A 72,089-nucleotide genomic window follows, 5' to 3' on the forward strand; every position below is an offset into this window, starting at 1 on the left:
TTTTAATCATTTTATTTTTCATTAATAATTGTATTTAAAGCTGTGGAAAGGTGTATATAAGTTGATCCTTTAAAGGTATTATTTAGATGTCCAAAAAATGTATTTTTATTAAAAAAAATTGTGCTACTTTTTTTTGTGAAAATATTAAATTAAAATAAGAGCATTTAGGATAATATCTGCACTACAATTAATTTTTATATTATAATTAATTTATTTTGAAAGTAAAAAAAAAAAAAATTAAATTTATGTAATATGAAAATACTTATTTTAAAATAATTTTAAGAAACATTTCTATTTTGGTTTACCAAATTTATGAATTCCATCAAGATTTCATCTCAATTTAATTGGTCCACCAAATCCAAATTTGAAATAAAAATTACATTGAATAAGAAATACAATTAGAACTAAATTTATGATTTACGAGATATGTGTACCTCATATCTCAACTTCAAATTATTATATCCCATAGACACTAAATTTAAAAATAAAATGAGATATATTATCTCATCGCTTATTCTATTTCATTTTTGGTTGAAAATATTATATATATACCTATAAGTGATCAGATAATTTATTATGTCTCATCGTTAATCAAATATGGGATAAAATACATTATGTCATCTTTTATCCTATCTCAACCTATATCTAGTAATTAATCATAACTAAAGATATTTTGTACTTCTAAGATTAAGTTCTAAAATGAGCTTATGGCTTAAAAGTAGAAGAGCTTAACATTGATGTCACTAATAACATTCTTTCTTATAGAAACCTAGGATTAACATTTATGTTTTATGTTTTGTACTTATATAATTAATTTCTAAAAAAGGCTTATGGCTTAAACGTAAACAAGTTTAATGTTGATGTTAGGAAACGTTATTTTTTATAGAAACTTAAGATTAACATTCGTGTTTTGTTTGAATTGGGTTCTAAGAAAGCGAGCAATAAAAGCTTACATATTATTTAAGTAGGTTTGTTTAAATATTTAATAGCTTAAAGGAAAAAAAAAAAGTTCAATATGAAAATATTATATATATATATATATATATATATATATATATATATATATATATACATTTTTTTATAAAAACTATATTTTGATTTATATAAAAAATTATTTTATATTTAATATTATCTTTTAAAAAATTATGATTTTGATTTTAATTCCAACTTCAACTTGGGAAAAACAAGAAAAAAAAAAAGTTATAATCTTTGTAATAATAATTTTCTTCAAGAATCCAATGACATCTAAAATTATTTTTTAAGACGCAAAGCCATCATCTCTTATATTGTCAATAGACACTATGCTAAAAGGGGACTAATAAAAAAATAGAATTAATATTTGTTTAAGCATAGTTCACACACGTTGGAGAGTGCCGACAATATGATAAGAAATAAGAAAAAGGCAGCGACATTTGTGAATTGGATCCACAAGAAGAGTCAAAAAACCCTGACCTTAGTATCTCTTGTGGACCACTTCTCCACCTAAAGATACCCACCAGCTAGGGTTATATAAAACAAGAAATTAATTTCATAGTGTGGTCTGATGCTCTGATCACTTTCCAGGTTGTAGTTATGTGGTTAATTCCTCCTTTTTGGGTTGAGTTTTCACATGGGTGGATCGAAAATGGAAAGAGTTAAATTAATTATGCGATTGAGACCTTTAACCTTCTCAAAGTGCTCACTATTAGGAAATGAATGCCATGTATTTTATGATTAGGGTGTGTTTGTTCCCCTTGTATTTTAACTAGGGAATGAGTATCTTGAGTATCTTAATATTGAAATATGATATTATTTTTATTATTATTATCATTATTATAATATAAAGTTTTGGTAATAGGATTTGATTATTGATTGTTTGCCCTAATAATTTAGATATTGATTCCACTAGTTAAATAAACTTACAGTTTGGTGATCAAGTCGATATAAGAGATGTAGAGAAAATCAAATATATATAAAGAGTTTTTAGATAAAAACAACTGTGTTGGTTCTCTAGAAATTGTAGGATCTGTTTGATAACTATTTTCGTAAACAACTTTTTATCCTTCGTAAAAAAAAAAGGAATTGGGAAAATAAAAAATAAAATATTTTTAAAGATCATCTTTTTGTTGCTTTCAAATGTTTTTACTTGTTCACGAGGATTGTTATAAGAAATAATTATACAAATATGAAGAATGTTTAAAAATAAAGTACTACATATAAAAATTATTTTTAAAGTATATTTAAAAACATAGAAAATATGTTAAAAATATTTCAGGTTTCAAATAGACATTTTTTCAAATATCATAAAACAATTTTCAAAATTGTTTCCAAAAATAGTTACCAAATATGGTCATAGATTATCATATTACGATGTTATAACTAATTGACCAGATAAGAAAGTCGACCGTTATCATCTTTTCCATTATGGGTGACATTTGAAATAAATCATATACATCTAAAGAAATTGATTTTATGTATACATTTTAAATAACAAAGGCTACAATTCAATTCAATAAAAAAGTTAGATTTATATAGAAATTTATAATACTCATATAAAATGTTCTAGGTTTATATAAATGTTTTTAATTTGAAAAAATTAAAATAGAAAATATATCTAAAACACACTGACCTTATTAATTATATAACTATTAATAGAACAAAAAAAAGGTGGAACATGTATAATTCATGGAGTAGGGGTTGGGTTTTCTTCTCTCCTTTACTTTGTCACCTTTCCCAAATAGTTTAATACATGGAATTTTATTGTCCAATTATTAAAAAGCAGACTTTATGTGTGGAAGCAAAAGGAAATTTTAACAAGAGATCTTGTTTTGTCTTTCATACTTCATCCATGGAATGATTTCATATTATTTTTTTTAATAAAATCTCAAATGATTGCCTTCTACGTGTTTTTGCCTAACTTATGTTCTTTCATTGTATTGTTGGTTTCCATAAGCTTATCCTTCTTGGGATTTGAAAATGGCCATGCCATTTGTATTTGGGTGTTTGTGAGCCACTTCTCCCATTTTCAACAAGACACTTATTTCTTTGTTGGAATAATAAAAAATAAAAAATAAATTAAAAAAAAAGAACCTAGGAAAATGATGAAAATGAAAAAGGAAAAGTAATAGCTAGTCAACGTCTTTGGTTGCACCAAAAGATAGAGAGATAAAATTTCATAATTATGTAACAAAAATTTGAAAAATAAAAAGTAATGTTGCGTGTTTTAAAAAGTTCTTTAAATAATATATGATATTAATGAGAATGAGTGTCAAAATACTTTTGGAAATAAAAAACAATACTAAAAAATAATAACTTTTTTATATTTGATTTTATTACTCACTCTCAACGTGTAGATATTCAGACTAACTCTCATCCATGTAGACATTAAGAAGGTTAAGATGAGCATATTCTTATATATGTCCACCTTAAGCCTTAAAGTCTCTACAATCCTGAGACAGAGGATTGCACGATGAAACAAACTCTTATACTAGGGTTAGGGAGGCACAAAAGGACTCTTATGTCTTACAAATGTATCTATAAGGTTAAGATGAGCACATACTAATATAACATTAGAAATTTTCTTTTTTATTCGATGTAAGACATCATAAAAAAAAGTCAAATATATTTTCAAATTTAATCTATATAAAAAATTCGTTAAACAAGTGAAATAAGTTAAAGTAGTATGTAAAAATAATTTATTGATTTTTAAATTATTTTTTATTTTTCTTTATTTTTTTCATTCCTTCTAATTTTTTTCTTTAATTTCTTTCCCTCACATTTTCCTTTAAATTTTATGAGAACTAAATATAACCTTAAAATTCTGGTCTTATTATTACTTTGTTAAAGACGGGAAAAAAAGTCTAACCAATTGAAAATTTCTTTCATACTTTTAAGCATTGTCTTGCTTCCAAACTTTCAATGGGAGATTTTGGAAAAATAATTCCAAACACATTTTTCTGATAACTTTTATTTTCTGTTTTGAGCAGTAAAAGATTTTGTGGTATGGAAAATAAATATATATTAAAATTTAAATAAAATAAAATAAAATATTAAATGCATCCCTCTAATCTCTTTTCATATTCATTTTTTAAATAATAAATATATGAAAGCACAAAACTAATTTTAATTATATTTTAATTTTTTTTCATTTTTTAATAAAAAAAACCAAATACAAAAATAAAAATTACTTTTCAAGAATCAAACTAACCTAAGAAAAATGATTTTTTTTTTCATACAATAAATTTGAAATAATATAAAAAATAAGCTATTGACTTTACATCTAGGGTTTTTTTTTCACTTTTTATTTTTTATTTTTTTATTTTTTTCTCCATTTTCTTTTATTGCATTTTCCTTTAAATTCTCCAAAACCAAACATACCCAACTCTTTTCCTTTTTCCTCTAGAAACTTGCGTATGAAAACTGCAAGTGGATTGGGAATAGTGATTATATTATTTGAGAGAGCCATCCTTCTTTATATTATTTATGGAGTAAGCTAATCATTGAGTCCTTTACTAAATTCACTATTTTATTTGAGATTATGGGGACACATAAGTCCTAAATTAAATATTTGACATGACTACAATATCTAAGAAAGATCTCCCAAAGATATCATTGAAAGAGAATTATCAATATAAAATTCATATAATAAATTAATAATATATTCTAAAAAAAATTCAATATTATTTAGAGTAACCCAAAAGGCCATTTTTCTTAATATCCCCAAAAAGATATATTATTAACATGAAAAAGAAGATTACCACCACTACAACTAAGAAGAAGTAAAAGCGTATTGTTAAAAATTATTTTAAATTTATCTTTAATTACTAATTTTAGTGGTTGAGTTTGATTTTAAATATTTAGGGTTTGTTTGATAACTGTTTATGAAAATAATCTTGAAAAATAGTTTTTAAAAATTATTCTCTAATTTTTATGAAATAAAAGTTTATTTAAAAACCTAAAATATTTTTAACATACTTTAAATATATTTTAAAAGTAATTTTTATATCTAGTATTTTATTATTAATTATTTTATATGTTTATATAATTATTTCTTAAAATAGTTTACAGAAAACAAGTAAAAACAATAAAAAATAATTAAAAGATATTTTCTAAAAATAACTTTTATACTTAAAAACAAAAAATAAAAAATAGTTTTTAATTATCAAATATGTTTATTATGTTTTTTTTTTTTTGAAGAAGAAGAGAAAATTGTTCTAAAAAATAGTTCTCAAACAAACTCTTAATTTTTAAAAAATTAAATTATAATTCATTTTTAAAAAAATACTAATAGTTATGGTTAATAAAACATAAAACAATTTGTTTGGAAAAAAAAAATATTTTTGGGGGCTGGGAATTTTTTGTATTTTTCTAATTGGAAGGTCACACGTGAGCCAACAAGGACAAGTAGAGGGCTGTATGGATGAAGGAAGGGGTGTCTGCAGGTGGGGATGTATGATGGTATGGAGGAATGAGAGAGAAGATGCTTTGACTTATAATAAATAAGTGCTTTCAATGATTTCCATGTGCTTCTGCCACTGCACCTGCTCACATCTTATCACTCTTCCCTAATAAATTCTTCATATTTGAATATTTTTAATTTCAAAATTAATAATTTTCTCACTTTCCCATATATATATATACCTGAAATAATTCTGCCTTGATGCAGGCACCACTATTCCTTATCCCAATATTTTTTTATTTAATATATCATTGACTATTAACTATTTTTTATTTTTATATGCTAAAAATATTTATAAAATTAATTATTATATTTTTATTTCTTTTATTTTTATTTCATGTGAAAATTAAATTTTTGTGGTGTACCAAAGTTAAAGGTTGGAAAGCGAAAAGAGAAACTAGTTGTAGATTATTTCACTTTTTTCACTCAGATAAAATTATCTAAAAAAAATAATAAGTTAAAATATAATGTATTTGTTTTTTAAAAAAATAATAAGTTAAAATATAATGTATTTGTTTTTTTTTTTACTTAATAAAAAAATTCAAAATATTTAACTTTTTTTATTCAAATAAAATTAATTTATTGATATTTATTAACATAATTAAAATGAACTTGCTGTTTATATGTTGAATTTAGTTATATTAATTGATATCGACGTATTACTTTTTGTTAAAAGGAAAAAGTAAAATATTTTGATTTTTTTTATTTAGCCAAAAACAAACATTATCTAACTTTTATGTAACCCTAATTTGATACATAGTGAAAGTCTTCTTCCTATTCCCGTAAACGTAAGCAATCTGTTGAATCACGTTAAATTTGTGTGTTTTTTCTTCTCTTCGTTTTCTTTAATTTTCACCATAAATCGTTGCACCTAAATTAACAAAATATTTTAAGTTTTAAAACAACTTGTTTTAAGAATTTTAAAAAAACAAAAAACAAACAAACAATCTCTTAATGTTTGGTATAAACAAAAAAAAAAGAATAATAGTATTTTTTGTAATGTGGATATAGTCATTTTTCAAATCATTTTTAATAATTATCTAAAGTTTAAGGTAATATTTGGTTCCAAAAAGTATTAAGAAAAGGGAAAAAAATTGGTTTTCTTATATTTGGTTTTATTATGAAAAATATGAAAAAAAAAAATATATAATTAAAATTTATACATTTTAAAATCATTTAATCTTTATATAAAGGAAAATAAATTAAATAAGTTTGAGAAATTATTTTAAAATAATTTATTAATTTTGAATATATTTTTTATTTTTCTTTAAATTTTTTCTTTACTTTTCTTCTCTATTTCTTTCCCTTACCTTTTCCCTTAAATTTTATGGAAATCAAGCATATTCTTAAAGTTTTTCAAACACTCAATCTCTATCAAATTTATAATAAAAAAAAAACATTTTTAGGCAATAGAAAAGGGTTTTAACCCTCTCAAATTCACTCCTCAAAAGACTAATAATAATTCCATTAATTTCAAAAGTAATTCTAACAAGGACTTATTTCCAAAATAATAATATTTTAAAAACAAATTAATTATTTGAGGTACAATTGATTCAATTACTTTTTGAATGTGATAAATATGATTTTTTTTTTAAAAATTTGATTTTTGCTAAATCCAATAATCAAAACATGAAGACTCAATAACGTGTGGACTTGTCCCATTGATGCAATGCACTTGAACAAGTTGATAAAAGCAATAATTGTATTTATTTTATTACCTATTTCAAATTTTATAATATCATATAAATTGAAATAAATACCAAATTTCAAGATAAAAAAGGAATGAAAAATAATTAATTATTTTATTTTTAATTTTAAAGACAAAACTTTATTTTTGGTATCATTTTTAAAAAAGAATTCAAATATAATAATAATAAGTAGGAAATAAAATAGACTTTTTTGGCCTTGCTGAGAGTGTTCTTGAAAACATGGAAGCCAAAATGTTGTTAACATGTTTTATCTATTTTTAAAATAATTTTTTTAAAAAATAATTTTTCGTTTATAAAAAACTTACTAAATGTGTTTTCAAAGTATTAAAAATACTTTTCTATTTTTAATAATAAAAAATAAATTTTCAAAATCAGTTCCAAAAGGAACGGCTTTGATCCCGTTCTTTCTTCCACCAAGCACACATGCCCTATAATTTTCAAGATTAGTGTGAACTAATGGTCAAATTGCTACTAATTTTGCTTACAATATACTCATCATATTTAGCATATAAAATTAACCAAAACTTCAAAAATAATAAAAAATAATAATAATTAAATAATTTTTTATTTTTTATTTTTACTTTTCACTTATGTGACATTGAATTGAAATTCTTCATGGCCTTCATCACTAGTCACTAGAAAAAAAGCCGGTGAGTGGGGGTGGGGAATCATAATTCCTGGGTAAGATTAAGATGTGGGAATGATTATTCCTTTGGAAGGTGGTATACCATAATATCTTCATTTAGTTCCTTGTCTTTTCACAGATTCCGATTCCTATCAACTTCCGGATAAAAAGAAATCATTCTTTTCCTCCAAAACCATCTGTAAGAGGGAAGAACCTGAATCAATAATCGCATCCAATCTCACTCTCTAGCTGTCATTATGCCCTAGAAACTTTGAACCAGAAAAGCCCCCACCCCCCACCCCCCCACCCCCCCACCACATATATATATTATTTTTAGATTTGATATGATCACAAATACATCAAGATTTTCGCTTAATGACATTGTAATAACCAACATCTAACATATAAATATTATTTGATATGTTCCATATATATAGTCTAAGTCCTCTATTAGGATATTAGATATAATTTTAATCTCATATTTGATGTGAGATATCATAAATACCCTTTTATATAAAGACGTTGTGTTTCATAAGATTGTGAGACTAAGCAAACAAGCATTCTAAGGGTCGGGAATCAGCCATGACACAATTTTGTAATGGTAATTGTGTAGATGTTTCCAACTATATAACTATTGTTTTCCTCTAAGTTCAAAATGATCCTCGTACCTTTAAAACATGTATATAAGATTAAGAAAAACTCATATATATAATCTCAATAACTTTATCTCATATCCAATATAGAATATTATAAATGTTTTTATTTGGAATTATTTTTAGAAAATGTGTTTTTTTAAAAAATAAAAATAAAAATTTAAAGAATCATCGTTAAATGTTTTTTCAAGAAGTATTCTAAATGATTTTTAATTTTTTAAAATGTTTTTTTTTATCAAATACCTAATTTTTTTTATTTGTTTTGGTTGAAAACATTTTTTTTAGTAGAAGACCTTTTTATAAAGACATTTAAGAGCATACCCTAAAGCTAGAAATAAACAAATGAATTGACTACATATTTTTATATCATGACTACTTTTGATTCAATGTACTTGTATGATTTTATCACCACCTTTCACTCTATTGCATGTACAAGTTGCTTTGGGGACAAGCACAACCAACTTTTTACCTTTTTACACAAAAGACACATTGTATGACAACAAAAAAAATATAAAATTAGAAATGGAAAATATTTAATTTTAATTCTAATTTTAATTTTTTTTATATCATTAAAATTTATGAAAAAAAAAAATATATATATATATTTTAAATACTTAAGTAGGCATAACAAGATGGTGTTCGCTTAGCAGCACAAGCACTCTTGTAGAAGACTTGTACGAGTCACTCGTATTGAAGGTGACTCGAAACAGCCGTCTCGCTAACACGAAACCACCCATATCCCAAGGAATATTTCCAATTATGGCCTATTTTGGACCAAATCAGTGAGAAGTGACGCGTGGAAAATTTATCCACAAGGCATGTGAAAATGAAAGGAGAATGTGGATGAAGGCAATTGATATTTGTTTACTTACAATACTACTTGGGAAACCTTTCTAAAATATATTTTAATTATTTTCAAAAATAAAATTGGGCTTAGGAAGTTAATATGAAAAATAGTTTTTTCAATATTTTTTTTACAAAAGCACCCATAATATCAAAAAAATTTATAATATTTTTCATTTTTTTTAATTTTTATTTATAATATTGTATAAAGATAATTAAAAACACCTAAAATTTATTTAAAATAATCTATTTTTTTAAAAAAATTCTTAAAAAAAATCAAATATATTTTCTAAGTTAATGGGTATTTGGTAAACCAACTTAATAACTTAAAAGTGATTTAATAACTTAATTTATGTAGTTAAATAAATTAAGCATGTTTGATAAAATAACTTAATAACATGACTTAAAATAAAAAACATTTATAAGTAATAAATAAAAAATAACTTATTCTTAAATTCATATATTTATTTTATCTTTTTATTTATATTTATCATAATTACTTTCTACATTTTTTTTACTACTCCATGACCTTCACTAATACTTAATTTTTTTTTCTATGAGGATAAATATGATAATTTGATAATTTTAAATAAGTTTAAAGTTAATTTCAGACCTTAATATTTAAAATAAAAATTAAGTAATAAGTTTTAAATCTAAAATAATGTTTGTTTTTTTATTAAATAGAAAAAGTCAAAATATTTTGTTTTTTTCATTCAGCTAAAAGTAATTCATTGACATCAATCAATATAATTAAATTGAACTTATTGATAACAAATTTACTTTAATTATATCAATTAATATTAATAAGATACTTTTACTTAGATAGAAAAAACTAAATATTTTGATTTTTTTTATTCAACCAAAAAACAACCATTACCTAACTTAAATATAATTTAACTTAAATTCAACTTAAAACAACAAGTGTAAAGTAACAAAACAACTTAAAATAAAAAAGGCAATCGGTTACCTCTTGGAACCCAATCCAAATAATCTTAAAAGAATTGCAGATGACTTCACGGTGTCCCCCTTTGTAAAACCCCATTCTTACTCAATCCCAATTTCCAACTCAATTATTAAGCAGACCCACCACCACAAGATATATTATCTCTTTACCACTCACTTTCACCCCATCTTCTGAACCTACAATGTTTTTGGAGCCAATGTTGCCTTGTGGGAATGTCCAAAAGTGATCCTTAAAAAAAAATAATAATAATAATAAAATAAAAAAAATCCAAACAAACCCTTCTTTTTTGTTTGCCAGCGACACAAGAATTATGGTGGTGCAAGTCTCAATCAGTTTGAGGGTGACACAATATGATGCCACAACAACCATATTAAAAGAATGACAACTCCTTTGTTCTTGTCCTCACCCCTCTCTGTTGGGCTCCACCCACTTTTATCTTATTCATCTTCTTTATGTAACTGCCCCCTCTTGGAGGAAGCTATGGTCTGTATGGAGTGTGACAACTCATTTAAAACAAAATTATATATATATATATATCATGACATGTATGGATTGGAGTGGGGGAACTAATTTTTATTTTTATTTTTCATTTTCTTTTTTAAATGTGTCTTTGTATACCTTGTGTGTTATATAATTTTTATTTCAAATTTTGAGTGTAAATATATTGGGTTTGAATATACATCATTTAAACCTTATAACGATTTAGTTGTAGGATTAAAACTAATGATTAAAAGTAAAATTCTTAATCGTGTTTGGATAAAAGTTTTAACCATTTTCATGTTTTTTTAAAAAAGAAAAGATAATTAGGGAGATTTACGATTCAACAACTTTTTTTTATAATGGTTTTTTATTCTTTAGAACATAAAATTAAAAAGACATATTTGACAATTAATTTTTTATTTATTTATTATTATTAAGAACAAAAATGGAGTACTTTTAGATAATATCTTTTAGTTGTTTTTATTTATTTTTTAAAAATTATTTAAAAAAATAATTATATAAATATATAAAAGGATTAAAAATAAAATATTAAATATAAAAATTATTTTTAAAAATATATTAGAAATATTTTAAGTTTTCAAACACACTTTTATTGAATTTTTTTTTAGAATTAATTTTAAACATAATTACCAAATAAACCTTTAGAGTGTGTTTGGTAAGAAAACACTTTTAACTTTTTTTAGTAGAAATTTTTTATCTTTCAAGTTAAAATACATATAATGTTGGAGTACCTAATTTTTGTGAAGTTTGATTTTTGGTTTTTGTTTTTGTTTTTTCAAATCTATATATGGAAGATGCCACTCTTGTCACCATCTCTCATAGATATTGATAGAATATTTGTTTAAAGGGGAAGCAAGAAGATGATAAGAACAACATGTTTGTCTCTCTCTCTAAATGATTTTGTTATTATTATTTTTAATTTAATTTTATTTTATTATTTGTTGTTATTATAAAAGGTCATTCTTGAAAGCAAACCAACCAGTGATGCCATTTGTAAGCATTCAACAAGTGGTCCATTTTGGATTAGTGATGGAATGGAGTGTGGAAGCCAATGAAAAATGCATCGTAAGCCATCAAGAAAAATAAGAGTAATCTTTTGAAATGATATTTTGAATTTTTTTAATAATAATGTGTATGTTATTATATTCTATAAAATCAACAAACCATTTTCAATAAATATGATATGTAAAATAATATGCAAGATAAATAATTGTTAAATTTAAAAAAACATAGATAAAAAGAGTAAGATAATGTATGTTATTTTAACTTTTTACTTAAAGTAATTTGTTTTTAGATCTTAAATTGTTTGTTTTTTTTTTTTTTTAATTTTTTGTTAACATATTACCTTTTTTAATACTAAAAGGAAAATATTGATTTTTTTTCTTTACTTCTTGATACTTAATATAAATAAAATATTTTTTTTTAAAAAAAACTTAATTCTTGACGCTATTTAATTTTAAATTATATTTAGAATTAAGTCTAAAAACCAAACATCACCTAAGCTAAAAATAAATATTTATTTAGATTCATTATCACCTCCTACATGAAAAGATAATTATAGTAGTTGTTTTATTTTCTATTTGATTAAAAAAGGGGCACATTTTCTTTGTAATTTGAAGTCTCAATAGGTTTGGAACTTTTATGAAATCTTAACAAAATTCCAAACTAAGTTAGAATATAAATAAAAGCTCAAAATATTTGCACTTTTTGTATTTAAGTAGAAGATCTAAAAATAAAACTTAAAAAATTTATGTTAAAATATCGCATAAAATCTAGAAAAGAAACTTTTCAATACTACATCAAACATATCATTTAATAAAAATAAAAACAAAAACAAAAACTAATCAAATAGTAAAAAAGTTTCATTATTTTGTACTTTAATTACTCGAAGGATCCAAATTAAGAGTTCAGAATGAGACTTGTTCGAAAAATCATAATTTAGCATAACCAAATTACTGCTTAAAAATATGATCAAATTATTTGTCGATGTGACCTAATTATCCCTTGAATGCATCATAGAATTAGACTAATTGGATTTGAAATCATTGGATATATTGAAGAAGAAACAAAGTGGTGTATTTGGAGGCATTGATTGAGGCAATTGGGCTTTATCATCTACCACCCTTAGTTGTGTTCGTTTTTGGATAACTATTACACCACACTATAAAAGCAAGTTCCTCGACTACCTCTACACGCTTTATACCTTTTTTTGTGTAAAAGCAAGTGGAATGTTGTAGTCAAGTGGGAATTGCACCTCCCCAACTACCCACCCACATTTAATATCCTTCCAAGCCAAGGAAATATATATATTTAGTTAATTTTATTTTAAATTTTTATACCTTTGACAACTCATCAAACAATACATATAACTTATGTTTGGTTTCAAAAAAGTTAAGAGAACATGCAAAAAGAAAGGAAATATAGAAAAAAAAAAAAAAAACACAAGGAAAGCAAAAATAAAAGAAAATAAAAATTGATTTAAAGTCAAATAAATTATTTTTATTTAACTCTTTTATCTGAAGATTAAATAATTTTAAAATATATAAATTTCTTACTCATTTTAATTATATTTAACATTTTTTTTTTCATATTTTTCATTGTAAAATGAAACACGATTTTTTTTTTTCTTTTCTTAGTAATTTCCGAAACCAAACATAGCTATAATCTTAAAAATACATAAGGTCCACTAATTTTTATTTTTTTTCAAATAATTGGGAAGAGACCACCCAACTTGAACTTGAACTCAAAACTCAAGGCTCTAATTCACCATAAGATTCAATAAATTAAAATAATATATGTATAGGAAAAAGAAAAACTATTAAAAACAATATTTTCCTCATATTCTGTTTTAATATGAAAATAGTAAAAAAAGAAAAAGTCACATATAATTAAAATATATATTTATCGAATTTAAATTTATTTATTTAGATAAAAGAATTAACATAAAAAATAAATTTAAAATAATATATAAAAATAATTTATTTGCCTTAAATATATTTTTACTTTCCCTCTCCATTTTCTTGGGAAACAAGCATTAACTTTGATTCAACTTACATGTGCATTTCGATATTTCGATTAAAGGGGTGAAATATAAAGGGGTGAAATACTCCCAAAATACTTGAACCAATCCCTATATATGTTGTGTTCTTTTCCCAAATATTCTATATTTTTTCTTGTTTCTTTTTTTCCTTCTCTTTTTGTTACAAGAAATCCTTCAAGAGGATAAGATAAGTTTTCATTTGTCTAGAAGTAAAAGCATGAACACAAAAGAAGAGTTGAAGGTCAATAAGCTTGGAAGAATCCAACTCTATCCTTCACTCTTTCCCTTCCAAGGACATCCTACTTTGAATGATAAAGAAAGGGAGTCTAATCTTTGAATCTGCAACTCGTCCACTTAAGGTGGCCCTCATAGAAATGGTATCATTCTCGGTCAGAGCTAGAATTTTACCTACAAAGAACGGTATAGGAATAACGACAAGTTAACATTCAGGAATCCTCTTTTTGACACGCATTACAAAATCACGCAGCGGCACGCAACAGTGACCCAACCCACCCTTGATTGCATTGTGGGTTTTCGCCATTTAGCCCAAAGCATGATCAGTTAGACAATCAACAGTTGTCCCTATCCAATACCACTTGGAAGGAGAATATGCGCATATCGTAAACAATATCCGATATTGGGAAGAGCTTTTAACATACAGAAAGTTGTGGCATACACGCAAATGAAGTGGGAATGGAGTGGCCAGGCAAGAATACTTCGCCACGGATGAAGGTTTGTATGAAGGGTTCTAGATGAACCGAAATTAGGGCGTGATCATTTTGAACCTACCAACTTTCCTAAAAGCTTAGACTGTTGATATTGAACCCACAATGCATATCGGGCGAACACCCTTCTTCATGTGCCACTGCCCACAATATAATGGTAGATAAGGGTATAAACTTAACGCCCTCCTTCATGGGTGAATAAACAGTAAGAGATATCGTGTTAAGCTGTCAACTTTCCTAAAAGTTTAAGTTGTTATAAACAGTAAGAGAGTGATAATATGTTAAGCTACCAACTTTTCTAAAAGTTTAAGGGGTTACAATACAGACGCACAATGCATATTAGGTTAACGAGAATCAAAATAATATAGCATAGCAATGATCCAAGGTGCAAGCACATTGTCAGCAAGAGCATTTCAAAATGCCGTATCGGATAGGTATGATGAGCAAATAAAATAAACTACATATAGGGTCAAAAACCTGAAAAGGAGATGTTTTATGGATGATAAGTTTCAATTTACTGTTTTATGGAGATGTTTGTATGAAGAATACATTGGTTTCTTTGAAGACATACAGGATCAAACTCAGGTGACAGAAAGGAGATTAACTATGCAACTACTCAACACAACTAGCAAAATCCATATTTTCCTAAAAGTGAAAGGATACAGCTCATTCCCTTTTGGAAGGCCTGTACTTGGATTTAGGTGCTTCCTTTGAAGATGACATTCAAAGCCAAGTTCATTGTCATACATGGCCATGAGAAAGATTGGAAGCATGTATGATGCTGCAGCCTTTGAAATGCTAATTAAAGTACCAATCCAGAAACAAGAATGAGTGCATCTAGCCCAAAAAAAGTGCAGCTGTGGATGAGCTATAAGACTCAAGGTGGACCTGATACTCCAGGGAAGAGTTCCGATATTTTGTTGAAAACATCCATAACCTGAGATTAAATGATACATATTACATTTAAAAGGATAACTGCAGGCAGAAGCAAGAGTAAATCCAAAGGGCTCAATCTATTAATAAAAAAACGGCCTTAATGGCATAAATGATTTGAATGTGAACGCGCAGAACAAGCATAACTATGATCACAATTAAACATGTTGGATAAAATTTGAGACTTACCTCCTTGTCATTTTGATACTTTGCAATACTCAGAGGGTTCTGAGAACACTGCAGAAATAACGAAATGTTAAAGAATACTATATAGTGAAAAAATAATTGAAGGACTTCAAAGGAAACTGTCCAAAAAGATATGAAGAATTTAGAGGGAAAAAAAAGGAGAAAGTGCTGCAAGTAGGGCATACATCCATGATGGCTGCTTGAATTCTTGGATTTTGAAATGCCAGGGCAACATCAGGATTGGCCATAATTTTTGAAATAACTTCTTCAGGTGTAAGCCCAATTTGATCTGCAAAATATCAAATATAGAAAAGATTAAAAAATAAAAAGGAAAAAAAAAACTGAGTTATATCCACAGCAGCTCAAATCCATTTATCTGATTACATGATATCTGACCTTTGATGATTCATGATCTAGCAATTTCTCAAGTTGTAACAACAGATGGGAGTGAACACAGTGACGGTGTTTGGAAAATGACATGGCATAAAATTGAGATTCGGTGCAAATTTAAAAAGCATGGTAACTGAGGTGTAGCCCACTTGGCATCATGTGTAGGAAATCTAGATAATGGCTCTCTATTCAAGATGCCCTCATAAATTTGATAATCATGCACGATATCAAATGAATCTTTTAATCTTTATGATAAAATATACAAATTTGTTTAGAATAACGAAGGGAACAATTTTGGTAGGTGACATTAACACTGATCCATTTTTGGTATGAAAGGTTAAAAACTTCAGTATGAACTCATCATATAAAACTGGGCAAGAGATTTGACCTCAAGATAAACAAATAATCCTCATTCTGAATAAGGATTACTACATACCAACAAATCCAACAAAAGCAGCAACAGAACAATTGATTCAAAACTCACCAAATTGCTGCTTGACCTCAGGACTGCTGAGATCAAAATTTTTCAGGTTATCCATCATTCGATTGTCCCATTCAGCACCTCCCCCCATGTTATTTCTGGAAAGAAAAAACAAATAAATAAAACACGACAAGATCTAGCTTCTAGATTAGATGCCTCAGGAAATAAGATATTGAGATAATTCCATTCCAGGTGGCCTTCCGGCGAAATGACTCACTGCAATAGAGCGAGTTCGATTTGCAAACAATTTCTCGAACGGATTTGAGCATTTAAGTAAATCACCGTTCTCAAAATAAAGGATGAATAATAAGGATTTAGCAATAAAATACTAGAGCTATTTGGAGAAGGGGTCCAAAAATGTAGAATTTATTCTCTGCTTTTGATGCAAAAATAGTTGATATCAGATAATAGCATCATAAGGGCTGAGTCATGAAACTTGTCAGAGAGTAGGTTGTGAAGTATAGTCAAACACAGTGAACATCAGAGCAGACAAATGCAGTACAGTTATAGATAGAACTAAGCTCACATAAAAGATCATCAAAGGATACACTTTGTTTCAAAGTGAAAGAATGCACTGCCTATTATATTGTATTAATATTTAATTTTTCAATATAAATAATAATTTGAGCTAAAAATGAAAAACTCAGGAACCCAATAAATGTGGTGACTAATAAAAGAATTATAATTGACATTTAAAAAGAAAAAAAAAAAGAGGAGGAAAAAAAAGGGAAAATAAGAATAAACCAACAAGAGACTAAGGCTTCCATTAGCATCCAAAGATTATAAGAAAAAGCAAAATAAGGCCAAGTTCTTTGAAAAGGTTAATTTCACAAAAACAAAGATCAGTTTCAATTTCAAATTATTAGGCAAAAAGTGAACAATATAAACTAATCTGAACTACATTTGTTGCAACCATCAAATAAAAAAACCAATACATGTATACCAAGAAATCCTTACATCACGATAAATAAAAGGTAGAAAGAGAAACTTACAGCATGTCCTGCAGCTGTTGACGATATTGTGGATTTTGTAGCATCCCTGTTACAGGATATTTAAAACAGCTTCAATGTTACTAAAATCAAACACCACATCCAATTTCACATTTGCATCATGAGATTAGGAAGAGATTTGAGAGGAGCGAACTAATTGTCGTGTATATATATATATATATATATATATATATATATATATATATATATAGAGAGAGAGAGAGAGAGAGAGAGAGAGACCCAGGAAACCAGTTATTTCAATTAAAGGGATAAAAATAAAGACATCAAAAGGCTTCAGGTATCGCATGCAAAAATATTCATAATCTGGCAAGTGCCACAGGCTGAAACCCAAAGAAACCTATTTGATGTAACAACTTTGCCAATGGTTAGTTGGGTGCCTAAAACATCATGTATAGATGCTCATGAGAAAGACCTTGAGCTCCCAACGTACAGACCAATGCAATAAAGAGAAGTATGGATAATAATGTTGTTGAGAGTATAGTTGGTTATCAAGTAGAGACCATTTATGTAACTGTCACATCAATCTTTGTCTCTGCAATATAGTTTGTTCTTTTCTTTTATATCTTTCATTTCAGTTCCTAGAGTGTATTTGAAGCATTATCAATATCTGATAAGAGGAATGAATTGTGAGGGGTAGGGCTTTTACAGTGAAACACAGGTTTGATGGTAGAACCTAAAGGTATAAAACCAGACTGGTAGTAAATGGTTTATACAGACTCCATCGATCATTCAGAGGCCTTCCAGTTGCTGAGAAATTCTACACCTGTCTTGTAATTATTAGTCAACAATCTAGATTGGTGACTAACAATTATCTTGGAAGCATGCATTTCTGCTTCACATCCTACAAGGAAGTGTCTATGGTGTAATCTTCAGGATTCAATGACCTAAGAACCGAGGAAAAGATTGCTAGCTGATGAAAGCTCTATATGGCTTAACAGTCTCCTAGACCATGGTTTGAAAGGGTTAGAGCAGCTTTGACAAAGATTCAATTTGCCAAAAAGTAAATGAAATCCTATTTATTGAGCATTTTTCACTTCTATATTTATGAATTCATAACTACCGCTGGGATCCTGTTAAAGGAATTGTAGAAAAGAGACTTTGAATCAAAACCCTGGGTCAACTCCGAAACTTTCTCAGGATTAAGATTGCTCAACATGAGAAAGGTGTCTATGTTTGTCAAAGAAATATATTCTAGATTTTCTGATTTCCTGATAAAAACCTAGGAGGTTCAGTACTCCAATTAAAGTGAAGCAGAGACTGATGATGAGGGTGGAACTTCAATGAAGATTTGGATATGCATGAGAAATTTGTAGGATGATTGATCTACTTGTCCCACACTGGACAACTTATGCACTTTAGTGTTATCAATCAGTACATGCATTGTCCAACTTCTTGTCATCTTGAGGACCATTACAAACTACCAAGTATTAAAGGTTGAGATTGAATACAATTCCCATGAAGGGAATTTTATACAGAAGGCATAGACATATGAGAGCTTAGTCCTCAGAAGATACAGATTGATCACAGCAAGGCAATGTGAAGAAACAGAGTTAAAAGGGAAACAGCCCATAACACTTGTTAGTTTATAGAAGATTATTTGTAAGAACAAGTTGTAGAGGTTAAGATGCACACAAGACAGTGCTATGCCCATACAGCAGCAAATACAACTGATAATCCAATAAACATGATCAGACTGAATATGTTGAGGTGGGTTGGGACTTCATTAAGGAAAAGCTCACATATGGAATTAGTTGAACTCCACTTGTGAAAACTAAGGATCAACTTGCAGATTTCTTGCAAAAGGAGTGAAAGGTCATTTTTTTTTACTGGGTTCTAGGCAAGCCATACTTTTCACCTTTGAGATATATAAGCACCTCTATTTGAGTGCTGAGAGGGTAATTGGTTATTGAGGGCATTAGGTTGAAGGCTTTAACACAAGTCAACCTCTCTTCCTCTGTCCCTTTCTTCTTCTTCTTCTTCTTTTTTCCTTTTTTATAAGAAATAAAAGATATATTAATTATGATAAAAAGTACAAGAGAAGGATGAGGGGTCCTCCCAATAAAATACAAAATATTGATCAAAATAAGACTAAACACCTATGCTATCCAAGAAGAACCAAACACAAAGGCATACACAAATCCCCACAAGACTGGACTCCACTCCTCTCATTGTTATCCACCCCTTGGAATTACAAACCGAAAACCAACTAAGTTAAATAACATTGAGTGGAATATTTCTAAATGCAATGATACAAGAGGCCTACAAAAAGGAATAGAAGTGAAGTAGATCCCACATCTCTTTCTTTCTCCACTTTTCCTCAAAGATCCTAACATTTCTCTCTAGCCACACAATCCGAAGTATAGTGAGGCAAACTAGTGGCCAAAGGGACTTACCTTTGATGGAATTCCACAAACCTCTAAATGTGATAGTCATCATATCACAAATACTCCTAAGCGGAACCCAATCCATCTTGTCTAGACTAAAAAGCTTGTGCCAAAGCCCCAATGTTAACAGGCAATGTAGAAAAAGATAGTCAATTGATTCTCCACTTCTCATGCATAAGATGCACAAAATACGTCTCTCGTTGTTACTGGAATCCAACTATTGATCCCGTGTTAAAAAATGATGGATATAAACTGTTAGGTTTTTCTAAATAATTTCAAGGTTTCCATAATCAACTTCTACGAAGGTGCTAAACAATGAAAATTTTCTCATGCATACAGCACTGTTTTTATTAATTCTAAATTAAAATCAAGCCATAACTTTCTCAAAAGAAGTATCAAGGAATGATATACTCACATTTGAAGGTAGTGGGGTTCCTCATCTCCTCAGGTAAATAGCTGTAAAGAAACAAGAAGAATTATTAACTTTGTTCAGATAGTAAGAAACACAAAATAAATTACTTCCAGAAAATAGCATCATATATGTGAAAAAGTTTCGATATTAACAGAACAATATCAAACAAAGAAGAGCCTAGTATTACAAGGATCCAAAAGAAGACCAAAATAATCAATGGGATTTAACCCCAAAAAAGTGTACTTAGAAGGAAAAAAAGAAACATTAGCACAAAGAAATGTGAGATTGAAAGAGCTTTTAGATTGTAAGAGCCAGCAACCACAGATATGAGAAGCAATGAGATCATCAGGTTAATACATAGATTATAAAAAGTGGGAAAAATAAACCGACACAAAACAAAAGTTTGAATCATGATATATCACACTTCAAGTCCAAACTTAGAACCTCTCATGCTGGACTGCCCACCTGACTGCAATTAAAGTTTCATCTGATCCAATTTTCTGAAATAGGATTTGATCATCTTATATAATGAAACTATTATATGACAGTCACAAGACTCTTAACTCTTTTGCAGAACATTTTTGTTTTTCCTTTCCTGAACACCAAAAAAATTCCGTTGGGAATACCATTCACCAGGATTGAAATTCTCTCAGTAGATATGCAAAAATAAATCCATCCCATCCATCTATTATGCCCAAAACTCAAATTTTCCATTACCGAAAGTAAAAATTACTGATTAACATGATCATATGCCAAAATAAACTCTTTTGCAGATTATTAAGGCAACTTGCTTTTTCTGCAATAGCCAGACCTTAAAAACATTTTGAATCCAAGTTCATAAAAACTTTGAAGTATTAAAACACTCATAAAGTGAAGTTTATTTTAGGTGAAGCCACTTGGCAAGCAACAGGGAATACTTAGGGTGAACTAAGCTCTAGACTTTTGAAGGGAGGGATCACATACAAAGCCCTGATAGCCCCTATATACAGTGAGCATATTACATTGAACTAATAAAATTTGTAATAGAAACTAAATAAGTCCAGTCTTTAGCAAGATTTCATGCTGTAGGTCTCAAGTCTTCAGTTACTGGGTTCAGCTTTCAGAAAACCTGCAATTATTCTGAAAGATTTAAGACCTTTATTATATTACAAGCTCACATTAAATTCTATTTTAACCAAATTATAGAAGTGCTGCCAATAATTCTCAACTGTGGAACTTTAATTTCTGTAGAAACCCAAAAGATCATAAAATTGGGGACTCTGCAACCCTCCTATTGCAAAATATCATTCACCCCCTCAACACTGATGAGAGATGGTCTTTGAAAAGTTGCCAGTTTCCTCCAAAATTGGCCCAAAATCATCAATAGGCTAATAAAATGAAGGCAAATCTGTGACTTTGGTATTCAAAATCACACATGAAAAGCACACCCGTAAGTGAACCTATTAAAAAAAATAACTTAACATACTAAACATTCAGAGTTCTCAGAACTTTCAGATTTCATTTTGATTTAAACAAGTACAGATTTGAGTGAGGAGCTGAATCTTGAAAACTAAGTCATATAGAAAAAGCACAAATAAAATAAAAGGGCAAGAAACTATATTACGGATAAACCATCTTTTGCACTGTTGGATCTTCCATCATTTTCTCCAGAGCATCCACCGACAAGAAAGGATTTGTGTTTCCTGGAAATGAATGTTCAACAATTTAGGAAATACCAAACCATCATAAAAAACCACACAGAGTCATCAAGCAAAATTATATTATTCTTAGCTGTGATTAAATAATCCTACTTCATAAGGTACACGAGAATATAGATGGGATTTTTTGGTAGGATGAGCTATATAAGGATTTTCTAGTAGTGTTTATATTCTAGAAACTTTAGTGGTTTTAGGAATAGAATATTTTTTTGATAAGCAGTATATTTGTGTGTGTGTGTGTGTGCATATAAAGAGAAGATACAGAAAGAGCTCCATCAAAGACACACCAGAGTAAACAGGCAGGTATGCAAAAGGTGCCAAGCAAACAAATAAAAATAAAAAAAATAAAAAAAAGGCATAAAACCTTTTCATATCTACTTCAAACCTAACCAATCAATAAAATCCATCAAGGATATAGATTCCTCTTCTATACAATGTCTAAAACATTCCAAAAGACTTGCATAAAAAAAGATTTAAATGTTTGTTCCAAATTTTCCACATTTTCAAATATCTTTCCCCAAATTGTCTGGAACAAAGACACAAAGGGGCAGCCATCCAAGTTCTGTTTCACCTCTTTCCAATGTAGAATCCATTCCAACATAACAACATTGATTTTGTTAAAGAGTGGATCACCCATTCTATCCCAAGCATAGAAAAAACCCAACTGCTACAAAATTCCTGTTGATGAGCAATGTAAAAGCATGTGATTGGCAGATTGTTCTTCCTTTTTACACATATAACATTTGTTCCCTAAAGACACTCTCCTTTTCAACTAGTCTAAGGTCGATATTCTTCCCCTCATTGTTTCCATGAAAAATTCTTACTCTCATTGAAATCCATGAGTTCCAAACAACTCTAACAGGAAAAGGCTCGGATTCGCCTAGTGCCAAAAAGGAGTAGAAAGGTCCAACTGAAAACCTTCCACTCTTTGAATTTGACGAGACCACCCTATCCTCTATATTCCGTTTCACCACTAGCTTTTGAAGTTTCCACAAAAAGGCCTCCACCGTCTCTAACTTCCAATCATGGAACTGCCCTAAAAGGCATGGACTCCAGTGTCCCCTCTCTCCATCCTGCTCCCACATTTGCTACTCATGCATCTTTTTAACTAGCTATGGTGAGTAAGGCGGTGAAAGAGTCCACCATACCACCTATCCAACCAAAACTTTACACTTCTCCCATTTCCCTACAACAAAGTGAACTTTGCTTTTAAGAACTTCCCATTTTCTCCCTAAACTTCCCAATAATAACTCTCTTCCATACAGAATCTCTTTCTAAGGCAAACATCTAACTGTACTTACCCAAAAGAGAAACATTCAGAATAAAGAGATTCATACCAAGTCCCCCTTTTTTATTAGCCATGCACATTATTGACCAATTCACTAGATGATGTTTTTTTCTAGAGCTCCACCTCCTCACAAAAAAATCTCTTTGAATCTTCTCAAGCCTTAATCTTATCCTTCTTGGAATCACCAATAAGGACATACAATGAATTGACAAATAAGCCTTAATCTTATGCTTCTAATTGGTAGGCTAGACAATGTACTTTTAATAAGAGTGAGCCTCCTCGCTTTCGACAAATACCATCTCTACCTCAAGGCCAACCTTTTCTAAATTCTCTCCTTCACCACATCCCACACTATTTGCCAATTTAAGTGGGGCGCCCAAAGGGAGGTCCGAATAGATGGAAGGAAGCCTCCCTATCTGACAACCTAATTCAAATGCTAGTGCTGCCAAATTTTCTACCCTCCCAACTAGAATAAGCTCACTTTTCTCCATATTGTTTTTCAGCCTAAAAATGGCTTCAAACCACACGAGTCCAATTCAAATGTATCAAATGCTATTTGCCTGCCTCACAAAAAATGATAGCATTGTTAGCATATGATAGATGAGTCACTTCTACTCCCTCTCAGGCTCTCCTCCACCATAACTTGAAATGAGAAAATTGAAACAAATAAATAAGGGGAAAGGAGATTCCCTTTCTTTAGACCCCTAGAATTGTTGAAGAAATTTATGGGTGTCTTGTTAACTAAGATAGAAAAACCAGCAATGACATGCACCACTTTATCCATCCAACCCACTTTTGTTCGAAGCCCATTTTCCCCATGACCCATAGTATTAAAATCTAATTAACATGATCATAAGCCTTCCATATGTCAGGCTTACAAATACTCTAGCTATGTTATTTTTTTGTCTTGAATCTGTGGCCTCATTTGGGATAAGAACCGCATTTAAAATTGATCTTCCCTCTACAAATACATGTTTGAAGATTGAAAGCAACTTTACCTACAACCTTCTTCAGCTTATTAGCTAATAGCTAGAACTTTGGCTAGGAGCTTCTATAACCCTCCCACCAACTAATTGGTCTGAAATCTTTTAGATTCTAAGCTTCCCCTTTCTTTGGAATCAATACCAAGAATGCAGTACTTAAACTTCTAATAAAAGAGCCCAACTCAAAAAAAACTCTTTGAAAAAACCCATCACCTTATACTTTACAAAGACCAAGTAGTGTCGTAAAAAAAGCCATAGTGAACCCATCTAACCTAAGAACTTTATCCCTACTTAAGCATGACAACGCCAAGAATGTGGAGGATGGCTTCTGTTGGGTTTTTACAGGGGTGTATGGCCCTTCCTCTCCCTTAAATCCCATAAGCTAATTTGCTTCAAGAGCTCTTCTTTCATAATGAAGATATTCCTAAACACCTCTTTGTTTCAAGCTTTTAGTGTCCTTCAACGCTTTCAATTTCCAAACCAACACATGACTAAAAAGAGCCTCAAACACTATAGCTTGCCCACCATACTTCAACCTGACCTTTAAAGCACTTTGCTCTTAGCTGCATATTTTCAAACCTGGAGGGGGTTTTGCTTCTCCTCATCCCATTTCCATCTAACAAAATAAGAGCGTGATCAAGGACCAGCTTGGGTAGAACACAATGAAGAATACCAATGATACCCCCTGCCTTCTGGAAACACTATGGTGAATCTCTCTTCTCCATTGGACAAGCAAAGCACAATATGAAACAACCTGTGACATTGTTGCAAAGCTCCAACTTGTACCCCTTCTCCCTTCTTTCAAAGCTTCCTAAAGGGCTTCCTTGCCACCTTGAGATAGCATTCTTCCACCCCTTCAAGCAAAGCCACCAGACTCCTTCCTCCAAATCTATTTCAACTTGATAAACCCAAGCCCCTCTCTAGAAACTAGACTACTACCTTTCCTTTCACCACCTCGACCAAGATTTTAAAGGATTTTGACTCCACTCTAAACCAATCTTTTCCACCTTGCATTGCAAGATTCTTATGAGAACATCTTCAAGAATAGAATACCAATCACATATGTTACTTTACCATGTGAAACGAGTTCTAAAAAAGATTCCATAGTTTTATGAATCCTATAAATGGGTGAAAGAACAAGAATTTTAAACCCTTAAGTATTTATATTTTTGGGGGTGCACAAAGTTGAACTAGAAAAGTTGTCCTTCCTCACCCAACTCCTTGCCATCTAGGTGAGACCTCAAGGGCAATAAAAACCTTAGGATGAATAAAATATTAAATATTTGGAAAGAGCTTTACTTGCCTGTTCTCTCTCCCCCAATCCTTTTGTGCATTCTATAGAACTTCTTGAAGAGGTCTTCCAAAAACAATAAAAGATGCTATTGTTATCCATAATCTAATAATGCCTCTTTTTTTATTGTTGAAAAACCTCCATGAAAAGTTATGGGTGACCTATAAGAATATGGATAACAATTTGTCCTAAGTTAGAATTAGATTATTAAAAAGATCTTTTTTTTTTAAGTTTTATACAAACATACATACATATATACGTTTGGAAAATTTGAGTGGTTTTAAGAATAGAATGAGTCTTAATATGCTGCTATACTAGGTAGGTAGAGTTGTGAAAGGATTCCAGCTATTTACTGTAAAACGAGGTTAGATTAGTTCAACAATTGTGTGCAGGTGCATGGATCAAAAGAAAAATATGTAACAAGAAGGATATATCTCATGCATTAAATGCATCATGAAATGCTTACCATAAGCCATACTCCTACAGACATGAAAAAATAAATTGCTCTAAATTGGGGATCAACATGTTACCAACATTGATAATTCAACTTAGCAAGGCCTTACGCTGACTCTCTGTAAGCAGATAGAATTACTAAGAAACAGTCTTCTTAAACAGTAAGTTTTAAACATAAGTTTGTAGCAAAAAGAATAGAAGTGACTAATTGCATCTAGTGTCTTATTTTGGCAATTGGAAAACCGCATCATCATACAACTCATATTTTTTAATCATTGGCAACATCAAAGAATCTAGTATTTAGTCAAGTTGTTAATGGGGCCCTCGCAACCATCTTCCCATTCATGATTGAGAGGATCAACACTGTAACTCATAACTTTCAGTAATCAATGAATTTAAACAGTGATAACATAGAGGTCAAGCTTATGAGAAAGTCAAAATCATTGAAAGACAGGGTCATGGGAAACTCAAAATTGTTTACTTAATAATGAAATGTGGATGAGTGATATATATATATAACCATAAGAAGCATAGCATACATTGTACTGCCTACAGCCATTGTTTTTGAAAATTAATAATCATGCATCTGTACTCAAAAAACCATTTGCTATTCTAAGTTATACCTAAATGCATGTCCAAGAAGATTGCATTGTAAAAGTGGCTTTACTTAAATTCTTTAACTTACGAGTAGATTGAGAATCCTCAGAAACGCCCATGCCTGGCCTGGGAGGAGTTCCATTTTGAGAAACCTTCAGAAAATATTCAAAGTTAGTCCAAAATCCATGACCGTAAACAAACCAAACCTCCTATAACATACTTACTCCTGTGGAAAACTGTGCATCCTTGGATGAACTTGTCTCAGTTGATTCTTCAAGATTTTCAAAAGGACTCTCTTGCAGCGTTTCTTCTGGAGAAACATCTACAAAAGCTGCAAATGAATGTCGAATGAGAGCTTTGAAAGGAGAAATATTTTAAAAGATACAAGAAGTGCCCAAAAGTAGAAAACTTTGAACAATCAATTCAGATATTGGTGGCTAATATTTCAAAAGGGATATAATTCTTTAAGCAATAATATTAACATAAAGAGAAAGCAGGCAAACGCCCATACATGCATTCATTCCTCCCAGCCCACACCAAATAACACATAGCATGAACTTGAGGTATATGCAAGCAAGCCTATAAATCTCAATTGGACATGTGGAGCATACAATTTTTATTTTTAGAAGAAAGGAAAGTTTCATTGAGAAAAAAGATGCAAAAACACTACTAGAATGAGGGATCCTTCAACGCAAAATGGAAACAGGCATAAAGTAAAAGATACCTCTATAAGAACAGAAATTTTCATTAAGAAATGAGAAGGGGATACATGAAAGAGATATGAGACCCTTCAATGCAAAGAGAGAAACAAAAGATAATAGATTAGTATAAAAGTAACGTTATGCAACAGAAGCCCTCTAAAAGAGCACTTTTTGCAGACAAACTCACCCAAACTCCACTAGACTTTAGTGAAAAACACCCAATAGGAGGTAAGAAACCAATTCTGTCCCACATCCTCCAATGAATTCCAACATCCCCTTGAAAATCCACAAACTCCTTCCTTCCAGATGACTCAAAAGCAAATAAGATGTATGCTATAGCACCCTGATCTTATTCTCTTCTTCCAAAATCCCTAAAGAAGATGAACCATAACGGTCAAACATCCTCTACTTAGCCTAAAGAGGATGAGACTTTAAGAAGACCTTAATGAGACTTTAAACTTATGTTTGGTCCTTGAAACTTTTGAGGGAAAATGAAAGGAAAGAAAATAGAGAGGAAAAACAGAAAGAAAGAAAAAGTAAAGGAAAATAAAAATAGATTTAAAGTTAACAAATTATTTATAAATACTTCTTCAAACTCATTTCATTTATTTTTCTTCTTTTATATAAATATTAAATAATTTGAAAATGCATAAATTTCTAACTAATTTCAATTATTTTTTACTAGAAATAATTAATTTTAATTATATATAATTTTCTTTCATATTTTTCATAGTAAACCAAACATAAGAAAATCATTTTCCTCAACTTTTGTTCCTTTCCTTGGTACTCTTGTGGAATCAAACATAGTTTTAGGTTTCATATCTTTCTTCTTCATCTTTCTTTTCCAATTTTTTTTTCCCACTTATATAATTTTAGTCTCGTTCCCCTCCTTAAATCCTCAAAGGTTGAAGCCCTAGCCCACCTTCTAGATTGCAAACAACCATCCTAGGTTTGTCCTATATTGCTAAGACTTTCCAATAAGACTAGAATCTGAATTTCAATAGTCATCTTGATCCTAATAATCTACACAAAGTCCAATTGCTGTTTTCCTTATGGTATGTAAAAATCCCCTTATTGGCCATCTGACAAAAGTGCTCAACAAGCATCTGTCGAAGTTCATCTTTTCCCTTTCATTGAGAGAAGCATTGTCTGATAGCAGTCTCCCATTTTTTATTACTCAAGCAAACAGCCCTCCAATTTAGAAAGAGATACAGGGGAACTGACTTAAAATTTAGCACTACTTAATCACTGAAGTATTTGCTAAGCAGCTTAGAGGAAAGAACAAGAAGTATTGATATACTGTATTGCTAAAATCTGAATTCTCACAGATCCAAGAATAAAACAGCTCAGCATAATCTTCTCAGATTAGGTATTTTGCATGCAAACAAAATCACTACAGTGAAAATTTTGACTGAGCATATTAGAATCATCCATGAAAATTTTGAAAAATATGTTGAAGGAAAGAACTATGAAGTGGCTTCCAAACATAGACTTGACAGGATATGAGGTTAGGGGCTATGTTTGGGCCGTCTCAACCAAGGCCTTAATGAACCCGCAGAAAGTTCAGGAATAAGTTTCCCCAGGATTTAAGCTTTCTAGGCCTATCTCAAACTTGTAGCTTTCTGATCTTCCAGTGACTTACCAAACAGCACTTGTTGAGTAAAAAGGTGGTGAGCTTGAGTGCAAATTATTCCACACACCCAAAAAGAAGAAAAGGAAAACAAAATACCCATCATCTCTGACTGAGCTTCTAAACAAGGCGAGCAAATTGACAAGAATTTAAAGTTTTCAACCAAGAGGATATGAATAAAAACCCAAAGAAAACAGAACTCCCAAGTAGAATCCACTCTCTAAGACAAAAATTGGGTTCCAAATTAGCTAAACTTTTTTTTTTCCTGATAGGTAAATGCCCATAATATATTAATAAAGCACCATAAAGGCACCACCAAAGTACACAGGAGGCATACAACGATCACCACAAAGCATGAAAAAGGGACAAGGGAAACGAAAATACTCCCTCCCTCAACAAGAACCCAACCAATCAATGAAGTCGTGATCATAAGCCTTCTATATGTCCAGCATACACAACACCCCAGAATTATTGCATTTTAGCATTGAATCAATTGCCTTATTGGCTATAAGCATCATGTCTAATATTTGCCTTCCCTCCACAAAGGCATTTTAGAATTTGGAAGCCACTTTGCTCACCACCTTTTTAAGCCTATTTGCCAACACTTTAGCCAATAACTTATAAAGGCTACTCACCAAACTTATAGGCCTAAAATTTTTAAGATCCTCTCTGCCCCCAATTTCTTAGGAATTAAAACTAAGAAAGTTGCATTGATGTCTTTTGCAAATCTTCCCTTAGAACCCAATAGAGCAATTCTCAAATGAGATCCAAAACTCCCCAATCAAATAGGTAATCACCATGGCCTATGGGAAAATGGGCCCATTAGAAGTGTCACTTCCCAGAAGAAAAAGGACTCCATCCCATAGCTCCTTGTTTCAAGGCAAGGACCTCGGTGAAACAAGAAGGTTCAACACCTGCACTTAGGAGACAAATAATATGCAGACTGACATTGCAATCTCTACAAATGCCTCTAATCCCATAGGTTTACAATTAACCAATGGAAAACCATCAACACTTAGCTTGACAACCAAAACCAGTAGGGACATCCGCTCAACCAAGAGAGGAAGAAAGCAGTATTGGACGCATAATATGCCAACCAAAAGCATAAGTGCTATTTCAGCTTCTTATATAGTCATGGATAACAAATAATAACAGCAGCTAAAAAGATGCCCAAAAAAAAAACAAAACAAACAGAGAGGGCTTCAAAAGGTAGGAAAGAAGGAAATGGTGAATGCAGAAAAGGTCACCCAAAATTGTAGTGACTATTCCCCACATTTTATATAGGTAAAAGCCAACAGACAATGATGTTAGTAAAGAGAGATCTTTTTATACCATATTTGTTTTGTTCATTCTTCTTTTCAATGTCATCTTTGACATCTGTAGCTGGTGGCGCCTCTACTTTGGTTGCAGGTACATCTACAGTAACCATGGATTGAGCTGCAACTGTAGAAGGTGAGGTAGTTGGCCCTGATGGTGAGGTTGTTGGCCCTGAATGTGAGGTGCTCGGCCCTGATGGTGGGGGCATTGGAAATGGAAAAGGCGATCCTGGTGAAAAAGCAGTAGTATTGAATTGGTTATTTTGTGAATCCATCTGGCCCATCAAAGTCTTGAAAGCTTGTTGCATTGCATATTTCTGAAAGAAAATTCAAACAATAATTTTCAATGACAATAAAAATTAATGGAAATGAGTTATGAAAAAGGCACATTCTATAGCATAATATACACTGAATTGTAGCCAGAACGACTAACAGAGGAAATTGAAATGTGTGTTTGTGGATTTAACGAATCATTTAGCTATACAATAAGCTTAAAACATTCAAATTAAAATAAAAAAATAAAAAAGAATGCACTAAAACCGAAAAACCATAAAAGAAAAAAAAAATGTCTCACATTAATAAACTTACCAAGCCTTGCAAAACTAAGAGTGTAGCAGCACTAGTTGTTTGGCCATTTGGTGCCTTTGTATAGAATATTATACTTTTGTGCGCCTTTTTGTTAGGTTGTGGTTTTTGATCTTTTCGAATATTTTTCACATTAAATCTGTGTCGTAGTCTTATCCACTCCATATATTCTTTTATTAATACCCACGTGTTTTATTTTGGCTTAAGAAATTTAAACTATTTTATTGAGTAGATTAGTTGAGAATTTGAGTTGAAATTTGATCATTTAATCTTTGAGATGGTTTGATATAATTTCCAGTTTGGTTTTTAGAAGTAAAAGATATTTGAATGTGTGATTTGATAGTTGGAAGTTGACGTAAATCTTGATTAGGGAGTGTTGTTGCATTTGTATGTGAATTGCATTGATTAACTTGGTGGGAGAGTGTTAGTCCATCCATTCCTGCAAATGATTTGGATGTAAATCTAGATTATGGAGTGTTGTTTCATTTGTATGTGAATTGCATTGATTTGATTGTTGGGAGAGTGTTGGTCCATCCATTCCTACATGTGATTTGGCTTGCTTTTTGAAAAGAATTGGAAGAGAGAAATAAAACAGTGAAAAATTCTAAGGAGCGATAACCATTCTTAGGGAAGTCATACGAAATTGATTTAAAAACACCTATTCCTCCCACCCCACCCTTCCTTCTAGGTGATATCCATGGTTGAGATTTATCTACAACTGGTACCAAAGCCAAGTCTTATAGCAAAAATCATTTTTCAGCCCTTGAATCTCAAATCTAGAACCTCATCAAGAGGGTGCTTCTGTTGACAAACTACCTTATTTAACTAGCAAAAACTATTCTCGTTTGAAAGTGAGAATGCAATATTTTCTGAAAATGCAAGTAAAAAAGTTTGGAACACTGTTGAATTTGGTTAGTCTCCTCCCAATGTGTTGGAGAAGGTAGACCAACAAACGAGATCAAGCCTAAACTAAAATGGAATGGAAGTGAAAATAAAGCTAGTGAGACAATTAAGAGTCATGTATTCCATCTTAAATGCTATTAGCATGGATGAATTCCTGAGGATAGCAACATGCACTTTGGCTATTGAGGCTTAGGATATCTTCCAAATAACTCATTAAGGAATCAATGCCATTAAAGTGTCTAAACTTCAAATGTTCACCTCTAGATTTGAGACCATTACGATGGATGTACATGGGACTTTGTGATTTTCATGTTAAGTTAATGAACATTATTAATTCTAGATTTAATCTTGGTTAACCCATCCTAAACTCTAAAGTGGTAAGAAAAAATCATGAAATCTCTCCCATAGAGACTTAAGAGTAAAAGTGACCACCATTCAAGAGTCCAAGAATGTGGATTCCTCACAAATAAATGAACTTGTAGGACCTCTCCAAACTTTTGAAATGACACTTAGATCACTAAGGAAATGAATTGAATACCATTAAAGAAGAGTCCCTAGATTCCAAAGCTGATGGTGATGAGAGAATGTCAAATGAGGAGCTTGCAATTGCTAGAAAAATCAGGAATTATATGAAATTATGAAATTTAGGAGATAAGAATAAATCCAAAGAAGATGCTTAAAAATGGAAAAAATTTATGGGAAAATCAAATGGAAAAGATAAAAAGAAAGACCAAAGCATCAAAAAGGAGTTTAAGATTGAATGCTTCAAATGTGGGGAAAAGGGGCACATTACCACCAAATGCCCCTCAAAGAAAAAAGGTAAGAAGGTCATGCAAGTCATATGAAGTGACTTAGAATCATGTTAATTAACTTCACAACCTTTGTGGCGGGTGTCATTGAAGAACCACCCATAACAAGGGTAGAACTATCAAATTTTATTCTAGCCCTTGGTGACTCAAGGTTCATCGTAACGGATCTTCTAGCCTTTTCTCTTCTAGCTCTGATACCATATTAAGAAAGAAGAAGATAGAGAAAATATTATTATTTATTTTTATTGATGATGATGAATATTTATATACAAATACATTTGAGTATTACTATACTTCAAATTTTATCTCCTACTTTAATTCAAACTAATAATAGACTTCTACTGTAATTCAAATTCTATCTCCTACTCTAATTCAAACCAATAATAGACTTTACTTCAAATTCTATATTCTACTCTAATTCAAGCTAATAATAAATAGATAAATATTGATATTTAAATTAAGGATAAACAACATTCCTAGATTCTCGACAAAAGATTTGAAAAGCATTGGCGTCCTTTCCTCTTTGTGTGAGTGAGTCCTAGCTTCTCCACACATTCATCTCCATTGGCTTTGTTCAATGTTAAGGCTACCAGAATTCTCAATTGCCAACAAACCTCCAACATCCTCTACATTTGGTTCCCTTCAACCCCAGTCCCCATCAGCTATAGGTATCATCATCATGTGTCTTCATTTGGTTCCCTCTAAAGTCATTCATTTTCTCCAACTACGGTCTCTCCAATCGTCGTTACTGCTCCAACAATGCCTTCATCTTTGATCAGTCCCATTCTCTCCACCTCAGGCCATTTTTTGTTTGTTTTCAAACTTTCAATTGAGAGCATCCTCATAATAGAACACTTGTGAGGTTTCTTCTTGCAATGGAGTATTTTTTTTTTTTGGTCTCAAGGTCTTTAAGGATCTCAGTTCTTGGTCCATGCTTCCCAAACATCATGGTGGTAAGGCTCCTCTAAGCAAACCAAGTTCAAGATCACATAATGGAGGTCAAGATGAAAATGTTCCTAATGATCCTCTTCCTACTCTTACCATTCCTAAAGGTCTAACAAAATCATCCATAGATAGCATCCCATTCTTTATTTTGCCTACTAAAATTTGTAGAGATAGGTACACTAAGTTCTATAGATACCGCTCAGTCGTACTTGAGAGGCAGCTTCACCTAGATTCCTTTCGAACACCCATGTCCTAACTCTATTTGAGGGAGTTTAGCTAGTTAGCTCTTGCCTCCTTTAAGACTCCCTATACTTAGCTAGTGCATTTGTTTCATTCTAATATCATTGAATTTGATAAGGATGAAACCCTTCTTAAATCAAACATTTTCAACACAATGGTTGAGGAACTCCAAAAGTGGTAGTAAAGGTATTAGGTATTCCCCCAAGCAGATGCACTTACTATGTCTAAAATTGAAGCAAATGGAGTATCATTGTATAGACCTTTGGGGTAAGGTGCACAAATAGTTGGATTCTATTGCTCCAACAAGTAATATTTCTCATCCGACTTAGGTATTAGCTACATTCTTCATGTATTTGATTTATCCCTCATCTCATAGGGTTGATAATTGTTGTCGTGCCTGCATCCTCTCATCATGTATTCTGCATCAGGACACTATTGACCTAGCCACCTACATTGTTGATGAGATAATTTATATTGGAGATCCCTCAATCACCAAGAAAGAAGTCCTTCCTTATGGAATTCTCATTATCAAAATTTGCCAAATATATCGTTCCTTAATCCAATGGGCCCTATCAACACCTCATCTTGGAGTCATAGCAAGGGGCAAATTGATTATGTCATACATCCTAGCAAGAAAGCTTGTCATCCAAGGGCTAATGGCGTCAATGTTGATGCTCATCTTGGTTTAGATCTTGACGTCCTTGATAAGTTAATGACATGGTTTTATGCCTTGCAAACTCAAATTTCTACACAGTCAGCTCTCATGCTTGAGTAGTTCACCAAACCGCATACGCACATGAGCAAAGCCTTTTCTCTAATTAATGGTTAGATATCATGCTATATAGACTAACTATGGTCCCTAGAGGAGTACATTCATCAGCACATTCCCTTATGTTCGCTTTATTTTGGATGGCTGAATACCTACACTTTGCATTTCTCTTCAACATTTTTTTTTTTTTTTGGTTTATTACACTTTACCTTCCCAACCTATAGCGTGTTTTGCACATTTGTACCTCAAATCCTTTATAATTGTATACAATGTGCATTTTTTGAAAGACGATGTTAATTTTTTTAACAAAAAGGCATGTGCTCTCCATGTGACTGAGGGCAAAATGGTCAATATTTTGGGTTTATTACACTTTACCCTCCAACATATAGTGTGTTTTGCACATTGCCCCTTTGAGTTTCAAAATTGAGCAATAAACCTTTTATCCTTTATAATTGTATGCAATGTGCATTTTTTGAGAGGTGACGCTATTTTTTTTTTTTTTTGCGGAAAGGCTTGTGCTCTCTGCATGACTGAGGGCAAAAGGGTCAATTTTTTAAAAAACCCTAACCAGCCTTTTCTTCTTCTTCTTCTCCTTTTTCTTCTCTCCACTCTTTCTCCTTCCTATTTCCACTCTGGTCAATGCTAGATAAGTATATGAACATCTGTTTTTCACCTATCAAAAGATACCCACCAAGGAAAAGTTTTGGTTTTGTTAAAAAATTTGCAGAATTGTGTATGTGGTTCTTCCAAATTCTTGATTTGGGTTTTTTTCAAAAAGTTTGGTTTTTTTGGATCTTTGGTTGTGATCGGAGGTAATCATACTGAATTAAAGTGTTTTTTTCCTCTTTTAATTCTATCTTTTGGAGGGTTTGGAGCTTTGACATTGAAGTTGGATTTTCAACTCCTTATAGCCATAAACCCAATTATGTTGAATTGTGGGAGCTATCGGTTTGAATAAAATGGAATTTGGGTTTGAAATTTGGGTTTTTTGTTGTTTTCATCACATCCTTCCTCAAAGCCCATCTCTGAATACTTATCCTAGTTAGGTTTCAAGGCTGAAATTTCAAGAGATGTAGTCATTGATTAAGGGAGGAGAGAGAAAGAGTGAAGAGAAAGGAAGAAGAATGAAGGAAGAAAAGGGCAGGTTGGTTAGGGTTTTATAAATTGACCATTTTGCTCTTGATCACATGGAGAGCACATGCCTTTCTGTAAAAAAAAATAACGTTGTCTCTCAAAAAATGCACATTGCATACAATCATAAAAGATAGAGGGTATATTGCTCAATTTTGAAACTTAATGGGGCAATGTACAAAACACACTATATGTTGGGGGTAAAGTGTAATAAACCCAAAAAATTGACCATTTTGCACTTAGTTACGTGGAGAACACATGCCTTTCTGTTAAAAAAATTAACATCGCCTCTCAAAAAATGCACATTGCATGCAATTATAGAGGATGGGGTGTATATTGCTTGATTTTAAACTCGATGGGGTAATGTTCAAAGCACACTATAGGTTGGGGTAAACCCTTTTTTTATAGGTAATTACATAGAAAAAAATATATTAAGAGAAAAGGGCACCTAAAGGTCAACCAAAAGCATACAAGGAGTATAAAAGAGGCGTCTAAAGGCAAGAACAAAAAGAAGGGGGGATACAAAAAAACTCACCAACCCTCATCTTTTTTTTTGATAGGCAAAAGCACAAATATATTAAAAAGGGAGCTTGAAAGGCAACCCAAAGTATACAGGGAGTATACAAGAGAAACCTAAAACAAGCAACAAAAACACAAACACTCACCGGCCCTCAACTAGAATCCAACCAATCCACAAAGGAAAACAAAGATAAAGGGCCTACACCTATAGAAGAATTAGCCCAGGATAAGAGGTTACAAACAAATGAGTTTTTCAATCTTTGAGTCGACAAAGCCTCGTTATCGAAGACTATCCTATTTCTTTCCTTCCAAATTGTCCAAAATAAACAAAGAGGAGCTGCCCGCCAAACCTTTCTATGATTCTTATCCTTGAAAGAGACATACCAACTTAATAGAATGTCTCTCACCGAGAACGGCAACACCCAATTGACCCCAAAAAGAGAAAGCAAAAGATCCCACAAAATCTTCGTCTTAGAGCAGTGAGCAAGAATATGGTTTATCGATTCCTCTTCAATGCAACACAAGCAACATCTATTGGCTAAGATCCAGCCCCTCCTCTTAAGCTGATCTTGAGTAAGGACCTTCTCCCAAGAAGCTTCCCAAGCAAAAAAGCTCACCTTTGAAGGAACATACGGACTCCAAATGATATTACCCGGAAACGAGACTGCACCGCTATGATCAAGGGACTTGTAAAGCGATTTTACAGTGAAAATCTCGTTTTTCGTCCCTCTCCACTGCATCCTATCCTCCCCATCAGCCTCCAGCCTCTTCCCTTGAATGGACGATAAGAGTCTCTCCACCTCCTCCACCTCCCAATCGTTGAAAGGTCTAAGGAAAAGTGGAGACCACCCTCCCACTTCCCCCATTGGATCCCAATAGTCCGCAACCCACGCATCTTTAGACCCCGCTAAATCAAACAAAGAGGGGAAACCTCACAAAGGGGGTATTCCCGCACCAAATATATTTCCAAAACCTCACCCTTTTACCATCCCCCACCGAGAAAGATACATTATTGTGCAAAAGCAACCCTTCCTTGCTGATTTCCTTCCAAAGCCCAACCCCATGGCCCTCTCTAGCCCCACAAGTGCTCCACCCTCCTCTTTCCACCCCATACTTCGTACTAATAATAATCTTCCAATATGAATCTCCTTCAACCGCATAACGCCAACTCCATTTGCACAAGAGGACTCTATTAAGATTGGATAGATTTCTAATCCCCAATCCACCCATCTTTTTGTGAGTACAAACAACAGCCCACTTAACAAGATGAGGCCTCTTCTCCAACGCTCCCCCTCCCCAAAGAAAATCCCTTTGAATTTTCTCTAGTCTTAGCTTAACCACTCTTGGCATGCGCAATATTGACATAACTCACCAACCCTCATCTAGAACCTAACCATTCAAAAAAGTTGATTAAAGGTAAAGGTCCTACTTTTATACATAACTTAGACCAAGACCAAAGATTACATACAAAAGAATATTTCATCCTTTGAATTAAGAGATCCTCATTTTCAAAAGCTATCATGTTTCTTTCCTTCCAAACCGACCAAAATAAACAAAGAGGAACTATCATCCAAGCCTTTCTACGTTTCTTGCCCACAAAGGATTCATGCCAACCTAGGAGTGTATCTCTAGCCAAAAGTAGAAGGACCCACATCACACCAAACAACGCAAAAACAAGCTCCCACAAAACCCTAGCCTTGGAACAATTGATAAGAATGTGATTAATCGAATCCTCTTCGACACAGCAAAGGAAACATCTGTTAGCTATGGACCACCCCCTCCTTTTGAGTTGATCTAGGGTTACATTTCTCTTCTACATGCTTCGAGTATTTACAATTGGCTAGCTTTTTTTGGTTATTTACTAGCTTCTGAGTATCACAACCCCTAATAGCTTTTTGGTTATATTTTGGACAACTTGTTCAATCATCTATATCCAACATGTTCTTTTGATCCATGATTTATTTTCTTTTGAATGCTCTATATTAACATTGGAAGTTTCTACATCTTCTATTCAAGGGAGAGAAATGAATCTAGATTTAATGGAAAATTTATTTTGTATCAAACTAGAGGTATTTCGTTGGTTCATAGAAGTACCAACCTAGTCAAAGATAATATATATATAATAATAATAATAATAATAATAATAATTTTAATAGATTCAGTGCAAGATGTCAACAGATGATTGAAAATAAAGACAAATCATTACAATGTGCGTGTTCCTAAAAATATTTTATGTCTAGGGCCCTAGAAAATTTAGAATTCTAATTTGTTTCAATTTGAAGAATAGGAGTAGTGTGGCTAGAAATCTAGTATTTTGTTTTAGGAATAGCTGTAATAAATTTTTGGATGAAAGCAGACATTTTGATAGAGACAAAAAAACAATTAATTAAACTAAAATGAATCTGAAGCAATTATTTTTGAAGTAATAGAAAGAAAAGAAAAAACTAAAAAGAGAGAGCTAGATTCAAAAAGAGGATTCCTCATTTGTTTCTCTCATTCAAAACCAAGCATGAGGATTCCTCACTTGTTTCTCTCATTCAAAACCAGGCATGATACTTTCATCTTGCATGGCTCATAAGTGATAAAAGAAAAAGATGGATTCTTTTTTCCTTTTTTTATTACCTTCCTCACATATACATGAGACCGAATCCATTCGATTTCTAAAAAGGACTATTGATCCTAACTTTTTGAGGAATCCTTCATCAATGGTTGTGAATGACCGATTTTTTCAATTTTTTTTTCACATTGGATATAGATGATTGAACGAGTTGCCCAAAATAAAACCAAAAAGCTATAAAGGGTTGTGACACCAAGAAGCTATCTAGTAATCAAAAGAAGTTAAACAAAAGTAAATGTTCATAGTATGTAGAAGATAGAGTCTCCACAAAATATAAAACGTGCATCCAACCAGCCAAACTAAAAGGAATCTAGGGAATATGTCGATGATTGAACTCCTCAAGAGACTGGAGTTGGTCCATATAGCATTACATTTGACCATCAATCAAAGAAATGCATTTGTCCATGTTCATACGAAGCCCCTTGAATTGCTCAAACATGAGAGTCAACTATGCAAAAATTTGTGTCTCTAAGGCATCAAACCATCCCATCAATTGATCAAGGGCGTCAACACCTAAACTAGGATGAGTGCTAACATCCTCAACATCATTAGCCCTTAGACGACAAACTTCCTTTCTAGGACATATGGCAGCATCAATCTGCCCCCTACTATGACTCTAAGATGAGGTATTAACAAGGCTCATTGGATTAAGGGGTGATGCGTTACATGGAAATGCTATCCAAGCCCTTTGGTAAACAAACTTCCATAGGGAAGGACTTCTTTCGTGGAGATTGAGGGATCTCTTATATAAATCATCTCATTCACAATGCAAGCAGCTGGGTCAATAAGGTCTTGATGTAGAATATGTGATAAGGGGATATAGCCACAATGACAAATATGAGCCTTATGGGATGACGGACAAATAGAATACATCAGGAACATAGCTAAGATCTAAGTCAAATGAGAAATACCACTTGTAGGAACCATAGAATCCAACTATCCACGCATCTCACCCCAAAGATCAACCATAATTTTATCCAACTTCCAACATAGCAAACACATCTAGTAGGGCAATGCCTAATACCTCAACTACCACTTCTAGAGTCACGTAGACCACATCTATGGAACCATCTTGAAGGATCTTAGATATTTCATCATATCTAGAAATATCTATGGAACCTAAGACAATGTGAAGTGATTAATCTACTTGTCTTACTGCCACATAAAAAAACATACAGAAAAAGGACCCCTAACCAATGCCTATAAATTAGGGAACTCTTAACCCATGTTGGGGTGTGGCAATGTTGCTCTTAACCCCAAGGAAAGGGTAACCAAATGATGACAATATTGAATGTCATAAAAAGTTTGACTTATTCTCGTTGATTGGTTTTTGGATGAGATAATCAAAATTTGAACCAAGAATTGGTATCAAAGTCAAAGGTCATAAGTTCAAGTCACGGGAGCATCACATTAGAGGAGGCATTATTTGGTTGCAACAATGTTGCTCTTAAGCCTAAGGGTACATTGTTGAAACCCTTATGGAGTTGAGAGTCTGCTCAAAAGCAAAGCTTTTTAATATAATCACATTAGCTCTTAGTTCTGCTTATAGTAACATTTTGGTTAAGCTAATTGAGCACTCCAAGGTGTTAAGTCTCTAAAGTGCCTTACAGATTTTTAGGGGTAATCATGGTCCACAACACTAGGTATAAAAGGAAAGTTTGATGTTGGTAGAGAACAAATTAATGTCATCCACCACTAATTTTCTGATAATACTGTTTTCATATTTCCCGAATGAAAGACAAATTAACTAATGTTATGCTCATGCTTCAAGACTTTGGATTGACATCTACATTAGAAGTAAAATCGATATAACATCCTGTAAGAAGTTGAAACAGAAACATTGTGTTCTGTGGGATGCCTAAAGGAACACTAGGTTATATGAAATTATGAACTAACTAATAGAAGAATAATGATCTTTATCACCAAGTCCTCATGGTACTAGAACAAAAAGTATCACTAAAAATTAATAACTCACATAAGCATATGTGCATACCTCCGAAGAAAGTAGCACTCACCTTTAAGTTTGAGGCCACCTGTCATGTAATTCAAATTGTCAAAAACAAAGACAAAAGAAAAAAGAGCAAATTAAATTGCATGCTATTGTTGAACAAAGAGCATGTAAGTGACACTTATTCTCACCCATGAAAAGAGTGCCGAGAGCCCAACACCAACTCCAATCCAAAAGAGAGGTGACCCTCTAGAAAAATAATGAAAAGGTCACAAAACATATCAATATCAATGAAGAAGTGCCTAAAAGGTCATCAAATGAAGGAAAAAAAAAGGAAAGGAAAGGAAAAAAAGTATCTTAAGTTTTCCTCACACAAACGAAATAAAAGAGAATAGGTGTAGAGGAAAATTACATGTTTGACGATGGGGGCGGTGGTGAAAATTGGGGGTTAACACCAACCGAAGAAGTTCCTTGGCTACTTGAAGAAATGCTTGCAAAACATTCTGTCCCTAGCTTCGTCTCTACTACTGTGAAAGAAGATGTAACAGAAAAAATGGCATTATAGATCAATCAGCAAATTTATCACAAAATAGGAGCAACCATTCATCTGCACAAAAAAGACAATGAAAAGCCATGCTGAATGCTACTAATCAACAAATTTTCAAGTTCAACAACACAGAGAAAATCTCTCACCCATGCACCAATCTATTTAATTGAATCATGGACTAATCACATTAGCCAGGTAGATAGTCCACATCATCTAAATCTCATTGTAATCTTTCTCATTAATTACAGATTATTTGCAACCTCACAGTTGGGCAATCAGAAAATTTTCAATTCAATTAATAAGTAATAGCTTTAGCATGTGCGCTAAAGACAGCTAAACCCATGATTAGATATGATCACTAACACAATATACAATAACCAGAAGCACAAATATCAATCAATAAGTAAACAAAATCTTCAATAATAGACCAAAAAAATCAAAAACAAAAATCCCCCAAGGAAACTGGTGTGCAAAAAAAAAAAAAAAAAAAGCTAAACCCATGATCACATATGACTACACTAACCAGAAATACAAAATATAAATAAATAAAATCTTCGAAGTAGACAATCCCAGAAAATAAAATAAAATAAAATAAAATAAAATAAATAAAAATAAAAATACCAAAATCCTTTTCTTTTAAAAAGAAAAAAATAAATAAATAAACATAAAATATTTTTTAAAAAAAAAATGAAAAGAAAAGGGCTGCTGGCATATAACCCACAACATAATCTGAGATCAAGAAACAATCAAATAAAATCCCAAAAAAGGAGGGGAAATTACCATGTCTGGGGGTTCTTGGGGAGGCTCCAGATTGGGAAGCAGCAATAAATTTTCTGGGTTTCCTGAAGAGAAGGGGGAGGGAAAAGGAAGAGTGTGCGTATGAGATGTGTCTAGGGTTGCTTGGAGAGTGACCCAATACTAGTTTTGGGGAAGAAACTAGGGTTAGGCTATCCATATTTTCTAATATCGGAGACAGATAGAAGAGAACAGAAGAAGAGGAGAAGGTGAACCACTGAATTGTTCTTGGTACGGCCGCTGTTCAGGCTGCTCTGAGTTCACAGCGAAAGTGTGTTGCGAGAACTCACCATCTTCTGAAGGATAATTGGAAATCTCGTGTATTACAACTCATACCCAAACTTTTTAGGAAACTTGTGTTTTGACGTGGTCATTTGGTAAATATATATTTTTCGGAACCCATTTTTATAAAATAATGTTAATAAAAAACCGTATGATGGAAGTGGAATGTTAAGTTGGAATTTAGTTTGGAAAACAAATGTATTGAATACATTTATTTTTAATTTTTTTAATTAACTTATATATTTTTTTAAGATATTATTTTTAATTGGATATGACATTATTATACCATGTTGATTATTTTTATAGAAATAATAATAAAAATGAAAATATGTTATTGAATGTTGGATAATTTATTAAATAAAAAAAATAGTATATCTTAATATTTCATTTAAAAAGTTTAAAAACTCTTACTTTTAGCTGCTCCAATAAAAAAAATGATAATTTTTATCATAAAATAGAGATTTATCTTATATTCTTTAAAACTCTTTTTTAAATTTAAAAAAATTGAGTTAAGTGAAATTTTTGTACTCCCTTGACTTTTAAATTATGATATTTTTTTTTTCGGGATAAAAATATCTCTTAATAAAATAACCAAACTACCCTCAAGGAGAAATACACATTCATCTTCCTCCTTTATGTCTAGTAAGATAAACACATAGATATAGAGGGGATGAGAGACATAGGGGATGAGACACATAGAACAACCATTTGAGAAATAAAGAGAGATGATAGATGGGAATAAGCAACTCAATTGTACACTTATTAATAAGTGTTTAGTTTCTCATATACATAGAGTAGTTAGCATTTAGAGTCTTCTAACAAATTTTAGTGTATTAATTAACTACTTAACAAAACTCTAATTGATTAAATACCCTATATGAAGATATTCTTAACATTCCCTATTGAGATATTAGAAATGTTTATATATTAGGAAAATTGAGATATTAGAAATGTTTATATATTAGGAAAATTGAGATATTAGGAATGTTGAGATATTAGGATATTGGTTGTTTTTTCCTTATATTATTCCTTTTTTGTATCATTCTTTTCCATTCTTAGAATGATGATTACCCTCTATATATACTCTGTACATAAATGAATGAAATAATCAATGAAAAACTCTCATTTATCAATTTGAAGATGGTATCAGAGCCATGGAACCAAAATCTTGGATATTTTGTCGGTAAGGCCAGTTATCGCCCTTCCTTTGAGATAAAAAAAAAAGGTGAAAAGAATACTATTGTTTTTCAATCTGAAGGTACTTTTAATCCATGAATTATTTTGACTAAATCAAACTAGGACGTTTGGTCACAACTCGTGGAGATGCATATTGCAGAACGGGAAAAACTTTCTTTAATTCGAGGTAAGACAAATCCACCAAAAGAGTCAGAAGATGGATATGAAAAATGGTATGCTGAGAATCAAAAGGTGAAAAAATGGTTGTTAATGTCCATGAGTCTAGAAATTATGAAGCGTTACTTACACTTACCCATCGCTCAAGAAGTTTGGAGTGCATTATCAAAGGTCTTCTATGATGGAAGTGATGAATTACAAGTTTTCACTTTGAATCAAAAAACCTTCACTGCCAAACAAAGCGGCAGGTCTCTTTCTAAATATTATGGAGAGTTAACTGAAATTTTTTGCGAATTGGATCATCGAGATAAGGTAGTTATGAAAGACTCTGAGGACATTGCAGCATACCGGAAATCCATTGAATGACAACGAGTGCACATCTTTCTTGCTGGATTGGATGGTGACTTTGAGCAAGTTCGAGGAAAGATTCCACGTAAAGATCCTCTTCCTGATTTGGAAGAATGCTATGCACTGATTCGACGAGAGGCAGTGCATCATGCTAGTATGAAAGCAGAATCTGACAACCCTGACACCTCAACTATGGTAGTCCGACAACGATCAACCCAGAATTGACAGGACCAATCCAAGACCAACCATCATAAGACAGACCCTCATATTGATAAGTCAACCTTCAAATGCACTCACTACCAATAAGACTGGTCATACCAAGAGTCATTGCTTTGAAATTGTGAGATATCCAGACTGGTGAGATCATAATCGTGATCAACAGAAGAAGAATTCCAAGAAAACCTCGATTGCAGCTGTTGCCGAAATAAAAACAGAGGCTAATATTGCTGAGAAACTGCATTGGTGGCCGCTACAGATTATGGTGGTAAGTTTTTAAATACTTCTACACCTGTTATTAATAGTGCATGGATAATTGATTCTCGTGCTATAGATCATATGACTTTTGATTCTAGACAGGTCTCACCCCTTAGACCTTCCTCACAAAAAATTGTTTCCACGACCAATGGTAACACAACCCCAGTCATTGGGGAAGGATCCTTAACTCTTATTGATACTTTGAATTTGGAACCTGATCCATTCATGAAACGGTTACCACACCGTCATAATAGAGGTATTTCTAAACCCACATATGAACTTGAATTGTCTACCAAAGTCAAATATCCCATGAGCAACTATGTGTCTAACCATCGTTTGTCTGAATCAAATAAGTCATTTATAAATCAATTATCTACTGTAGCTATTCCTAACAGTATGCAGGAAGCCTTAGCTGATCCAAGGTGGAAAGCAGCCATGAATGAAGAGATGAAATCATTGCAAAAGAATGAAACATGGGAACTCGTAGAATGTCCACCAAAAAAAAAGCCAGTTGGGTGTCGTTGGATCTATACTATGAAGTACAAGGCAGATGGTAGTATTGAATTATTTAAAGCAATACTGGTAGCAAAATGGTACACTCAAACTTATTGAATTAACTACACAGAGACATTTGCACCTGTAGCTAAGATCAACACAGTTCGAGTATTACTGTCTTTAGCTGCAAATCTGAATTAGCCATTACAACAGTTCGATGTGAAAAATGTCTTTCTGCATGGCGAGTTATCTAAAGAAGTATACATGGATCTTCCACCAGGATGCATGGTGTAAAAAAAGCAATGTTAGAAGGTGTGCAAATTGAAGAAGTCATTGTATGGGTTGAAGCAATCCCCGAGAGCATGGTTTGGAAGGTTTATAAAGTGAATGAGAGCTTTTGGCTATCGTCAAAGTAATTCATATCACACTTTGTTCCTGAAAAAGCAACAGGGTAAGATTACGACACTCATCGTATATGTGGATGACATGGTAGTTATAGGAAATGATCCTGAAGAAAGAAAAGCTCTGTAAAATTATTTATCTAGAGAATTCAAAATGAAAGATCTAGGTCCTCTGAAATACTTTCTTGGGATTGAAGTTTCTCGATCAAGTGAAGGAATTTTTCTGTCTCAAAGAAAGTATGCCTTAGATCTTTTACAGGAGACTGGAATGTCGGGATGTCAACCTGTTGACACACCAATAGAAGTAGGTTTGAAATTATGTGTTGAACCTAATCAAGTATTAACCGATAAGGGAAGATACCGAAGACTTGTGGGAAGATTAATGTACTTAGCTCATACAAGACCAAATCTTGCTTATGCATTGAGTGTAGTAAGTCAATACATGCATAATCCTGGAGAGCAACATATGAATGCACTCATGCATATTTTGAGGTATTTGAAGAATGCTCCTGGGAAGGGAATTTTGTTCACTAAAAATGTTGATCATCAGAGTATAGAAGTATATACTGATGCTAATTGGGCTTGTGCAGTGGATGATAGGCGATTTACACCTGGTTACTTTACCTTTGTAGGTGGTAATCTTGTGACATGGAAAAGTAAGAAGCAGAATGTCATCGCTCGTTCAAGTGCAGAAGCGGAATTTAGGGGTATGGCTCTAGGACTTTGTAAGGCATTATGGCTAAGACTCCTCTTACAGGATTTAGGTTACCTATATAGGCAACCAATCCGATTGTTTTGTGACAATAAAGCCGTATGTGATATTGCTCATAATCCAGTACAACATGATCATACAAAGCATGTCGAGGTGGACAGATTCTTCATTAAGGAGAAGTTGGATGATAAGATTATGAAATTGCCCAAGATTCAATCAGAAGATCAATTGGCCGATATCCTCACCACTGCAGTCTCAAGTCGAGTGTTCTCAAAATTTTTAGACAAGTTGGGCATGTGTGACATCTATCCACCAACTTAAGGGGGAGTGTTGAAATATTAGGAATGTTTAGATATTAGGAAAGTTGAGATATTAGGAATGTTGAGATATTAGGATATTAGTTGTTCTTTCCTTATATCATTCCTTTCTTGCATCATTCTTTCCCATTCTTAAAATGGTGACTACCCTCTATATATACTCTGTACATGAACGAATGAAATAATCAATGAAAAACTACCATTCATCAATTTGAAGATCCCTCTCAAGTATACAAGATGAGAAAGAACTATGAGTTTGCTTCAAAAATAAAGGAATGGCTTAGTGAACAAAGCTTTGGTCAAGATATCCATAATTTGTTCTTAAAAAGAGAGAAACCAAACATCAAGAGTTTTTTGCATGAATGGTTCTTAAACAAAATGATGATCAATTTCCACATATTTTGCTTGAGAGTGAAAGATAGGATTTAAGCTAAGTAAGTGATGTTGAGATTATCACAAAAAAAGAACAAGAGTCTGAAACAAAAGAATAAAGAGCACCTTAAGAAGGAATTGTATCCATGTGAGTTCAATTGTTGCATTGGCCAGGCCTTTATACTCAAACTTGGTATTAGAAGGAGAAACTACCTATGTTTGGTAGTTGACCAAGACACCAAATTACCTTGGAAAAACATACAGTAGCTACTAGTGTTATGTCTATCATCAGGGTAAGATGTCTAATCGGAATTCGTACAAGCAATAAGATCAAGTGAGGAGAATGCTTGGAAAGAAAGCTCATAACATAATGAGCCTTTAAGATTTCGAAAAACATGCTTCACAACTTGAAGATGAGTAGAGGTTGGAACATGCATAAATTGACAAATCTTATTAACAATATGAGCAATGTTTGGTCTAGCAATTATGCAATACTGAAGAACACCCAGAGGACTCTGATGATGTTATAGGATCTTCTAATTTGGTACCATCAACTATGGATAGAACAGGATCAGTAGCCATTGGAAAAGCCATGGATTTTGACTTTGACAAACCAACATGTTGAAGTATCAAGCTTGGCTCAAATGCAAAGAAGATCCAAAACTAATCGCTTCTATTCCAAGAAATAAATTGAGAATACCAACCTCCTTGATAGCAAAGTAAGAATTCAAGGAAGATATGAGTTTTTCAATGAGAAAAGACTTTGAAAATAATAATATTATCGACATAAACCAAAACAACAAACATGTTAGAATTGTGACAATAAATAAACGTTGATGTATTTGCTCAAGATGTGACAAAATCCCATTTAACTAAGCCAGAACTAAGCTTGGTGAACCAAACATGTGGAGCCTACTTCAAACCATACAATGCCTTGGTAAGTTTACACACAAAATTAGACTTGGAAGGATCCATAAAACCTAAGGGTTGTGCTATGAAAACTTGCTCAAATAAGTGACTATTAAGAAATGCATCGTGCTAAGAACTTTGGATTACTCCATTTTCTAGCCCTTAATCATATAAGGTGCATGATTTTTACCCTAGACTTCTCTAAATCTAACACAACATAAAAACATGGTAATAAAAACCATTATTACAATAAATTTAGAGATGATATGGTCATACCTATGATCCAGATGTTCCCAAACATTTCCAATCTGACGAAGATATAAAAAACCATCGTAAAAATCATATACTTGATATTCTTAGACCTGATCTCTTCTTCAAGGGTCTAGGTAGGGGAAAAGGGCTAACTTTTCTCTCTAGAAAACCACTAGGGTTTCTTTTTCTAGAGGCTTTCTTTGGAAGAAGACAAACAATAGTCTGAAACCCTAACCCCTAAGAGGGTATTTATAAGGCTCTTTATGGGCTAAGTGACTTGAGCCCAAATTGGGCTTGGGTTACCTAATCTAACCCGCTTCGGTCCTAATTAATTAATTAGGTTATAGGGCTCTAATTAATTAATTAGTCAAGTCCAAAAAAGACAATTCACATGATTTAGTGCTACTTTGTGTTTACCAAAATGCCTTTATACGCACTTATGAACTTGAAACCCAAAATTCTCAAAATACACCTACCACCATGATCTAAGAGCTAGAGTAGGGACCATTAGGACCCATAGTAAAATACTGGCTTCCTCATAATCTAATTTTGAAGTTAATTCAACATTTCACTAAAGAGAATTAATTGCACTCCAATATCCTATGTAATTACAATGAGGCAAAGTTTAGGTCTGTGCCCCACTATCTATTGCATGTAGACTCTTAGGAACTGGTGTCCATAATCTCTCAAAGTAATGATATCACCTATTAAGATTACCTCTTTAATTATTGAGTTACAAATCTACCTATTATGTGATCAATTGACATACTCTAACTCTAAAGAGTATATGTCAAATTCCACTAAGTGAAATGTTATGGTCATAATTTTTTAAATCGCATGTCCTTTAGATCACTTAAGGGAACATACTATCTCAATCCCATGAAATATCATGAAGCCTTTATTAAGAATGCCCATTTCCATAACCTCTAACAACAGTGACCTAATCCATATGGATATATAACTAGATTAAGATCTCACCCATATGTCAAACCTCCCAATGATTTTGGCACAAACTTAATATCTTCTCAAGGTTAAGAATCCATGCAGTAAAGTAGCTTGATGAATCATGACAATCGATAGTCTTACATCACATTCACCATAAATAAACCGTACAAAATAGTGTACTCACCATGAAAAACTCATCACAACGACCAAGACAAGTCATATCTCCAATTAGGAGGTAGTGCATTATAGTCTCTACTAAATAACCCAAATCTATAAGCTGAGTGTGAATAACTTATCATCTTGTAAGGAACCCATGACTTATATCCTCTATGTAACTTCTAATGCACCAAAGTCATGTACAATGCAAGTGATATGGATGTGCATGCTCAGATAACCAATTAATGCATAAAGGATGATAAAAAAAACAAGATACATAAATAAATAAATTTACAAATGAATCTAAAATGGTTGCATCATGTCATGCTTTTGAAGGTTCTTTTCCAACATTATAAACATCAAGTTGCTTTATAGTCCAATTCTAGTCAATGCAAAAGAGAGAACCACACAGATAGTGGTGCGTTTAACCATAGGATTGAATGTTTCAAAGTAATCAAAATTGTAGGTTTAATGATTTGCCACTAAACATGCCTTTTAACATTCAATGGTTCCATCGGGTTTAAACTTTAATTTATAAACCCATCGACACCTAATAATATTCTTATTGGATGGAAGATGAGCAAGTGCCAATGTTTTATTCTTCATATAAGCTTCAAATTCAAGATGAATACTTGCTACCATCCAAGAACTTTAACAACTTCATTAAAGGAAGTCGACTTACAAGATTGAGGTATAATAGCCTTAATAGGGAACATAATAATTTAGGTTTGAAAATTTTTCTTCTCTTTGGATGATAGAAGGTGACTAACTAGAAACGTCTCTAACCCCTAAGGTGGTATTTATAGGGTTCTTCACTAAGCTTAAGTGACTTGAAACCATTAAGGGATTGTGTTACTTAATTTAGTCAAAAAAAGGTCTTAATTGATTAATTAACTTAACAGGGCTATCTAATGAATCGAATAACCCAATATAGAGATATTGTTCACTAATCCTTGTACAACCTTACGAAATTACCAAAGCGTTTTTTACGCACATAAGTGAACTTAGAGCTTATCTAATCCTTATAAACTGTCATTAAAGTGCATGAGCTTGTGAGGACCACATTGGATCCCTTAAAATCTAATTCTGAAGTTGATTTAGCATTTCACTACAAAGAATCAATTGCACTTTAGTATCCTACGTAAATGATAATAAGACAAAGTTTGGGTTTGTGACCTACTATCCATTGTATGCAAACTTTCCATGAACTGGTATTCAAAATCTAACAAAGTAGTGTTATCACCTCTCAAGATTACCCTTCCAATCCTTAAGTTACACATCCATCTATTATTGATGTCTTAAATCTAAGCAACAAAAATAATACCAATTTTTCAAAAAATTGATTTTTAGGGTTAAAATACTAACCTTTAAGTTTGGATGTTCCTAAACCTTGAATTCAAGTGTTGAAGAATCAAATCGATGTCCTCAAAAGTCTCATAAACCTAAGATCTTCCATTTGATGGCTCTTCCTTGATCTTGACACATTTTTGGTGGGACGGGGGAAGAATGAGTAGAAGTTATGACCTTTTTTTTTTCTCTAGAGATGGATGACAACTTTATAGAAAAAGTTATGAAAACCTTAATCCCTAAAGGCGTATTTATAGGGTTCCCTATTGGGCTTAAGTGACTTGAGCCCATTAAAGACTTGAGTCACTTAATACACCATACAACAAGTTCTAATTGATTAATTAACCCAACATGACCTACTAATTAATCAATTAGTCAAATCCAAAGATCTTGTCCACTTACCTCTATGCAACCTTATGTAATTATTAAATACTTTCATGCACAAAAATGAACTTAGAGACAATTTAACTTTCACAACCCATGCCAATAAGGTATATGAGCTCGAGTGGGGACCACTAGGACCCATAAGACAATACTAGATCCCTTAGAATCCAATTATGAAATTGATTTAACATCTCACTATAGGGAATCAACTATGCTCCAGTATCCGAAGTAAGTAACAATGAGACATAAAGCGTTCGGGTCTGTGACCTGCTATCTATTGTGTTTAGTCTTTTAATGAACTAATGTCCATAGTTTAACAAGGTGAAAACTATTAGCCTTTCAAAACTACCTTTACTATCCTTGAGTAATAAATTATTTTATTGTGTGTTCAACTAACATGTCTTAGTTTTATGTTAAGTTCAACTTAAGGAACTATTATAACAATAATTTATATAAACACACATTATTAGGATCACCCAATAAGACACTCTATTTCAATCTCATAAGATATCATGGTGTCTCTATTGAGAATACCTATTGCTACTGAGTTCCATCAACAGTGACTCGATCCATTGAGAATATATGGTCAGCTTACAATCTTATTTGTAAGTCAAAGTCACTACTAACTTTAGTATAATTAAGCTTAGTATTCTCTCAAAGTTGAGAGATAACACAATGAAGTAGCTTAGTGAAGTCATGACTACTTGATAATCTTATGTCATGACTCACTATAGGTATTGTCTAATGTGTAAGCATACACATTAGTGCACTTACCATGGGAAACCCACTCTGATGGCCAAGACTAGCCATCCCAATGACCAAGACCAACCATCCCTCTAATTAAAAGGTCATGTACTATATCTTCAAATGGATTGCTTAAGTCCATGAATCAATTGTGAACAAGTCATCTACTTGTAAGGAACCTATGACTTAGATATTTCATGTAACTCTTAATGCGCTAAAGTCTTGTACAATGCAAGAGATGTTATACGAGAATGTTCATAAAGTACAATGCATGGAACAAGGACAGATAAAAGTGAAATTAGAATGTCACTAAATAATGAATTCCAAATTTGTTACATTATGTCATGCTTTTAAGAACTTTATCCTAACACCTATTATATGATTAATTGACATAATTTAGCTTCAAGGAGCATATGTCAAATTTCACTAAGTGAAATGCTATATGTTGGGATTGACCCACTAAAAGTAAAACATGATGTAACAAATTTTAGACCTTTGCTATCTCTTTGATGCATTTACATTGTTTTGAGAATTCAACTCATATCACTTGCATTATACATAACTTAGGTATATTAAAAGTTACATAGAAGATACATGTCATAGGTTTCTTACAAGATGATAAGTAGTTCGTGGTTGGTTCATGGATTTGGGCAATTTAATAGAGGCTATAATGTACTACCTCTTAATTAGAGGGATGATTTGTCTTGACCATCAGGATAAGGGTCCCATAGTGAGTGCACTAGTGTGTATAGTTAAATATTGGATAAGACCTATAATAAATCATGACATAAGACTATTAGATAATCGTGATTCACCAAGCTACTACATTGTATGGACTTTCAACCCTTAGAAGATATTGAGCTTGTGTACTGAAATCAATAGAAGACTTTGACTTATAAATGAGACTCTAATGTAATTATATATCCTTATAGATTGTGTCATTATTAATGGAGATTGATGAAAACAAGTATTCTTAATAGAAACACTATGATATCTCATGAGATTGAGACATTGCGTCCTCTTAGATTATCCAAATGACATGTGATCATGAAATTTGTGGTCATAGTAATTCCTTTAATTAAATTTGACATATCCTCCTTAAAGTTAGAGTATGTCAATTGATCACATAATAAGAGGATCTATAACTCAAGAATATTAAACAAAATTTAGAAGAAACGAACATGCATTTTCAATAACAACCAGATAGACTGACTTTCCATTTGATTACTGAGAAAAAAGGAAAAGTAAAAGAAAAAAAATTAAAAGGGAAATACCTAAGAGAGAAAACCTATAGATAATTTTCCATTTTTTTTTTCTCACAACAACTAAGCCAAGGGGAAAATGCTTAAGAAGGAGATGCTTTTTGAGCATTTCCTTTTCATATCCTCTTCCAACAACCAAACCAGGCCTTTATGCTCCTTGAAACCAACCAAATCAATGTAAAGCAAGAAAATTACCTTTGTATTTCAAGATATATTATGCTACAAATTTGCTAATGGCAATATCCTAACCCTCTCAATCCTCCTTCACTAACAACTTTAAACCTCTTGAATGATAACATAAGACAAATTTTTGCATGCACGCATAATGATCCAAGGTTTGGGATGGTTTATCTAACCATTTCTACAACTGGTTAAGATTAAGCATGCTTAAACCTTTCTAGGATGTGCTTGCCTTTGTTTTGCAAGGTTTCTTTTTCATCCCATGGCCCTAATGATGAATGACTGGATGTTGTTTTTTGAATGCATATGATTGTTTAAAATTTTGGTTCTCTAAAATGGGTTGTAAACTCCATAAGGAGTGTAGGGTTTTTATGTTCTGATGTAAAAATCTTTATTTATTTATTTATTTATTCTTACATGAGTTTTAAGCGTTGTGGAGGAGAATAGGAATTTTTGTTTCTTGATTGTAAAAATAATTTTTTTTAATCCATTTTTGTCATCCAAGAGAAGAAAGCAATCATCTCAAGTGGCTCGAGTGCTTAGATCAACGCGCAAGTGGCTCAAGCTCTTAAGCACTTCCATCAAGCCCCTCAAGTAGTCTAAGAGTTCTTGGGTATCCTTTCTAACACTATAGGCTTTCGAGTGGCTGGTTTAAGGTTTAAGGTTTTTGGCTTACTAACCCTATTTTGTGTTGCACGAAATTGGCAACATTTGGAAATTTTGAATTCCAAAATTTGGGGTTACCAGATTGTGTAAAAAGACTAAGGCCATAGGAAACTTTATTTTTTTCCAATTTTTTTATTTTTATTTTTTTACATGTATGCTTTATGAAATAACTTGTATGGATAAACAATTTTGTTTTTGGTATTTCTTATGGAAAATAAATTTTCATGAAAGTATTTTCCAAATGAGAATATTTGTTTAAATTAATGGAATATGCTTAAAATAAAGATTTTTTATATGTAAGGATTTTTGAGAAAAGATTAAGAAGACCCACTATCCTTTTTTCAAAATATCCTTAAAGATTCCTTTCCAAAATCTTCTTATACTTTTGGAATCTTTAAAGACCAAAATTTTCAATTTGGGAAAATGCTTTTATTTTTTTAATATTTATGAAATGGTATTTTCCTTATAGTACAAGGTTCCAATTTAAGAAAATAAGTATTATTTGGAAATTTCATGATGGATAATTTATTTTAAGAAAGTAACCAAAATGTTTAATTAAGTTTTTTTTTTCTCAAAATATTAAGTGGGAGAGAAACCTTGGCAAGTTGACCCATAGCCTCTAAGACCAAGCTCATCTTGATTTTGCTCCATCACCATCCTAAAGATGAGTTAAGACAAGGAATCAAGGGATATGTGTTAAAATAGAGCCCTTAAAAGCATTGCATGATGTAACAAATTTGAAAATCATTATTTATTTAATAATATTTCAGTTTTACTTTTATCTATTCTTATTCCATGCATTACACTTTATGAATATTCTCACCTAATATCTCTTGCATTGTACATGACATGGGTGCAATAGGAATTGCACGAAATATCCAAGTCATGGGTTCTTTGCAAGTAGATGACTTGTTCATAGTCGTTTCATGGACTTTAGCAATCCATTGTGGTACACTTCCTAATTGGAGGGACGGTTGGTCTTGGCCATCAAGATGGGTTTCTCATGGTGAGTGCACTAGTATGTATGGTTACGCATTGAACAAAACCTACGATGAGTCATGACCTAGGACTATCAAGTAGTTATGATCTCACTAAATTGCTTCATTATGTTGTTTTTTAACCTTGAGAGAATATTGAGCTTGTGTTAATGTTACAACGGCCTTGACCTGCAGGGGAGGGTGAGATCATAAGCTGATTATATATTTCCTATGGATTGAGTCACTATTGATGGAAGCCGGTAGCAATAAGTATACTCGATAAAGGCATAATGATATCTCATGGGATTGAGATAAAGTGTCCCATTCGGTGATCCTAAGGAGGTGTGTTCATGAAAATTATGACAATAGTAGTTCTTTAAGTGGAACTTGACATAAATTCTTAGAGTAGTAAGACATGTTAGCTAAACACACAATAGAATGATCTATAACTCAAGGATAATAGAAGTAGTCTTGAAAGACTGATAGCTTTCACCTTGTTAAACTACGGACACCAGTTCATGGGAAGATTGAACACAATGGATAGTAGGTTACATACTCGAGCACTTAGTGTCTCGTTGTTATTTACATAGGGTATTGGAGTGTAATTGATTTTTTATAGTGGGATGTTGAATCAACTTTAAAATTGGATTATGAGGGAACTAGTATTGTCCTATGGGTCCCAATGGTCCCTGCTCTAAGCTCATATACCTTTTTACATGGGTTATGAGGGTCGAATTAACTTTAGGTTCACTTTTGTGCATAAGGGTATTTTGGTAATTATGTAAGATTTCACAAGGGTAAGTGAACGTGGTCTCTGGATTGGGCTAATTGATTAATTAGTAGGCCCTATTGAGTTAATTAATCAATTGAGACCCAATTTGGGTTAAATTATGTGACCTAAGCCCATGTGGGCTTAAGTGACTTAAGCCCAATTAGGAACCCTATAAATATCCCATAGTTAGGGTTTTCATCACCTTTTGTCTTCCACCATCGAAAAAGAAAGAGAGTCATAGTCTCCACTATTTTTTTCTCTCCACCGAAAGTGTGCCAAGATCAAGATTGAGTCATTAGGCAGAATATCTTTAATTGAAACAAAATCTTTAACTATTATAATGGAGTAATATCAGTGCGTGACTTATAACAAAATGTAAAAAAACTCATGTAGTGAAAAACAAACTATTATTAAACACCCACCATAAGTGGATTGCAATAGTTGAGATTGTGTTTTTAGTTCCTAGCAAGATTTCAATTGTGTATGGTTAAAATGTTATGCATAAAATATTTCTTTCCAAAGATCCAATTGTGCTACCTATACTTGTTTCAAGAAGTTCAATTATCAATATCCATTCCAAACCATGAAATCAATTTTTCAAAAACTATTGCTTCTGATTTTGAGTTTCATGTTTTCCGATAAATGTAAGTAGACCACAATTTCATTGTTGTTGTGGTGTTTTTTCTTGGAGTGCTACTTCTATTTTTAACATGGAGATGTTCAATTGTTCTCATAAATGAGAGACAAAGCCATGATCTCAAGAATATTAGGCTATCTAAAGTACCAAGTTTACATAAACCAACTATAAGTGTCCCTACAATCAAGCTCTAATTACCCACAATTCCTTTAATTTCTAGATTTGTTTTCAAATCTCAAATCTCTGATTTTTTCCTTTTCTTTTTCAAAAACAACATAGAGGGGATTAGGGTTTGATTCCCCCATTTTCCTCTCCCACAAATCAGAAAAGTAAGAAAATAATGCAACAAATACACAATATTCATATTCAACTCAAACACCCACAATGGAACCCTAAAAACTCATATCTACATGAAACCTTAGAAATTGAAATCAATGTAAAAATGATATCTTGTATACACAAAACCTTGAAAATTGAAATCGATGTAAACAAGTACCCAAAATGAACCTAGAAATTGAAAAAAAAAAAAAAAGAAGAAGATTTCTCAAATATAAATGAAAAAATGAGAAGAAAGTATTTGAGATACGATGACAACAACAAGGTCGACAAAAAATGTCGAGGACACCACAACGATGATGACGAGAAAAAAAAAGGCTTGTGCAGAGATGAAACCAAAATGGAAGTGTAGAACAAAGATTGTTTTTTTTTTTCTAACAAGTAGCATTTTGAAATTGTGAATCAAAGGATAAATAGGTCCTATGAAAAAAGTGGTCCTTCATGGGAATTATCATAATTGGTGACTCTTCCAATTCATTTTCACTCCTAGGCCACCCTATTTGGTAATGTTTCCTTTTATTTATATAAGGGTTTTTTTTTCTATTGTAATTTTTTACTTTATAATTGATTTTTCTTATTATAAGTTACTTATAACTCACGTCCAAAATAAAGAAATTAGAAAGAAAAAATAGAATGAAACAAAATGGTGATTAAAACTTCCTTTAGTTAGTTATGCATAAAAGATATGAGAGAGAAAATTATATTTCCTAATCTCCTTTTAAGGATGAAGAAAAATATTTAATTTTTTTTTATATTACTTCCTTTCTTATTTTTCTATCTCATTTTTCATGTCATTCAAATAGAGGAAAATTATTTTTCATACTATTTTCCCATTTTTCTAGCATTTTCGGAGAATCCAACATATTTTCATTAAAAAGGAAAATACTATGATTAAAAAATTGAATAATTCAATATTCTTTTATCATTAACTATTTATAAGATATTTTTAACAGAAATATAAATTATGTTTAATTATAAATATATCTATAATTTATTTATTTATTATTTATAATAATTAAATTACTTTAATTAAGACAAATAACATAGAAATAAAAATTGTGGATTTATGAAAAGTATGCTAATCATTTCTTAATTAGAAATTAAAATTCTTTTAATATAAAGTCGTGACGATATAAATTGAAATTATTATTATAAATAAAAATATTATTTAATCTAATTTATTCTTATAATTAAAATTTTAAGTTAAAACAAAGTGTTGGATGAAGGATTGATACTAATTTTGTCTTTAGTGGAAGGTAACTATCTAGAAAAATTTTAAATATTTATATTTTGAAATAAATAATCACTAAAAAATAGTCATTAGATTTTTTTTTTGAGAATAAAAAATAACATTAATTTTTTTTTTTTTTTATAGTTTTAACCATAACATGGAAAATTATATTATTCAATGAAGATTTAATCATTCACTTAAAGAATATACCTTATCTCCACGAGGCATTGTATACCATGCTTAAATTTTTTAAAAATGTCTTATGAAAAGTATAACCTAAAATACTACTAGACATTTTTGCTTCTAGTAATTCAACATTTATAATTTTGTCACTTATAATTCAGGATAATGTTTTTTTAGTACTTAATTTTCAGTTTTATCAAACACCGTGTAACTCCAAATAGAATTACTAAATAAAATTCATGGTGTACTTATATCTATTATAAGAAAAGAAATTTATAAAAAAACTAAATGGGTTGAATGAGTTACACAGGTTGAGTAATGAAACAATCGAACATGTTTAATAAATGATTTTTATGGATCGACGTGATTATGAGACAAACATAATTACACTTAACTCAAATATACTAAAATTTATGTTATTTTTTAGTTGTGTTATCATGTTATACCAAAATTGTCACCCTTATGTGAAGTTATGAAGAAAAAGAAAACATCTCAAGAGTTTGTTTTATGAATTTAATAACACGGTAGGAAACTTTTACAAAATAAAAAGTTTAGATACTAATCTTGCCAAAATAAAAAGTTTACATACTAATATTGCTAAAAGTCAATATATGTTTACATACTAATTTTGCTAAAAGTAAATAATCTATTTAATAATGAAAGTAGATCCCTCTAAACATTCCTCACAAGTCAAGTATTAAAATGTGTTTAATATTCACATATTTTAATTAAATTCCTTTTATTTTTATATAAATCTTCCCTTCTATTAATGATATGAAATAGGTGTATTAAATGTTTAATGAGACAAAAAGAATAATAATAAGAGGAAAAGATGACCTTACAAATATTTTTAAATAGATGTATAAAAATGGGCATCAAACAAAATAATTTTTGGATTTAATAAAATAATTTACAAAAAATTAAAACTAGGGTTGTCAAGGATAGAATTTAATGATACTAGTTGAGATTATGATAACATTTTTCTATGGTATTTGGATTATGATGGACTATATTTATAATTAAATATTGAATACATCTGTTTTCAAAAGGCATTATGAAATAATTTGTAACATAATTAAACTAAATAAAAAATTTGAGCTACTTTGATCTCTTTGTCATGCGATCTTAATAGATAAATGAGAATAATTTATCAATGGGTCAAAGTCATTCTTGAAAGAACATGTCAATAATTTCAAATAAATAAAATTATTCATAATTCAAATTATCCATGCTTAAATACATACAAATTAAAATCCACAATCCAAACAAAGAGCCTTTGTTATGGTACTCTCATTCCAATTCATTAAGGTCATCTTTGCTACCACTTCCAATTCCTTGTAGATCTTGTCCAATGGGTTGTCATGTTTCCAAGAGCTTATCATAAGGATAGATGATGTCCTGCACTTTTTCATCTTAAAAATGAACCAAAGTAAAAGCAAAATAAGTAATAGTTTATGCTTCAATCAAGTCAACTTATAAGATAATTATGCAATTTAAAAAATATATGATAATTGTGAAACTCTAAATAAAAAATTTAATTAATTCGAATAAAATTTTTGGCCTATAAAAATGGCGACAATAATATAGTATTTCTTTTTAAATTCAATAATTCATTTCAAAGATAAAGCTTTAGATAGGTCCTAAGATATTTATTAGAAAAAAAAAGTTTTTACTTTAGATTGGCATGGTAGGGGATCTCCAAATTCCATAAAATCTTGGGATAATTAGAAACAAATAAATTAAAATAAAAGCATAAAAAGGAAAGAAAAAACCCTATTTAAATGACTCGACCACATCTAGTATCATATTAAACTCCACTCTTTTAAGCATATAATTTTTTAAAAAAATTGTCTAGGTATTTTTTTCCATTAATTCTAGTAAATATATTAACCTTCATTAAAACCAAAAATGAAGAAGGCATACCTTGTTGGAAGCTAACCAAGTGTCACAACCTACTCAAAAGCCAAAGTCTATGATGAAAAGCTTTGTTGAGTCGAGTTGGAAACTAGAGATGTCTTCATCTTTTTTGGTTTGAGTTAACTACATAAAAATTGTTTTATTTTATTGTGAAGGCTAAATATGAAAAATATAATCTCATAAATTTTAATGTATTGTAATTACAAAATAAAAAATATAGATATAAAATGAGAAGTTTATAAGTTACATGTTTCAAAGAATCTTCCATCAAAAGAGCACAGATATGGCATTAAGGAGTGATAGAGTCACATGTTTAGGGGCAAAGTAAAAAAAAGAAAAAAGAATTATAATAGACATGTATACATTTTTATATATTTAAAAAAAGAAAGTAAAAAGAGTTTTAACTTTCAAATAAACCTAAGGTGTAGAAAATTAGTTTTAAAGTCAATAAATTATTTTTATATATTACAACAAACTTTTTTTACTTATTTAACTCTCCTATATAAAAATTAAATAATTTTAAAATATATAAATTAAAATCATTTTCTTAAACAATTTTTTTCTTTGTCTAGTACTTTCCAAGAATCAAATATAACCTAAAAGTTATTTGAACCTTTTTTTTTCTAGTTCTAATAAATATTTTAGTCACCAAGGAATCAAAAGGGAGAAGACATACCTTGCTAGAGGTTAAAGAAAGCTTTCATCCTTTGGAAACTATAGAATCTTTTCTTGTCTCGGTGATCCTCTGTATCACCAGGGCTTTCTGTGGACGACTGAGGCCAATGGTTGTGATTGTGTTGATGATGATCTTGGGCGTATATGAGATGTATCCCACAACTCTTCACTTTAAAGGATGCGTTATCACCACATCTAAAAGAGCCACGATCCATTGGAGTCTCAAAATGAGCCTTAAAGTAGTTCCACTTCCTGGATCGATACTTACTTGGAATGGCAATCTGAGGAAAATACGTCACCCATAATGCTGGATCTGATGTGCCACCATTGTCGTAGTACATACTGTCATATGATAAGCCACTAACCCAATATCTTTTACAACGGTGATAAAAGCATATATTATCCAGTTGTTCATATTGATCTCCATGGGATATCGTCAATGTACATTGTGGAATAAACATTGTGGAATACATTGTTGTCTCACATTCATCATCATCACGAGGAACATGATGGAAGAATAAAACAAATCCTAACAAGTTGTTATCTTCGTACCAATTCATAGGGAGCTTTATTTTTACTTCACATCCCATTCTCTGATGACTTACCCACTCTGGTATTCCACTACTTCCTGGAATAACAATATTAAATTTCCACTGCGGAAAAAATGCCATGTAAATCTCATGCCTTTTTTTTTTTTTTTTTTAATAAAAGAAGGGAAAAAAGAAAATAATAATAATTATTCCATGAAAATGATACCTGAATTGGTGATTTGAAGCGTTTGAGCAGAGAAGACCATAGTAGACTTGAGGAAGTTTCAGTTTCCAAGCATGGACAACCATGTGCCTCCATCCATGTTCGACTTGATGGAAGCTCTGTAATTTCTTCGAGCATTGGACAGTGATTCATGAGAAGGGTTCGAAGCTTAGAAAGTTGAGAGATGCCGACAGGTATGCAACGAATATAGTTGTCGCTTATATCTAAATATTCCAACGAGGATAGGCACCATAAATCATGGGGGATTTCTCCTTCCATCAGATTGCAACCACCTAGATCTAGCACCCTTAAGCAACATTGCAAGCTTCTCAAATTGTCAGGCAAGTTGTGGAGTTTTGAACAGTTTCGAACAAAAAGACTTCTAAGACATGTCAAATTACCAATGCTGTCGGGAAGACTCACAAGCTTCTCACAATTGATCAATTCCAAAGATTTAAGACCTCTTAAATGTTCAATCGATGGTGGCAGCTCCGTTATAGCCGTTTCACATAAAAAAAGACGTTCTAATTGCTCCATATCTTCCCTGATCTCCAAAAAGGCCTCTAGTTTTGAACACCCATTGAGAGAGATGCCTCTAAGGGATTTCAACCCACAAATATTGTTTGGAAGACACCTTAAGTTTTTACAGTTTTCCAAATCTAAGTGATCAAGTCGGGTGAGATGACTTATTGAGCAGGGTAATCCTTTAACAGCAGTGTAGTCCAGAGAAAGAGAACATAGACTCTCCATATTTTTTTGGATCTCAGGAAACTTCTCAAAATTTGAGCAACCACTGAAAGAAAGAATTTCAAGGGCCTCTAAGCGCCCAATGCTGTTTGGGAGTTCCTTAATAGCAGTCTCCTTTAAAGAAAGCTCTCTCAAATGTTTCATACTCCCTTGAATCTCTGGGAATTTTTCAAAATTCGTGCAATATGAGAGGTTAAGAATTTCAAGAGATTCCAAATACCCAATGCTACTTGGGAGTTCTTTAATACCACTCTCATCTAAACGAAGCTCTATTAAAAGTCCCATATTGGTAAATATTTCTGAAAATTTCACAAACTTTGAACATTCTCTTAGTGAAAGAATTTTAAGAGATGTCAAGGACCCAATACTATTTGGGAGTTCCTTAATGGCAGTCTTATCTAAAGAAAGCTCCTTTAAACATTTCATATTCCCTTTGATCTCTGGAAATTTCTTAAATTTTGAGCAATATGAGAGGTCAAGAATTTCAAGAGATTCCAAATACCCAATGCTATCTGGGAGTTCTTTAATACCACTCTCACATAAATGAAGCTCCTTTAAGTGCCTCATATATGTAAATGAATCTGGAAATTTCTTAAACTTTGAACATCCTTTTAAATGAAGTTCCCTAAAAAACTTCATATTCCCATGGATCTTAGGAAATTTCTCCAAGTTTAAACAATTTGAGAGATTAAGGACTTCAAGTGATGCTAAATACACAATGCTACTTGGTAGTTCTTTAATCCCACTCCCATTTAAGTAAAGCTCCTTCAAATGTTTCAAATTCCCATGGATCTCAGGAAAATTCTCCAAGTTTTGACAACCATTGAGATAAAGAACTTTAAGAGATTCAAACTTCATGCTAATTGGGAAACTTTGGAGCTGTTCACATCCTCCTAAATTCAAGTAAGTCAAGCTTTTGAGATCACCAATAGATGAATGAAGTTCACGCAAACCTATACAACCTTCAAGATCCAGTCTCTCCAAATTTGGCATGCTTGAGAATTTTGGCATTTTGACAAGCCATTTTGAGTTACTTAGATCAATGGCCGTTAATTTTCCAAGACACTGTAATAGGAGACATTCTTTTAATAAAAAATTTCCTTCAACTTGAAAATTAATATAAAGAAAAAAAATTAAATAAAGATTATACCTTATTCCCTTTCCAAAGTTGTTTTATGTTGCTGGACTTCAAGTTGATTTCAATAAGGTTCTCTCCATAAAATTTTGAAGGAAAAGACCTTAAAGTGCATCCTTGCCAATGAAGATATCTCAAATTATGAGGAACTTCAAAGTCTTTAGGAAATAGCACTTTATACTCCTCTCTCATCAAACCACCATGATCATTGCAATAGACTTTAAGTAACCTAAGTTTCTTCATCTTGGCAAACACTTTTGTGGTGAACTGTATTTCCTTTGATCTAGACAAGTCGAGAGATATGGTTTGAATACTTTCCATTCCCTGGAAAATAAGAATGAAGAATAAAGGAACAACACAAGATAAAAATCCTAACTAAAATTTTATAGGTAATTAATCCTTAAAAATGCATTATAAATATCTAAATAACTAAGTTCATATATTCAATTCATACCTCTTGTCTAGAAAATGCATCATAAATATCATCTGCATCCCATAATCTACTCCATTTGTTTGGGTCTCCAGGACATTCTTCACGAACAATTGTCCAACCCATTTGTTGTATCAAGTCATGCATTTGAATGAAGTTATCTGAAATAGTTACTAGACATCTATCACAAAGAACTCTTATGCCGCATGTTGCAAATAAATTGCAACCATCTAATATTCTAGTCACAATATCTTTGCATTCTCTTTTGAAAAAGCATGCAATGTCTAAGAAAACCTCCTTTTCAAAGTGATCAAGCCCATCAAAACTTATTCTAAGCACATCATTAATTTTCTTGTTGGCATTTTTTTTCAATTTATCCAATGCACTTTTCCATTCATCTATTGCCATGCCATGGAGAGAAGAACCTAGAACTTTAAGGGCTAAAGGAAGACCTTGAGCATAATCTACCATGCAATTTGAGAGGTTTACATAGTCTTCTTTGGGAACATTTTGTTTAAAGGCATGTCTACTGAAAAGTTTAATAGCTTCCTTATAATATAATTGCTCAACCTTATATGATACATCCACTCCATACTCACCCAACAAATGTTGGTCTCTAGTTGTTATGATAATTCTACTTCCTAGGCCAAACTGTTTAGGACTTCCAACCAATAACTTTAATTGCTCCAAATGATCCACATCATCAATAACAATAAGAACCTTTTTTGAGTTGAGTTTGCCCTTTATTATATTGATTCCTTCATTGATGTCATTAAGCTTTACATCTTTCCCCACTATACTACCAAGAAGTTGTTGTAGTAGTTGAAGTTGATGACCATTTTTGAATCTTTCTCTGACATCTTGAAGAAAGCTAGCCCCATTGAATTGACATTGGATTTCATTATAAACAATCTTGGCAATGGAAGTTTTACCAATTCCACCAATTCCATAGATCCCAATCATGCGAACATCATTCAGGTGACTACTTAACAATAATTTTAGTTCTTTCAAGCGAAAATCTGTCCCAACCATATCATCATCAATGTGCAAAAGATTAGGATTCAATCTTTTAAAGATCTCATTAGTAATTTCCTTAATATGCTTTGACTCACACCTGCCAATTATAAAGTATAATATAACACTTCATGAGTTATAATGAGTTGCAAAGGATAATAAATATCAAGTAAATATAATGATATTTGCTTGATTTTGTCAATATAACAAACAACTTAATATTTAATATTACCAAAACATTAATAAAAAAACAAACCGTATAAATACTTAATGACATTAAGTTCTATTTAGACTTAAGAATTCATATAAAAAAACAAACATCACCTAAGACTCAGGTGAGAAAATGATTATAAAAGAATACTATTTAAATTAAAAATATTAAGATTCCAAGTATCTACTTGCCAAACACAAGTGGAATTTGAGAATAGTTTTATTAATCAATCAATTCATTATAAGAAATATGTTAAAACAAAACCAAAAATTAATTAATTAATTAATATATGGTACCTAACTCTAGTGAGAAAAAAAACCAATATATTGATGCATTTACACATAATGGGAAAGCAACAAGTTTTGAGCCTAATATTAGGTGAACACCAAGATTATTTGTTTATTTTTTTAATTAAGTTTTAAAGTAAGTTGCTTTAAGATTTATAATATTTTATTTTTTAAGATATTTATTGTTTAAGACAATTTTATCTTAATGAAAAAAGTAAAACTTTTAAACTTTTATCTTTAGGATAAAAAGTTGTCTAAAGAAAAACATAAATTTGTTATAATACTCAAATCTAATTTTTTAGCATACTTACGTCTAATTTCTTATATAAATAATGTCAAATTTATTTTAATTTTTTTTGGATATTTTAGAAACAAATTCAACTATTGTAATTTTATGCAACTTTGATGGGTAATAAATTAGTAAAGTTGTCATCAAGAAAGCTTGAAATAAATTTTACTTTTATGCATTCTGTCTCTTTTTTTTTTTTTTTCTCAAGAAAATTAGATTCAAAATTTTCTTATAAATTGTTGTGCAAGAATGAAACTACAAATCACTTAATTTGGATAAGAAATTAATAGAAAATAAATACACAAAATTTCAAAATCAAAATGGACATGCAAACATAAAATCACTTAATTTAGATAAGAAATAAATACACAATATACAAAATTCCAAAATCTAAACCGAAATTCTATCATATCTATCAATATTTTTTCCTCACAATTTTTCTAATTCTCACCGAGATTAAATTTCATAAATTTTAATAGATTCTTCATTTAGGAATGAAAATAACAACACTAAAATCTTAAAATTTTATTGGTAATTAATTTAATATGAATTTTTAGAATTCTACCTCTTACCTTACAACAAATCCAAAATAAGCTGCATCAATTCTAATGAAAATTTTAGAATCCCAAAAAATAGTTTACACTCATCTAAATATCCACTAGAATCAATAATTTTATTTAATTTTGAAAAAATAAAAAGTTAGTGTTTAATACTCTTTCTTAAATTTAAAATAAAAAAATTACTAAATTAATCTTAATAATGAAACATATATTTTAATATTAAATCCATAAATCTAAAGATATACAATACCAAAAGTATTAACTTAGAAGAAATTCTAATTAGAAATCTTAATTATTATCCGGTTATCAAAATTTTAACTAATTAAATAATTAATTGTTATAAAAATTTTATTTAGGCAATAAATTCTAATGTTTTGAAGTATTGGGAATATGCTCAATTACTTTTTTTTTTAAATTAAAATAAGAAGAAGTTAATAATTAAATTTATACATGTTTAAAGACATGTAAAAATAATATTTAGCATTCAAATAAAAATAAAAATAAACAACTTAATACTTAATAATATTTAGTTTGGACTTGAGAATTAAGTCATCATTATAAAAAATTACCTTTTACAGTAAAAATATTAACATTCCACATCTATTTAGCAAATATAAGTGACAAGTCCAAAATAGTTTTATTAATCAATTCGTTAATTACAAGAAATATTTGAAAATCAAAATTAAAGAAAAAAAGTTAATATATGGCACCTAACTCTAATGAGCTAAAAAACTAATGCATTGAGCATCTACACGCAATGGCAAAGCTACAAGGTTTAAGCCTAGTATTAATAAGATCACAAGGCAAGCTTTACTATACAAAATCAAAATAACTTGATATATGAAGAATGAACTTGAACTTCCCTATCCAATAAATTTGAAGAACTCTCTCTTGTTTGATGTGATTATATATGGAATAGTTGAGTGAAAGAAATTAAATTGTTGAAAAATATATTTTTCTCATCTTTTCATATAAAAATTAAATAAAAATCTTTTAACATTTTTCTTTTTCCTTTTTTCCTTAAAGCTATGTTTGATTCACGAAAAGTATTAAAGAAAGAAAAAAAAATAGTTAAGGAAAATAATTTTCTCATGTTTGGTCTTAAAATGAAAAATATAAAAGAAATAAAATATAATTAAAATTATTTAGAAATTTACACATTTTAAAATTATGTGATCTTCATATAGAAGAGGAAAAATAAGCAAAATGAATTTGAAGTAGCTTATAAAATAATTTATTGATTTTAAATTTATTTTTTAGTCTCTTCAACCTTTTCTTTTCTTCCACTTTTCCTCTCCATTTTCTTTCTTTGCATTTTTTATTACATTTTTCGAAAACCAAACATAGCCTAACAATTTTTCTTACATTTTTTTTGGGGTGTCCAAATATATTATGAAATCCAGATATAAGAAAATAAGTTTTATCTTCAACAATCTCAAGCAACAGATCCAGCATGCTCATCAAACTCCTTTCAAACAAAATCAGAATCTACTATGAGTTGTTGATTTAAGACTGATCCAAATTGATAACGGTTTTTATTCATGTTTAATGACAACTAAATCAAAAGCCCAAATTAAGGAGGTTGAAGTTACCCGTCATTCACATGGAAACCACATAGATTGCTTGCTCAGTCAAGGAAACCCTCCACCTTTGCATCATTTCTCATCTACATTTCTTTCATGAATGGAAAATGCATCTCCGAAGCTCCTTGTTTGCTTTCGCACATCAGAAGGATCCACGTGGTAGAACACCGGCAAGACTATTTGTTCCATTTCTTCCCTGCACTCCATGATCTTCGCTAACTCATCCAAACACCACTTGGAATGAGCATAGGTTTTTGAGAACACTACTATGGAAATTCTTGATTCTTCAATAGTTCTCAAAAGCTCTGATTTAATCTCCTCTCCTCTTTCAAGTTGATCGTCTCTAAAAGTGTTAATGCCCATCCGATCCAAATTTACGAATAAGTGATCTGTAAAATTGTTGCGGGTGTCTTTACCTCTAAAACTCAAGAACACTTCGAAGTTATATTTATGGATTGAGGTTGAAAAAGAAGAGGGTTTTTGGGTAGAGGACGCCATAGTTGGACAGTTTTTGTATGAAAGCTTGAAGAGAGTTGAGGATGAACTTGTGCACATTCAATACTTGATATGCCGAAAGAGCATCTTTAGGTGCTTTTTCTCATCTTGAAAATTTTCCAGATCCTTAATAGAAAACATGATTTCACAATGAAAAAAGATGAGTTGAATTGACTTTTTGTCGTCTTGGAAAATTCCAAGATCTTTAGTAGAAAAGATGAGTTGAGATTGGCTTTTTGTCATCTTAAAAATTTCCGTGATCCTTAGTAGGTAGAAACCTTGATTTCATGGCACTAAGAAGAGACATTTGTTTGAAAAAGTAGAGTATGCCTTTTGAAAAAAATTGAATCATATCACTATGTTTTATTTGGTCATCTAAGTGGTTCAAGGTACATGAGTTGAGGCAAAAAACTATTTAAACTAAAACAATATTTATTATTTATTTATATAACAAACTTTCATTTAAAATTAAATGTTCATCCTCTTATGATATGTAACAAGAATCATTTATTCACAATTGTTAAAGAGTAATGAGTGGGGAGGTGGACAGCTTTTAAAAAAATATAAGGATCCACCCATCACAAAATTCAATTTTTCACTTTCTTCATTTTCACTATCCTGTGGTAGATGGGTTCGTTTCAACCCATTACGTTGAATGATTAGTTATCTATCATTGTTATGGGGAAGGTCGAAGACAATGTTAAAGAAAAAATGAGAGTTGAGTTGATTTTTTGTTATCTTGAAAATTTTCAAGATCTTTAGTGGGTAGAAAACAAGACTTCATAAAAAGAAATGATACATTTGTTGACCAACATAGGTGATCCCTTTCTTGATTTTTTCCCTCATGCATTTTGGGGCTTGATGAAAAATTATTATTTATTCTAAGTTATATTTTAAATAGTTTTGGCTACTTTTTAGTAAGAGAGTTTTACATGGTATCATTATTTTTTTGTTGATGCTAAAAATTCTTACTCACATTATTAATATCATTTTATTATAAATTATTTTGAATACAAATATAAATAAGATGGTAGCTTAATTAATTTTTTAGGTGGTAAGATGAAGATACTAATACCATAATTCTCATAATAGAAAAGGTTGAAAAAATAAATAAAATCTGAAAATGAGAATAGTCTAACATGTCATTTTCACATCTCTACCTTTCAATAAATTAAATTGAAAATGAGTGCATAAAACAAATCAAAAGAAAATCTCTTATTATATTTACCATTTATAAAACTTATTCTTTGTTCTTGAATCATTCAAGAATAAACGCCACAAATGAAATTTATGAATTAGGACCTACAAAGATCAAGTGAAACTGATAATTATTGAAAAAGAAGCTTTTTCCCTTAACATTCATCTTTCTACCACCGTTAGGATAATAACATGCATTAATAATTCAAATTATCCATGCTTAAAAAATATAAATTAAGATCCACAATCCAAACAAAGAGTCTCTTTTATGGCATTCTCATTCTGGTTCAACACTACATCTCTGCTACCACTTCCAATTGAGGACCAATGATTAGTCATGTTTCTATGAGCATCCAAACCAATGGTTAGTCATGGTTCCATGAGCATATCATAATGATAATTATCCCATGCTTTTTCATCTTCAGAAATGAAGCAAAGTAAAAGCAAAATAAATATTAACTCATGCTTGTAAGATAATTATGCAATTTGAAAAACATATGATAATTATTTTGGTCTACCAATTGAGAAATGAAGCTCTAAATAAAAATTTTAATTAATTCAAACAAAATTTTTGGCCTGCCAAAATAGCTATGACAATATGGTCTTTTTTTATTTATAGAAAAATTCAATAATTCATTGAAAAGATAAAGTTGTCATAGGTGTTAAGATATTTATTAGAAAAAAAAAAGGACTTTCAACTTTAGATAGGCCAAGCATATAAGTTACAATGTTTCAAACTATCTTGATATTGGCTTAAAGGAGTGGTGACTTGGATGAGTAGGGGGCAAAGTAAAAAAGAAAAAAGAAAAAAAAGAAAATCATGAATTATAATAAACATACAAAAGTTTTTATATTTCATGAAGTGATGTAAGTACCATTCAACAAAATAAACAATTATTGATGTTATGAAAAAAAATACAAAATATCAAATGGAACAACAAAATTAGATAAATAAAAGTTTAAATTATTGATATTAGTTATGAAAGAAAAAAACTTATAAATATCAAATGAAATGACAAATAATTTTAAAAAAATAATTAAAAATTAATAAAAATTCAAACAATATTTTCAAAAAAGAATTTTAAAAAATAGTAAGAAATATGACTATATATAGATTTTTAATAATTTTACATTTTTTAACAAGACTTCAAAGAAGTTCAAAAATTTTACTAATAAATTTTAAGAATTTTTTGAAATAATTAAGTTGATAAAATTTTTTATTTAAAATTTATTTCTAACAACATAATATCAATGCAACACCATCGTTCTCAATAGTAAATTAGTTACAGCATAATTAAACCTAAAAGGTTTAGGTATTTTAAAAATCAAACAACCTACGAGTAAAAAAAAATTATTTAATAAAATATAAATTATTTTCATAAAATTAAAATTTATCAACAATTAAATAGAATATAATCTAAATAATTATATAGTCATTGGTAATTAAGTAACTACTTAATTAAATTTTAAAATCTAAACATTTAATAGATATCAAAATCATACCAAATATCCCACCACTAAAATATCAGCCACAAAATTAAAAAAAAAAAAAATCATTTTTAAAAATTTATTTTATAACATATGTTGGGATTTATATAAAATTAATTTTGTAAATATTAAATAAAATGAAACAAATAAATATGTTATAAAATCTATTTATTATCTAGATATTTCTTTTTTCACTAATTCTATCTTATCAAATATATTAACCACCGATGAATAGAAAAGAGAGAAGACAAACCTTGCTAGGGTTTAACGAAATCTTTGATCTTTTGGAAACTAGAGAATCTTTAATTTCTTAGCTGGGTGATCCTGTCTATCTCGAGGGCTTTCTTTGGACGGATAAGGCCGATGGGTTTGATAGTGGTGATGATGATCTTGGGCGTACAGAGGATGTAGCCCACAACTTTTCACTTTAAAGGATGTGTTATCACCACACCTAAAAGAGCCATTACTAATTGGAGCGAAGTGAGCTTTAAAGTTGTTCGACTTTCTGGATCGATACTTACTTGGAATGTCAATCTGAGGGAAATACGTCACCCACATTGCTGGATCTGATGTGCTACCACTGTCGTAGCCTATTCTGTCATATAATAAACCGCTCATCCAGTATCTTTTACAATGAGCATCAACCCTATATTATCCAGTCGTTCAGATTGATACCATGGGATATCGTCAATATAAAATGTGGAATATAATTAACTGGTGTCTCGCATTCATCACCTTCAAGGGAAACATGATGGAAGAATAAAACAAATCCCAGCAAGTTATTATCTTAAAATCACTAATGATCTTATTGAACATGTTGATATGTTGGCTTAAATCTAAACCCTCTGTCATCTTAAGACCATACAGTTTCTGCTTAAGATACAACTTGTTCATCAACGACTTAGACATATACCGACTTTCCAATTTCAACCAGATTGTCGTCGATGATTCCTCATCCATAACATGGTACATCACGTCATCAGCTAAACAAAATCTGATCGTTGCCACAACCTTCACTTCCAGATCCTTCCAATCCATATCGTCCATTCCTTCTGGTTGCTTTCTGTATAGCGCCTTCACCATACCTTGCTGCACTAACAGATCCTTAACCCTCTTCTGCCATAGGCTAAAATCCCCAAATCCATCGAACTTGACCACGTCGAACTTTGCAGAAGAAATCCCAGACATCAAACCTGGTGCTCTGATACCAATTGTTGGAATCTGTGCAATGATTTATGGTGAAAAGTAATTAGAAAAATAAGAAAGAAGAACACTCAGATTTAACGTGGTTCGACTAATTGCCTATGTCCACAGTAACAAGGAAATGGATTTTCATTATGTATCAAATTAGGATTACATAAAAAGGGTATTTATACTAACCCTTAGGAATGAAATTCCAAAAATACCCTGAACCATACCGCGGGGCGTTACCCTTCACACCCCCCAACCTATCGTTCACCTACAACAATATCTAATATGAGCCACATACTACAACAAAGAGGAATTGTAATTATGC

At 31.2% G+C, this 72,089-nt stretch overlaps 1 protein-coding gene across 2 annotated transcripts; it reads right to left on the reverse strand.

The window, feature by feature from the left end:
- Window positions 1-14,939: 14,939 nt before the first annotated feature.
- On the reverse strand, window positions 14,940-42,373 carry LOC117932351 (protein TIC 40, chloroplastic). 2 transcript variants are annotated; one of them, XM_034853586.1, is made up of 14 exons: window positions 42,043-42,373; window positions 41,128-41,239; window positions 40,907-40,964; window positions 40,783-40,800; window positions 30,266-30,566; window positions 26,827-26,933; window positions 26,691-26,754; window positions 21,897-21,975; window positions 20,297-20,337; window positions 17,480-17,525; window positions 16,491-16,585; window positions 15,802-15,905; window positions 15,620-15,667; window positions 14,940-15,434 (listed from the first exon to the last, which is right to left on the reverse strand). In XM_034853586.1, exons 1-14 carry the CDS (start codon window positions 42,215-42,217, stop codon window positions 15,375-15,377), a joined length of 1,308 nt encoding a protein of 435 aa, XP_034709477.1. In that variant the 5' UTR covers window positions 42,218-42,373; the 3' UTR covers window positions 14,940-15,374. The 2 variants fall into 2 exon arrangements, with proteins under 2 accessions (XP_034709477.1, XP_034709468.1); XM_034853577.1 differs by having other exon boundaries at window positions 41,128-41,242; window positions 42,043-42,372.
- Between the last annotated feature and the right edge of the window lie 29,716 nt (window positions 42,374-72,089).

The sequence above is a fragment of the Vitis riparia genome, chromosome 2, assembly GCF_004353265.1.
Source record: "Vitis riparia cultivar Riparia Gloire de Montpellier isolate 1030 chromosome 2, EGFV_Vit.rip_1.0, whole genome shotgun sequence".
NCBI classification, from domain to species: domain Eukaryota; kingdom Viridiplantae; phylum Streptophyta; class Magnoliopsida; order Vitales; family Vitaceae; genus Vitis; species Vitis riparia.

Bases quoted from the DNA above. Each gene is read 5' to 3' on its own strand.
- LOC117932351 (XM_034853577.1), bottom strand. From the start codon at position 42,217: ATGGATAGCCTAACCCTAGTTTCTTCCCCAAAACTAGTATTGGGTCAC. The intron at 26,755-26,826 runs GTAAGTATGTTA...TATTTTCTGAAG, and splicing joins ATGCACAGTTTTCCACAGGA to GTTTCTCAAAATGGAACTCC. The intron at 15,668-15,801 runs GTATGCCCTACT...TTATTTCTGCAG, and splicing joins TTCAAGCAGCCATCATGGAT to TGTTCTCAGAACCCTCTGAG.